Source organism: Cannabis sativa, chromosome 9 (genome assembly GCF_029168945.1).
Source record: "Cannabis sativa cultivar Pink pepper isolate KNU-18-1 chromosome 9, ASM2916894v1, whole genome shotgun sequence".
Taxonomy (NCBI): domain Eukaryota; kingdom Viridiplantae; phylum Streptophyta; class Magnoliopsida; order Rosales; family Cannabaceae; genus Cannabis; species Cannabis sativa.
In genome coordinates, this window is record NC_083609.1 from 55,454,170 (window position 1) to 55,526,258 (window position 72,089).

Consider the following 72,089-nt stretch of genomic DNA (forward strand, 5'->3'; position numbering starts at 1 on the left):
GGCCACTGGTTCAGAACCTCAGCCCAGTGCACCATCTTCATCAGGCGTTCGGGGTGCCGAGTACACTGATTTAGTGGCTCGGTTGGATAGGATCGAGGGTGACACTCAGGGTCTGTATGCTGCTCATGTCGAGCTGAAGAAGGCATACGAGACCAGCCATGTAGAGCTGAAGGGTGGTCAGAACGTAATTATGGAGCAGCTCAGACACATATTGGCCATGTTGAATCGTCCGCCAACGACAGCTTCAGCACCGGAGGCCCCAGCAGATCCATCTACCCCACCACCAGCTGCTTCACCCCCAGTAGAAGAGGATGAGGTCTTCCCCGACGATTACGATCCTTATGAGGGAGCTCCAGCGACTCCGATCGAGGCACAACCTCTTATCCATGTACATGACACCGAGTCGCAGGGTGAGATTCTGTCCATAGAGGCACAACTGCGGTGGTTAAGAGTCGGAAGAGGAAGAGAAAGCCTCACCGTATGGTTCGGTGACTATACGGAGATGAAGAGGAGACATAGGCCATCTTCGACTTTTGATCTGGAGCCACCGGATGAGAAATTGTTAACCACTTTCCGAAAGTGGTGTGTTGGACTCATTCCGAACCACCGACTTCGGGATTTGAGAAGTGGTGATTACGGTCCAGGATTCTTTTGGATAATGCTCACACCAAAGGAATGGCTTACAGATGACGTAAGTAAAGTATTTTATAATATTACTTCACTTTACAACTTTATGTGCAATTAATATATTTTTTTGTGTAACTGACATTTCCGTTTATATGCAGCATATAGATGCAGCAATGCATATGCTGAGGAGGCGACGCACCGACTATCCACTGACATTTCCTCAGAAGGGTATCATTCTCTCCACATTCGTGACCGCCATGATCAGCAGTGCATGGACGAGCCACAAGGGTCCGAGGAAAAACTTTAAATGGGAGGAATATATCCTGGACTACTGCACAGGGTTTCATAAGGTATTGTTTTAGTAAGATTTTAAATGTTAATTGTTTGGGAAGATTATTATGGTTTGTTAATTGTTTCGTTGTTCTCTGTAATTACAGTCCCAAGTCTTTGAGAGATGGAGGGGTAACGAGTTTATTTACTTCGTTCTGCACCTTCCCACGGCAAGACACTGGGTCACAGTTGAAGTCGACATAGAGCTGTGGAAAATTAATGTCTACGACTGTGATTCCAGCGTCTGTCATTGGACCGCCATGGAACCCATCTTGAAGGTTTGGTCAGAACTGCTGCCCTCGCTAATCCTTGCAACCGGGGAATTTCCACATAACAACCAGATCATGGCGTTAGCTAACGGTGACATCACGGTGCTTCCAAAAATGCACGCGACTCGAGCCACTCACGACTTAGTTCCGAAGTCAGCAACCAGGTACATAGCGATAAAAAAGTACTATAGTATTAAAATATGTTTTACGTTAGACTGACTTTACATTTTATTTTGCATTTAGTGGTGATTGTGGCGTGTATTGCATTGAGTATGTGGAGCATCTCATGATGCAGCGTGGATTGACCGATGTGACGCCAGACCGGATAGCCATGTTTCGTCAACGGTGGTGTGTCGATTTATTTTACCAAAATGTCGGCTGATTATATGTGTAATTATTGGGACATTGTATATTTTGTGTAATTAACATTACAGTTATGTATATATAGATTTTCTTTTCGTTCAAATTTTGATAATTATACGTGGTTTCAAATATAAAATATCAACATTATTCAACAAAAATAACTATTAAACCTAAAAATAATTAAAATATTTGAAAAATATTCAACCTCAACAAAAATAACTATGACAAAATATGCATCATTACAATATATCAAATTTCCCAACGAATACGTACAAGACGCCTCAGATGCGGGCTTTGCATGTTGCTCTGTTGTGGCCTGAAGCACCACAGCGGCTGCGGTTTCGTGGTACGTAACCTTTTTATCACGGACGGAAACGGTTCTCCGTCTTCTTCCGGCGTTGCTTTTTCTTGGACGACCTACGGGCTTCTTTTCCACAGTACCCCAACTTTCATATTCTTGATGTGTTCTGGGAGAACCCAATCATCCTCGTCACCAGCGAGATTGATGGTATCATCGTAAATCTTCCTCCACGTTTCTTTTGAATAATAAGGTGAGCAAAGCGTGTACACACTTGTGTTCGTTTTCAATGCCGCGGCACATGCATGAAGGCAAGGGAGTTTCAATAACGTGAACACGCCGCAGGTGCATGTTTTTTCAACTAGATTCACATCACCACCTCTTTCACCGTTAGGTCCCCTACCAACGTTATACAAATTGGCTCCATTTCGTTGGACGCGCTTTGTACCTTGCATTTTCATGAATTTTTGCCAAGATTTTTTCGAAGAGCGTGGCCAAAGGGGTGGCACATTTGTCAGCAGTTTCGAGGCGATCAGCGAACCACGATTGGAGTGTGAACCTGATAAATTCAACCAAAGTAGTTATTGGATATTTCTGAACTCTTCGTGACACTATTGAAGCTTTCGGCGGCGTTGCTCGTCATGATGTTGTATCTATCGCCCAAACAATAAGGGTGAGCCCACTTCTCAAACCCTATACTCTCCACATATGCAGCAATGGCCGGATTCATCTTTCTAAGCTTCTCGAACTCTCTATCGCATTCAGTCTTCGACCATGCGTAAGCAACATTATATATTTGGTTGTGAAAAGCATCAGTCTTGAATTTGGCGTTCACGTTCATAACAATGTGGTGATAGCATGCACAGTGGACTGCTTCGGGAAAAACGAGTTCAACAGCATGATCAATGCTTTGATGCCTATCTGACACAAACACTAAGTTCTCAACCACGCCAATTGCTACCCTCAACTTCTGTAAGAAATACGTCTAGGAGTCGTTATTCTCACTGTCAACGATACCATAAGCAACCGGCAACAATTGGTTGTTCGCATCGTATGCCACAGCAACTAACATTATACCGCCGTACTTCGTCTTCAAGAAGGTGCCATCGATACTCAAAACAGGACGACAAAAAGAAAAGCCCCTTCTACATGCACCGAGTGATATAAAACAGTACTTGAACCGCTCATCCTCTAAGTACAAGTCAGTAATGGTACTGGATTCTTCTGTTCCAGCATGTACAAGTACCCAGGAAGCTTCATGTATGAAAACTCAGGCGTACCCCTAGCATACGTAAGTCCCATCTCCCTGCACCTCCACGCCTTCACATAACTCATACTGATACCGTAGTTGTCAAACATGTCCCTCTGTATGTCTTTAGCCTTGTACTTAGTTCCGTCTTGGGTGTACTTCCCCTTAATAAGGTGGCCAACTACCCATGGTGCTGCTTGACGGTGATCTGAACGTCTCGCATTCAAGTTACATGTGTGTTCATTGTGAAATACAGTGACCTCAAAGTTGTCAGAATGCATCTTCTTCCTCCCCCTCAATCTCCATTTACAATCTGGAGCCTTGCATGTAACGTACAACACATCAGGGGATGACTTCTTCACCATCCACTCGAAATTGTTATTAAGGGCAAACCTACCCACAACTTGTCTCAGTTCTTCCTTGTTTTCATAAAAATTACCAAGCTCTATCACCCCTGCTTCCTTACTTTGTAAACAAGTAGTTAGCTCATGATTTTCCATTATATCTTCCTTTGTCCACATGGGAGCTTTGAACTTGGTACAAACTTCGAAAGAGGAGAACGTTGAGAACGTTGCATGACGAGCATGTTCTTCAGTTCTGCCTGGTCGACTACTGCTAGTTCCAGGTGTAGTGCGATTTTCACTACGAGGTTGTCGTTCTCGCTGTGTACCTTGGTTACTCGGTACACACTCTAACCTCAACAATGGTCCCGCTACGGGTTCATCGACTGCTAAATCATGGTCATCGTCCATATTCAAATCTACAATAGGATCATTATTGTAGAAGGGTGTATCGAACTCTTCAAACTGATGAAATCCTGTCGCTTCTTGTTCTTGCCCTACATTGGTCGGAACATCAAAATTGGTCGGAACCTCTAAATTGGCCGGAACCTCCTCATTCACACCAATCCCAACATCTGTTTCGGGAACGCAAGACCCTACCACACTCCGAGGGAGAGGATTAGTAGGCGGCGTAGGCTCCGAATTCCCAACTTTTCTCACCTTGGTCACGAATAATGGCATAAACTCTGTATTTGACATTGTTGCCCTCATCTCTAAAAACGTTCTCAGTTGGCGTTCTCTCTTAATAACCTCTGGCGCAACCATTTTCCCCTTCATGTACAAGGAACAAATCTCCAACTTTAAATCATACGCTACCGGATCAACTTCCAACTCTTCATATAAAATTTGTCGCAGTTCTTGTAGGGTTGTCTCGGTTGTAACTGTCAACGTCAAGCTGCTATTTGCTTTGTAGATCCAATTATAATTCTCACATAACCAAACACCATCGTACGATACAACAAGGAACACTTTGTCTCCTGCAATTGCAAACCAAAAAAACAAGGTCGATAAAGGAAAAAACACCAAAAAAAAATAAAAATCGACATCCCATCGATATCAATAGACATAATGTCGAGAAGCACAACACCAGAAATTAGGGCACTGATTGTCGACATTGTGTCGACATATTATCGACATACAATCGACAACAACAACAACCATGCACGTCATCGACATACCATCGACATACCATCGACATTCAATCGACAATTAAAAACGGTTGCACATTAAATGTTAATAAATTTTACATACGTTCCCAACAACCCTTCCCAACTGAAACGTTGCATGTCAGACACGTGTCCTATCGACAACATATCGACATGAAGTCGACATGTCGTCGACAAATGTGTTAGCAGTGACACTAAATTGGCATGTTGTCGATAAGATGTCGACATAGTATCGACATTCTGTCGACAAATACGCCATTTCATGCGTTTTTCCCTGTACAGTTACGCATTTAATGACCATTAAATTTTCATACATTCCCAACATTTTTACTGCTCTATAAAAGCAAAGGGAAATCTTATTCATAAGTGCTCTTGTATTCTACCTATCTCTTACTCTTAAAAATTTCTCTTATTCTCTTAAGTTTGAAATATGGCCCCAAGAAAGAACGGCAAATTCCCCATCCTAACTCCTGAGGAGCTGAAGCAGGAGCCTGATGTTGGCATAGTTACTCCTGCAATGCAGAAAGTTTTGGACGCCGCTCGAGCTTTCGAAAGAGAGCGAAACGGTAACGAGTTCAGGTTCATGCAACTTGAAAGAGAATTTTGCAAAACTGGTGTATGGCCGGCTCCACCACCTGGGTTCCCCGAAGGATGCCGTCGTTGCAAACTGGGCATCTTCAACGGTAAACCGGTGAAGCCTGGAACATTATGCAAGTATTGCAAGGCTCACCCACAAGCCAAAGAATTTAAAAAAAAATAATTTCTTATGTTATGGTTTGTGGGTTTTATTTAATGTTTTTTTTTTTATGAACTTTTATTTTCTGTTTTTTTTTTTTATGTTTTTTTTTTTGTTATTTTTAATGAACTTTATTTTCTGTCAATGTTATGTTTATGTTTATGTTTTATCCACGGTATTTTTCCATTGCATCGATATTTTGTCGACATGATGTCGACAAAATATCGACAACTTCTAAAAAACAACAAAAATGCTTGTTGTCGACATTCTGTCGACAAACATGTCGACAAAATGTCGACAAATAGTTAATCCCAAAGTTGGTTGCATGATGTCGACATGTTGTCGACATAACGTCGACATAACGTCGATAATGGTCGTCACTGACCTTTCCTCTATAATCATCGACAAACCATCGACATATCATCGACATATCATCGATAACACTGGAAAACCCAGAAATCGACTGAAAACCAGATCTGCCAGATCTCAACAATTTCAGACCAAAAAACAGCAGCTCCAACAATAAACACACGTATAACAATTTTAAACTACATAAAGTCAAACAAAATGCTTAAAATGCAACTTACCCATTATAATGGTGTAAGATTCTTGAGTGATGTTGTATTGTGCTTCGGTTTTCCACCAACACCCACCGAGAAAACAACCATGCAACAGCAAATAAAGAGAGTGGGACGGATTTCAGCTTCGGTTTTTCATAAATTTTTCAATTTTTTCCTAGAGAGAGAGAGTGGTGCACGAGAGAGAGGGAAGAGGGAAGAGAGAGAGAGAGAGAAATACACTTTCGCATTTTAGCTTTTTTTTTTTTTTTTAAAAAAAGGGTAAAATGGGAAGTTCATGTAATTAATGGACTAAATTTGTACAAATTATAAAGGGGTATAAATTTTGATATAGGTTGTATTATTAGGGTCAAAAATTGAAATTTCCCTTTTAAAATTGAAAAATAAAAATGTTACAGAACACATTTTTGTTTTGTATTTTTAAAATTATAAAACAAAAGTGGTTACAGAACACACTTTTATTTTCTGTTTTTAAAATTTAAAAACAAAAGTAATTATAGAATACATCTTTTGTTTTTTAAAAACAAAAAATCTACTTTTATTTTTCTGTTTTTCAAATTAAAAAACAAAAGGTTACCAAACGTCACCGTCAGTAATTATTACAAATCGTATACATGTTACTTTTGTGGGGTAGTTTGTGCATTTTTGAGATTAATATATTGCGAGTGAGATTTGGAAAATTGCTAATCCCCCAAACTTACTATATGACCAGTCCGATCCAATATATTAATCAAGACCACACCACTCACAGAATACTCCTAAATCAACAATCACGAAAAACTTATTATTTAAAATTGGGATATTTTCAAAAATATGGAAAAAAATGAGTCATCTTATGATAAATATGGCAACAAAACTAAATGCCACAAAATATGGCATTAACTAAGGAAGCAAACTACAAATATGGTTTTTTTTTTTAAAAAAAAACCCATATAATAAGTTAAAAACAGAAACTAATTTTAAATGAATAAAATTTACTATTTTTAACCATATATAAACAAAATCTGTACACGATTTTCTCTCTCTCCTGCGATTCTCTCTCTCTAACTCTCTCTTCTCTCTCTACTGCGATCCTGCGATTCACTTCATCATCTTCTCTGATTCAATTCATCACTTCTCCCGGTCCAAATTTATTCTCTGATTCAAACAAAACTGATTTGAAAAACAGCCATGGCCATGGCCAAACACACAGAAGCAACCTGCAACATCGCACCTAACAAGCAATGAAGCTCTCACCTTAAACCAGAAAATGCATTCTTAAACTCAAAGCAGAGCATCAATCAACCTGCACACATAAAATTCAACCAACAAAATCAAGCCAACACCGATCGTCCCTGTCAACAATTAACGATCAAAATAAAATACAGGTACACTTATATAAATTCTGCTATGAATATTATAGGCATATATATACTGCAAAAGAAAATTACACCGATCAACTTGCATTGCTTCATAATGAAATGTCCATACTTAATCTAGATTTAGACTATGAAGTTTCACAAACAAAAAAAAAAAAGGAAAATTAAACATTATGAAAAATTCAGTTTTAGACATCCACGATCAAAAATGAAAAGATTACTGAAAATTATGAATATAAAACTAGTTTCTAAAAACATTATATATTTTAACTAAAAGTTCTTAAAATGATATTATCTGTTAAACATAAACAAAATATAAAGTAATGTTGAAAACCGGTTTTTGAAATATATAGTGAAACAAACACATAATATTAAAACAAAAACAAAAACAAAAACTGGTTTCTAAATACATTATAAATTTTAACAAACAGTTTTCATAATGATATTACCTGTTAAAAATAAACAAATATAAAGTAATGTTGGAAACCGGTTTCTGAAATATATAGTGAAACAAACACATATAATTTTGAAACAAAAAAAAAAACAAAAACCAGTTTCTAAATACATTATAAATTTTAATAAACAGTTTTCAAAATGATATTACCTGTTAAAAATAAACAAATATACAGTAATGTTGGAAACCAGTTTCACAAATATATAGTGAAAAAAAACATATAATTTTAAAACAAATAAAAACAAAACAAAAAAAATAAGGAAACCGGTTTCTTAATACATTGTAATTTTTAACTAACAATTGTTAAAATATTGTGTACAGGAATGGACTCAATAATGTGTGGTCAAATATGGAGGGCAATGGAAAGAGGATAAAAAGTATGAAGACTACATACTTTAGATTTCCTTGGAGATCTTCTTAATGGTGGAGCTTTCGAAGGTTCCATAACATGATCAACCTTAAAAAAACAACACAACATCAGTTTCAAAAAAAAAAAAAAAAATTAAAACCAGTTTAGAATAACTGAAAAAGAAAACATATACAATTAATAAAAACCGGTTTCAATACAAAACATAAAACATACTTTGCCTTTCCGTGAATCTTTTTTCAGTCGACCTTTAGCCTTCTTAGAAGGCTCAACCTTTTGAACATTAGATGGTACTTTATCATCTGATTCTCTCTCCATCTGATAAAAAAAAACACAAAATAAACATAAGACACAAAACAACAAAAACAGTCATGATAATTAACATGAAAACCAGTTTCATACAAACTAACAGTAACACACCTCAACCTTAACCTTAAAACCACCCACACACCAAAAATCACAGAGCGCACAAATAACACAAATCAATCTGTAAAAACTGGTTTTTGACATGTTTCCAAAATAGGTATGATCAAATATGTGCATTACATTGATGTTTGAAACCAGTTTCTCCTTTTATATCATTCAGTAGGATACTAGTGATTACACTAGTTTATTTCAATCTAGAACCTCTAAAACACAATTGTCTACCTAGAATTGTCTTATATTCCCCTGAAGAGGTTATGTACTAAGAACAAACAACAGGCAAGAAGGACATTAACCTGAATCTCACGTGCTTAACCTGAACATTAAAACACCTCACAAACCAAAAATCTGAGGATCCCAAACAACTGCATCAATTCTAAGTAATATAGAAAATGCAATCTCAGAAACTGGTTTTTAACTGATTCCAAATTAGGTATAGGATAAGCCCAAAAAACACCTGATATAGAAACTGTGATCTTCATATAGAAACAGGTTTACAAATGACAAAATTTTAAAATCACAGAACGCACAAATAACATAAATTAAACTAGAGAAACTGGTTTCTGAAGAAAATTAAACCAACACTGACACTAACAGAGTTGAAACTCTTGAAAACAAATCAAAAAAAGGGGCAGAAAATTACTTTGCTCGTTCTCAATCGAAGGCTACCAGGTTCTGCTACTGCTTTTACTTGATTCTCAAAACTGTTTTGGAAATAATTAAGCCAAATTTATTTGTACATACATATGTCCAATTGTGATCGTGATAGAATTATTTGATCGATTAAAGAGCCATATTCACTTGCAAGCTCTAAGAAACCTAGGTTTTTTACATGCCATAAACTGTTGGAAAAACATTAAATATATAATCATATACGTTTGACTGATATGACTTTGACATGATGCATGAATATGCAAGAAAATCAATTTTTTCAACGAATATAAATGTGTCATTGGATATAACCCTCGTTTACCTGAAAAACTTTTGACTTTATGTGCATATAGAAACTGGTTTTTGAAGGAAGATTAGGCAGAAGGGGAAAACAAGGATTATAGACAGATGAACCTGTCTCTGAAACCATGTAGAATTGGCACACAAAATGCATGTATACACTGGCTCTTCTTATAGGAGCACTATAGACAGAAACCGGTTATTGAAACTAATTATAATAGCTAGCTTTTCAACATTATAACATTGACCAACTAATCTTATATACAGGTACACCAACTAATAAAACACAATATTCAGTAAAAATTTTACTAAATCCTTCCTTTTCAAGAAAAAGCCAACCTCTGAGGGAAGGTGCAAGCACATTTTTTAAGTAAATGTAGCAGAGGGTAAATTTAACTAATTGTTAACGTAACGTATGCAATCCCTCATTGGATAAAATATCAAACAATATTAAAGCACAAACAAATTTATAAATAGATATACATGCATTAAATAAATAACACAACAACAGTGTATAATCCGAACAGAAACGTTCATTATATTTTAATATTTTTTTCTTTTGAGGAAAGATACAAAAGAGCAAACGCAAAAACACCATTACTACATATAGTAATGTTCGAATACCGCCCACGAAAAATTATACTTTGCTGAAGACGGTTTACGTTTTTATGCACAATGAGTTAAAAGAACACCAATACTGCTGAGCCTATGATTTGCAGAAAACATCCAACTCCAAGATCTAAACATCCACCTCTATATTGCTTAAGATCCTATTATTTTTATGGATGGAAATTTTGAACATAAACAAAAGGAAAAATATCCATTCAATTTTTTGTTTCAATACCTTACAAACTTAATAAATCAAATTTTAAAAATCTAAGTCAACAGAACGAAGAGTGAGCACCAGTATCGAAGTATAGTTTATCTACCTTCCCAATTCTCAAAAAAAAAAAAAACGTTAAGCGACAATGTGATACTCATATCACAAAGCTCAAAATCAAACATTATTGGAAATCAAATTTGATGCAGACACCATTAAATTCTAACAGAAAAAAGAAAAAACAAAAACAAATATGGAAAGAATACAGAAACAGAACCATCACCGACAAAAAGAATACAGCCACATCACATTCCAGCTATAGTGTATAATCCTACTCTCAACTATGGGTCCATTTTTCCCCAAGTAATGCTGGATCTTATCATTTGGGATGACAACAAGACTGCGTTGAGAGAGAATGCATAAAATAAAATATAGACATGATAAGAAAAGTTATGATGTAGTTGGTAATATACAGAAACCAACAAAAATTCGAAATCAAAAGTTCAAAAAATAACACAACAACAAACACTACTCACTTCGGTTTTCAAAATAACATAAACCCATTTTTAAATTAACCCATAATGTCGGTTTAACACAACAAACAAACACTATAAAAAAACAAAAAAAAAAAAAAAACTCCATGAACAACCAAAAAACTTCATTAAACACATAAATGAAAATGGAAAAAAAAAAAAACCCTAACATCTGAAAATTAATAAAATGGAAAGATAGAAGCAATACCTTGAAGAACCAAAATCGCAAAATCACAATGTGCCTGATTTCCTCCAAAAATCGGTAGCCAAAAAGCAAAAAAAAAAAAAAATGGAAAACCAGAACAATGAAGCCGAACAGATGAGAGAGGGAAAAATGAGAGGCATAAAGTGATATAATAGGTTGTTTATGGGGTTTATAGGTCTTAGTTGAAAACTGAAAAAGGAAGTCAAAATGGGGAAGCAACCATCAAATCACCATGGTTACATGCAAAAATCCCTCTACAATAAACAGTTATCTTAAAAAAAAACTGTACCAAAAAATTTAAACACTTAAAATGACTAAAATAACCTAAAGAAACTACAAAACACACAATATGGGCTTTTGGCAAAATAGTTCCAGCCGTATGGGCTTTAAAATCCCATAAACTGTTGCCAAAGTTGAAAAAAGCCATATAAAAGGGTCCATGGTTAAATATGCCATATTTATCATAAAAGGTTTAAAAAAACCATATACCACGTAAATTCTACTTTAAAATTACACCCAATTTCAATTATATCACATCTGTACAAAAAATTGAACTATGACATATATATTTTTCAAATTACATAACCTTCTTTTAAAAATAAATAAAAGGAGAATTTTCAAAAAATTATTTTTAATATTTTATTTATAATTTTGCAACCTCAAATTTTTATTTACAAAATTACCTTTTTAAAATTATAAAAATATACTTTTCTCATAAAAAAAAGTAAGAAAAAAACTTAAAAAAATGACGAGAAATAAACTTACCATAATTATAAATAAACTATAAAACAACAAAAAAAAATAATCTCAAAATAATTATAAATAAACTATAAAAGCATTTCTACTCTCCACATCACCTAAAAAATACAATATTTTATTTTATCTCTTCCACACCATTTTAACATTTTTTGTTCTAAAATATTTTAATAGTAAGCGCGTCAAAAAATTATTAAAATAATATTATATTATTATTTAATGTATATTAAATAAACTATAAGAGCATCTCTAATTTAATATTCTTTATATTGTAATATTCTTTAAAAGTATAAAAAAATTTCATCTCACCTAAAAATATAATATTTTGTTTTCTCTCTTCTATATTAGTTTTGATACTTTTTTGTTCTAAAATATTTTAATAGTAAGCATGTCAAAAATCATTAAAATAATATTATATTATTATTTAATGTATATTAAATAATTAAATTTTCCTACATTATGACAAAATAATAATAATAAAAAAATAAAAAAGAAGAAGATATAAATAATGCTTAACATTATTTTTCACTATAGTGGTAAAAATCTATTAAAATATACTGAAAAAATATTCATGTAATCAAACATTTGTTAAAGTATTTGTATTAAAGATGTTTTAAAATAACTTAAAAAACAGTTTATTATTTTTACTAAAAAAAATAAATTTATAAATGAAAATGTTTAAAATTTTGGTTTATTTTTGTAAAAATTTGAAATAAAAAGAACATGAGAAATTTCCTAAGGAATTAAAAACGCGAATCCAAATCATAACAGGCCCAAGTGCCCCCCCGCGCTGGTCATTTCGTTTCCGACCTTAGAAAATTGGAAATGGCGGTTCGATCCTCCGTCGCTGCTCTCCTTCCCAAACATCCTCTTTCCCTGTCCGCCATTTCCAGATAGAGAGGCCTTACCAGCGATGATTTGAAGAAAACGAAAAAGAAAATGAAGCGCGATTATCAAGAAATCTCAGACGACGAGTGGGAAAACCACTCCTTTAAACCCTCCCGAGTTCTTGGCAAGAAGCCTCAAAACCCTTCTTCTACACCACCACTTCCTCCTCCTCCGATTGAGTCTTTCTCCTTTAGGTCTTCCTCGAAGCTCGAAGTCTCAAATCAGAGCAGTGACGATTGCGTTGAGGTCGGAGAGGATTTGGAGGACGACGATGTTGAGGTCTCGCATGTTCGGCCAGTGAATCGTGGCCGTAGATTTGTGATTGAGGATGACGAGAGTGATGAGGAGTTACCCGAAGTGTTCGAGATCAAGTCAACGACTGAAGAGGAGGATGACTTAGAGTTAGAGGACGAGGTTGCAGATGAGGATGATGTGGTCGGGAAGGCTTTGCAGAAGTGCGCTAAAATCTCGGCCGAGCTGAGAAGAGAGCTGTACGGTTCTTCCGTTCCGGCCTGTGATCGATATGCCGAAGTGGAATCTTCTTCCGTTAGAATTGTTACACAGGTAACTGCATTGAGACATTTGATAACTTTGAAGCTTTTGATAAATGGCATTTCATGTTGAATTTCGCAATGAGCCTTAATAATTTTGAAGGCGTTAGTTTAAGTTCATTTTGGCTGTTTGTGCATTGGGCGTATAACAACCAAGAATTGGTTAATTTCACTTTTCTTTAACTATTTCGTTCCCTAGACTTGGAATTGAAAGCATTTGGTAAAGTAGTTAGAGAGTTTTAGCTGAATTAGGTAATGTGAGAACATAGGAAGTTAGCAACTTAAACTTGGAAAAGAAAGTGTGAAAAAAAGAAAAAAAAGAGGTCATGGAGATTATGCACAAATGAGAACAATTTAGATGCTAGCCCGAGTTTCTCCGGGTCACCACATTTTGCATGTTAGGATTTTGAGGGAAAATATGAAAATTTTCCCTTGGTTGCCTTAATTTTCACCTGAAGTAAAACTGGTAAGTAAATAAGTTTATATTGTGTTAGTGGATAATATTCAGTCTAGTAAAATGTTCTGTTTCCCGGTATATGTTTCGTTATTTTGATATATTACTAATTATATATGTATATATAAATGGAATAGTTTTTGGATGTAGTAGACATTTCAAAGGTTTACTTTATTTATGTAGGATGATGTAGATGCAGCATGTACATCTGAGGACTCAAATTTTCAGCCCATTCTCAAGCCATATCAGTTGGTTGGGGTGAACTTTCTTCTTCTGCTGCATCGGAAGGGTATCGGGGGAGGTACTTTTTATATCTCTATTCATCTTTTTTATTTTTTTTTTCTCATTTATTTTAGGAAAATTACCCCATACACTATTTTTTACTTTTTTTAAAAAAATTTACGGTTTGGGTTGCTCTGGTGGTTTCTATGTGGGTTGCTATACGGATTTTGATTGCGATTTAAGTTGCTATAAGGATTTCTATGTGGAATTCCGTAAAAATGAAAAAGCCCTTTTATTTTATTGTCTTTGTAATTAAACATGCTTATTTGAAACAAAACTATCTGCTTTCTATTTTTGTTCTTATCTACTTTGAAATCATGTGCTAGCATTTCAAGCTCAGTTGCCTATACATTTGTAGAATGGGTTTAATCACAATTGTCAACAATGGTACTTAATTTTTTTTTTTCTTTTTGTTGCAGCCATATTGGCTGATGAGATGGGCCTTGGGAAAACCATTCAGGTATCTTGGCCTTTTGTTTTTCTGCTTAAGTTGTCACTTTTTCGTTAATGTGGCTTTGATATATAATTATGACACTATTCTTGTCTGGCAGGCTATAACGTATTTGACCTTGTTAAACCACCTACACGATGATCCTGGTCCACATTTGATTGTTTGTCCTGCTTCAGTTTTGGAAAATTGGGAAAGAGAACTTAAAAAATGGTGCCCATCGTTTTCTGTCCTCCAGTATCATGGAGCTGTTCGATCAGCATATGCAAAGCAGTTGAACTCATTATCCAAAGCTGGATTGCCACCTCCATTTAATGTTCTTCTTGTGTGCTATTCGCTTTTTGAGAGACACAGGTTTGGTTTGCTATAATACAACTGTTGGAAAATAAAATATTATATTTTCTGTGTTTTGAATCTTATAATTCACATTTTCCAGTGCACAGCAGAAAGATGATCGTAAAATTTTGAAACGTTGGCAATGGAGCTGTGTGCTCATGGATGAGGCCCATGCTTTAAAGGACAAAGGCAGCTATAGGTGGAAAAATTTAATGGGTGTTGCTCGAAATGCAAATCAGCGTTTAATGCTGACAGGGACACCGCTACAAAATGATTTACATGTATGCTCTAATTTGTTTATTATGTTTTCAGCTCTTATATCCCATAACAAATGCAGTAAAATTAGATTACCATTAGATCAATAGATTGCAATCTCAGAATGGGGCTTGTGAATGTGCAGTTGCTTCCTCTTGGAAATTCATGCTGAATAGCCTGGCTTTTTTTTTGTGTACAATTGAAACATTTTATTTGAATTGAATGGGTTCTAGTGTACTAAGCTTGATTAATTATGATTAGTTTCAGTTTCATGGTTTTTCTTTTTGTTGCTGATTTGATTTTTTTTGTTCCAGGAATTGTGGTCTCTGTTGGAGTTTATGCTGCCTGATCTTTTCTGTACTGAGGATGTTGACTTGAAAAAATTGCTGAATGCTGAAGATAGAGATTTGATTGGCCGAATGAAGTCCATTTTGGGACCATTCATATTGAGGCGATTAAAATCTGATGTTATGCAGCAACTTGTTCCAAAAATACAGAAGGTTTGTTAGATGATTTTAGTTACATTTTTCATGTAGTTGTTATTATTATTTATTTGGTGTGTTATTATTTATTCCCTTCTCTTACGCTAATTTTTTGGTTGTGTTAGAATGAGTTTGAGAATTTGTGTGCAGGTTGAATATGTGGCAATGAGAAAGCAACAAGATGAGGCTTACAAAGAAGCCATTGAGGAGTATCGTGCAGCTTCTCGGGCTCGTTTGGAAAAAAGTTCAGAGAATCAAAAGAACAGTATTTTTGGAGTTCTTCCCAGAAGGCAAATATCCAACTACTTTGTTCAGTTCCGTAAGGTGTTATTATAAATATTAAGCATCTACTTTTGCTTGAACATTATTACGCATAATTGAGCTTATGTTAGATACTCCTGTTATTGACTTTTTCCCCTTTTGTTTCCATTGTTCTAGATTGCAAATCACCCTTTATTGGTGAGGCGTATTTACAGTGATGAAGATGTTGTTCGTTTTGCTAGAAAGTTACACCCGATGGGTGCGTTTGGCTTTGAATGTACAGTAGACAAAGTAATTGCAGAACTCAAAAGTTATAACGACTTCTCTATTCACCGGGTAAAACTTACTTCGAACATTCTTTGTTTCTTGCATTTAAGTTTGGGAAAGATGTACACAACATATACTTATTGATTTTAGGTTAAAAAAAAATATGGTTTTCTGAAATTTGCCATCATTATCTACATGAAAAGTCATATGTATATTAATACCCTGCATCAGTCATAGTGGAGTTTGTCTGCCTGCCAACAGTAATAAGCTGTACAGGAGTTGTCTACTTACAGTGGGGTTTAAGATAATTTTGTTTTTCTCAATATGATGAATTTAATACAAAATGATGTTAAAGTGATAGCATTTTGATTAGTTTTGACCTCTGAGCAACAGTCTGAAATTTACAAAGTGTGAGATGGGATCTTAGTTTTTTGTTTTCTCTTGGGTTTCCACCACTTCTCTTTGTTTGCAACACGTACTGATCAGTAAATGATACATTCTATAGATAAGTAAATATAAAGTCTGAGATGGATTATGGAAGACATGCTGAGATGCTTAGTTTGTTTTACCTTTGTGTTGAAGTAAATGATAACTCAAGAGGTGTCCATTTAGGAAAATGCAAGAGTGTAATGCTCTTCTAAATTTTCTATTGGTAATAATCATTGGAGGAATGGAATTTCGGGTGTAGTCTATTTTCCTTTTTCTAAAATTGAGGAAAAGTAACTTATGAGCATATTAGTTTTTAATAGGCAAATATTTTTGAATGAACGTGATCAAATTGATTGAGATGAAATTCTAGGGCCTTGAGGCCTTTAATACGCACACTTTGTCTACAATATCAGCAAGTGGCAAAAAAATATGGTTTTCTTGGCCTTTAATAAGCACTTTGTCTACAATATCAGCAAGTGGCCAAAAATATGGTTTTCTTGGCTAACGACATTACTTTTAGTTCCAAAGATTAGGTAAGTGCTTTGGGATCTCTTAATACCTTTTTTTAGTGGTGGGAAGTGAATTTTATAAGATTCATAGTTATTATTAAAAGTTAAAATAGTAGGTAGATGTGTACGATTTTGAAATTTTTTCATGAGGATATACAATGATGCACGGTATTTGACCATCTTGATTAGCGTTCATTAAATGTCTTGTTTAGGATGAGTTTGGGCACTAGTGGAAACTGGAAACCAATCCTTTTAAAAAGCTCCAGAGGCTTCTCCACAAGTGATTTTACATCCTTGTTACTATCTCATTTTTGTTATTTATTTTATTTAGTGGATCTAGTATTTAGTAATGTGGGCTGGTAATTCATGTTTAGTTTTGTTGGTTTTCAATATGAGGATATTGTGTGAATTCCCTTTTTAAATCTTAAAATTGTGTGTGGTTGTCATGATGACGTCAACCAATTTTTTCAGGGGAAAATGTTAACAAAATTATGTTTTTGGCATAGTGACCATATAGAGAAGTCTCTATTTTGTCTTGAAAACACAATTGAGTGAATTGATCAACTTGAGTTCTCTACAAGTTTTTTTTCAATACACGTCTTGTTACTGGAATTTTACAAAATATTATAGGATTAGGTGGGGAGCTCCCATTTAAAACTTGGATTTGCTAAGCAAGTTTGAATATTTTCTGGGTAAAAGCTCGAGGAGCAAAGTCTTTTCTTATACTTTAGTGAGGGTGGATACATGATTTTCCATGTCGATGTTAGCATTTATTTCCATGATCCATAGATTTTATTTACTTTTCATGATGAGGTTGCCAATTCATCTTCCTTAGGATCAAACTTTTCCTTTTAAAATAAACAAATAAAATTGCCTCTAGGGCTTTAGTGTAGTGGGAAGGTTTCCTTGAGTAAAGTCTAACTTAGGCCGAGGTCTCAGGTTTGAATCCTGGCCACCACATTAAGACCCTGTTGTACCCTAAGACCTGATGGTAGGGCCTGCTGCTGGGTATTTCCCTATGGGATTAGTTGGGGTGGGGCCAGATTACCCATGGGTTTCAAAAAAAGAAAATAGAAAATAAGAAACATGAACTGATGCTGTTATATTTATAGAATGTTTGCATAGAAGGTTTGAATCAAAGCCCTGCTACCATAGAACAGTGTAGCAAAAGGTGAACCGTAGATATACAATTCATTTTAAATATCTAAATTAAGTTATCCCTCTATAGAATATTGTAAATATTTAATTTGACCAAAGTCAAAAGCTAGCTGAAAGTAAGGTTTATACTTTGGCGGAATAGGAGCTTTCCAAACAAAGGAATAATGTTGAATAGGCAAACTATCACACGGTTAATTCTTTAAACAAAATTACAAGATCTCCCAATTTTCCAGCTTTCAAACCATACAAAAACTGCCTCATGGAAGTCAACTGAATCCAGTCTTATTATTAATCTCGAGATCTGCTCTGATTTCCGTTGTATCAAATTTTTGATGAAGTTTCCATGAAAATCTAACTTCTCATTTCGACTATCACATTGTCCTTGCTAGTTGATGAAAATGATTCCACCTCGAAGCTGCAGAAAATATGCAACCACCACAGAATTTAAAAAATATTCTACCTTTTTTGCGTTATGTATTTCTGTCCATAATTTATGGGAATGATGTGATTCCTCTCTTTATGCCACCAATCTCTACAATTTGCCTATTGCTCTATCCTTGCCAGTTGTATAAAAGGTAACCAGCCATGACGTTTTCGTAAACACTCAGTAGATTAATTGTCATGGTATATAAAAATATTGTGTAGCTCAAATGGTTAGGCATGTGGTTCGCTACCACAAGGTCTTAGATTTGAGTCCCTTCTCAGAGTACCTAGAATAGTTTCTTCGTCCCCAAATATTATAGGGTTAGGTGGGGCATCATGTAACTTCATGTTTGTTGTGGATCATAGTTTTCCTCTCATGTTTGCTTGTGATTCTCTGTTAAATCTGCTACTGTGAACGGATAATGAATCATTGGATTTTACATGGTTGGACACTGTATCTGATTTAATGGTTTTTGCGCACCCACACATGACTTTACTAGGCCAAATACCAGTAGCTACTAGCTATACAGTGTCCAACCATATAATATCGTGCTCTTACAGTGTCCCAAATGAATTTACTAGAATCAATTCATATGTTTAAGTAACTATTTGGCATTAATGCTTTTTAATGGTGTTTTCTGCAGCTTTTACTTTATCATAGTATTACTGATTCGAAGGGTATCCTTGATGACAAACATGTGATGCGTTCAGGAAAATGTCAGGTATGATTTTAATTTTGAAAATTGCTTAAATGGCCTTACACAGTTTGGATGGATATTGTTTTGTTATGAACTTTATGCTTAAATTTGAGATCTAAGCTGTTTTAATAGGCACTGGCCGAACTTCTTCCTTCACTTAAAGAAGCTGGGCATAGAGTCCTGATCTTTAGCCAGTGGACATCAATGCTTGATATCTTGGAGTGGACTCTGGATGTCATTGGGCTTTCGTATAGACGTCTTGATGGAAGGTAAGTGCTCTCTTTATTTGACTTGGACAAATTATTCATCATAATTTAAAAAATTTGCTCTAGCATCTGGTTTGTGTTACTTTCAATTGTTTGTACCTAACTGATTGGCTAAATCATTTCTAAGGACTTTCTCTCTGATATGTTTTATTGAGTAAAGATGAAGATTTTTGTGCCCATTGTATTATTTTGCAATTTGGGTGATGTAAAAGTTGTCTGAATATTTGAGTCCACGTATGAATCGTGGTTAATCTATTTTGAGGACTTTATATGCGTCCTCTATTGTCAGTTGTAGCACTTGGCAATGATATAAGACGTTGTTTGTTTATTTCTGAATGTATAGTGTTCTTGGGTTTTATGATTAGCTCTTTATTTTTCGCTTGCTTCTTTCTCAATATGCACAGTCTGACTGCTAGATCGCATTATGTAGCTTTCCTATTCATCTTTTCAAAAACATTTCTCTTGTTTTTCACTTGCATCATTTATCTTCTCTCTTCCTTTCTTCCTTCCTCCGTCTCCCTCTCTCGTTCCCCTCATTTATTTATTTGTTTATCGCGTTCGATAAGTTGAAGTTTTGTAGATTTACTTAAATGCTGAAGTTGGAAGCCTGATTGAACCTATGGTTATGAAGTTGATTTATCTCTTTCCCCTATTTGCTGCCACCACATTTCCTAGATTCTACTCTGTTAGAATCTTTTTTGGCTAAAGATCAAAAGCTGAAGTAGTTTACTTTTCAATGAGTATGCCTGTAATTATAGGATATTATTTCTTATTTCTGCAACCAAGTTTTTGAATAGTATAATTCAATGTTATTATAAGAGCTCATACTTATATCTGATTAAAGTTTGAGCCACATTGAATCCTTGTCCATTTCTCACAGAAATTTTAGGATTTTATATGCATGAAACATCTGGTTTTTCACATCAGTTATTTGATCTATTAGTAATCTGAAGCTTCATTGAAGATACTACAATAACCATAGGTTTTCTCGCAATGTTGTAGCCTTCCTGAATTTTCTGTTTTGCTTTTTATTTTTTCTCTGTGCGATGGGTGGTACAATCTTTGGACACACCTTACCCTCTTGTATTTTTCTACTTTTTAATAATAATAAAAGTAGTGGTGTTTTGCTTCAAATAAGAAAAAAAGAAAGATGCTATTTTAGGTGTCTATTCAAAATGATCTATCTCAATAAACAAGTACCTTTGTCTGTTGTTATCTCAGTAGCTTATTTGAACTATAGTTTGTAGCTCATCTAAATTTATCACGCGTCGCGTACTTACAAAGTCTCATTTTGGTTACTCAGTACTCAGGTATCGGATAGACAGACCATAGTTGACACATTCAATAATGACACTTCTATATTTGCATGCTTGCTGTCCACAAGAGCCGGAGGGCAGGGTTTGAACTTGACTGGTGCTGATACTGTTGTTATTCACGACATGGATTTCAACCCACAAATTGATCGACAAGCAGAAGATCGTTGCCATCGTATTGGCCAAACGAAACCCGTCACAATATACAGGTATGTTTTCTCTGACAATCACACTCCTTTCCTTTTTGTTGAATCCGTTTCTTTTATACGATCATGATCACCAATGGCCTGTGATCTTTTCAGGCTGGTAACCAAGAATACAGTTGATGAAAATATTTATGAGATTGCAAAACGCAAATTAGTTCTAGATGCTGCTGTTCTTGAATCGGGCTTGGAAATGGATGAGGAAGGTGGAGAAACATCTGAGAAGACAATGGGAGAGATATTATCCTCACTTTTACTTGGTTAACTGCATTCACTTTTTGTTTTTTTTTTTAATTATGTACTCCTATGATTTTTTCTTTGATTCTTCACTTGTCTGCCCCATTGTTATTTTTAAAATTAGTTTTTGCATAAAAGAAAAAAAGAAAGAAAAGAAAATGGAAAGGAAAAGGTAGTAATTGATAGAACAGTGGAGAATGCTATATACGGGTCTAAATTGGCCCAGAAATGTTGTAGTATTAGTAGCAGTAGTAGTAGTAAAAATTATTAATGAGAAACGCTCTGATAATTAATGGCTCGCAACAACTTTCTATTTTATATGCTAGGTTGTTTTTCTTCTGATCGAAAATTAATTTGGACCACTACTACTAGCTAGACTTTACTATCAACGATTAAATTTCCTCACAAAAGTAGAAGAATTAATTTAACCACTTTACATATATCTATATAATTTATTTATTTTTTAACATCAACGTCTTACCTTAGAAAAAAAAATACTGAATTCTTCTATTTGAGCATTATTATTATTCATAACAATAAGACAACAACACTAACCATTCCACCAAATAGATCCAGTTTGGTAAATAAGTTGGTGTGTATAGTATAAATTAAAATATATGAAAGTAGCTTTATTATAGCATTTCTAATGGTGGTTCTTATTTTTTACTTAAATTTTAGTTAAAATAGTTAAAAAATTAAAAGTAGGGTCATTTTTATTATTTTTGTTCTAATCATGTTCTTTACTTTAGTTAGTATTTACTTATTTCAATAATATTTTATAATTTAGATTTATTAAATATAAATTAATTTAATGAAATAATAAAAAAAATTAGTAGTATTTCTTATTAAAATAGTATTAAAAAATTTAACAAAAAAGTAAGTAGTTCATTTACTCCTTATCTAGTTTCTATTATAGGAATCATTTTTTTAAGATCTCTAAGTATATTTAGGGTTCGTTTGTAATGTTGTATTGGGTCGTATTGTATTGTATTATATTGAATTAAATTATATATTATATTTTTAATTTTAAAAAAATTATATATTATATTTTTATATAATATTATGTTAAACTTTAATTTATACTAAAATATTATATGTTTAAGTGTTCATAAAAATTAATACCACATGTAGTTTTACATAAAATACAATTCAATATAATACAATACGACCTAATACATGTTCTAAACGAGCCCTTAAAAGAACATAGAGATCCTCCAAGTAACTGGAAAAGTTATCTCTGAACTTCCAATAATATCAAATTATCAATAAAGTGTACTCTCTCTCTCTCTCTTTGGTAGTGGTGATGAGAGTGAATTTCCTTTCCTTTCCTTTGGGACTGGTGTCTGTTTGTAGCTACTGTCTTCTTGGGCATTTGGCTCCTAATCGATTTCTTGCATAAAAAAAGAGTGTAATCCCGTGACTCATCAATTCCTCTCTATCTCTCTCTCTCTCTCTCTCTCTCTCTCTCTCTATATATATATATAGATTTATATTAGTTAGCTTTGTAACATGAGAGTAGGGGAGAAAGAGACCAATTGGTGCTGAGGAGGAATACCAGAAGGCTGCTGAGCATAGAGTAGACAGCAAGAGAAAGGGGCATACACAAATTTTTGTGGGTTAATGAGGTTTTATATCAAAAGGGAGAAAGCTAATATTTTATGCACAGTATATTTTAATTGGTTGGTGGTCCCATGATTCACGTGTAATAATTGTATGGCTTGGCCTTGGCCCAACTTAACTCTTTCAACCAATCTTATCTTTAAAGTGTCACCCATTCCAACAGATTGGTGTGCTCACACAACATGTAAACCAAACCAAAATCCTAATGGAAAACCCAAACCCAAAGCCTAAACAAGCTAAAGATAGAATTTAGAAACCAAAGAAAAAAGAGGACCTTACTCATTATTATTATTTTTTTTCTTTTTCAATTCAATAGTGTATGTAGTATTAAATATTCATTAATTTTATGTGGTAAGTAACCAAGCAACAAAGCTGGAGCTAAAAATAGAGAGAAGTAGTTGTTTGGTGTGGTGAGACTGAGATGGCTTCATTTACTGCTGCTGCTCCTCTCTCTCCATTGAGGAAGATAAAGCTTTCTCTTATTGATCATCATCATCATCATCATCATCAAACTTCTCTTTTTCCTAATAGAAGAAGATCCCATAAGAAGAATAACCAAGCTATTTTTCCTGTAAAAGTCTCTCTCTCTCTCTCTCTCTCTCTCTCTCTCTCTCTCTCATTCTTTTATTTATTTGTGTATATAGAAACAAAATAACAATTGAGTAATTATGTTTGGTCAGGTTGTGAGGTTATTTGGGCCAGCCATATTTGAAGCATCAAAATTGAAGGTTCTTTTCTTAGGAGTGGATGAAAAGAAGCACCCAGGGAATCTCCCAAGAACTTATACACTCACACATAGTGATATCACTTCTAATCTCACCTTAGCCATATCCCAGACTATAAACAATTCTCAGGTAACAACAAAATCAAATCTTTCTTTATTTTTATAAATCCATATGATCCCAAAAACAAAACCCATTTCCCAGATCTTCTATAATGTGACAGTTACAGGGATGGTATAACAAATTACAAAGAGATGAAGTTGTAGCAGAGTGGAAAAAATTCAAAGGAAAAATGTCACTTCATATTCATTGTCACATTAGTGGAGGCCATTTTTTATTAGACTTATTTGCAAGGCTTAGATTTGTCATCTTCAGCAAAGAACTTCCTGTGGTACACACATTACATCTTTATTATTTCTTCCATTTAAAACATAAAAATCAAAACTTTATGGTTAATTTTGAGAAATGGAATAATATATTATAGGCTGTGAAGGCTTTTGTTCATGGAGATGAAGATTTGTTAAACAATTATCCAGAATTACAGGAGGCTTTAGTGTGGGTGTATTTTCACTCCAATGTTCCTGAGTTCAACAAGGTTGAGTGTTGGGGGCCACTGAAGGAGGCTGTGAATGGGCCATGGAAATTGAAGAAATTGAATCCCACAAGTGATTGGGAGTTACCTCAGAAATGTGTTGGAGATTGTAATTGTTGCTTTCCTCCAATGAGCTCAATTCCATGGTCTGAATCTGAACAAGTTTCTAATTGAATTTTTACCAGAAATACTAAAATAAATTTGATTTATTACATTTATACTGTACAATTTGTTTTTCTTTTATATTTACTGATTTCTTCTCTGCCACATGTTTTTTTTTTGTTTTTATTTATTTTCTCTCTTTTCTTTAGGTAATTATTCTTCTCTCATCCACTCACTCTTTCCCACTTTTTCTCAATGAATCACTCGACTGATTTTTTTTTTTTGTTGAAACTAGTGGTGGTTAGCCATGTTTCATAAAAACTATTTGAATTATACAGAATCTTATATTTAATTCTATTAATAGTTATATGAGATGTTGGAGGGTCTTATATTATTTATTGGAAAATATTCTTATTGGATTAAATGTAAAAATATTAAGTTATATATAAAAACACGGATTCTTTCAACTTTAGTTTTAAAATGGAACCCATAATTCTAACACCATTCATCTAGCATTTTTCTTTTTTCAATATTCGTTTTTTTCTTTTCCACCTTTTTTTTTTTTTTTATGTCTTGTCATGCGGTTTTTTTTAAAGAAAAATTTAAGAGTAAATACCATTTTGAATTCTGTATTTTGTAAAAGTTATTAATTGGACCTTTTTATTTTGTTAAATGACAAAATAGACTATGTATTTTCTAAAATTTTACAAATAAGACTCTGAATTGATTTTTTGTCAAAATAAAACTTAATAATAATTTGATCTATAGATGTTATGACAAAATTGGTTACATTTTCTGTATTTATTCGTGTTAAAAATTGCCTTTAAGTTGATTATATTAAAAAAATAAAATTGTTGAAAATTGAGCTTAGGGTTTTATTTTTACCATTTTGGAAAATATAGGGTCCATTTTGTCATTTAACAAAAGAAAAAGGTCTGATTGGTAACTTTTACAAAATACAAGGTCCAAAACACATTGTATTTCATCTTATTAGAGAGAGTTTGCTTTGCATTTCAAACTCACATATTCATTGTATTGAGAGGTGAGGTTGGCATCGGTAGAAAAATTACTCGGTTGTAGGTGAGGTTGAAACCAATTTTGTAAACAACCCGAGAAGAGTGAGATTGCCACTACGACAATCTGAGAGTAAGATTGACATTCCAAAAATCTGAATAGGTTGATAGTTTTTCGGAAAACTATTGGTTGAGGTAAAGTTGGCATCGGTAGAAAAAACAACTCAGTTAGTGAGATTGACACTTTAACAATCTGGTGAGGTTGATAATCCTTGGAAGAAAATTATTGTGAGAGGTTTGGGAAAATTCTTGGTGAAAAATTCATCGGTTGTAAGGGCTTGTTAAGCATGTTAACTTGACTCGATAGTTGAACTCAAAGTTAGGTTCATAGCTTTGAAGACCAAGGACGTAGGTGACTTAGTTCTACTGAACCTTGTAAAAATTAAGAGTTTGCGATTTCTATCCCTAAACTCTTTACATTTTAAACTTATTATTTGTCTATAGTTGTGTTTATCTATGTGATTGCATTGAATTTGAATATTTGCATAAATTGTCTTTGAGATTTTTAAATTTATTAATTAGTTTAACTTTCTAATTTATCCCCCTTGAAAACTTATCATGGGTTAACAATATTAGACATCAACATAATTAAGAAAATAAAAGAAAAAGAAGAGGAAACTAGTTTGAGATTGTCACAAATCATCAATGTATATTTTTAGTTAAAAATGTAATTAGGACGGTCAAATCTGACTCAGTTCAATTGGATTGGGGCTAACCCGCCCCGTTAATCTCAACAGGTTGGTGGCGGGACAGAGCGGGGTCGACCTTACCCCATTACATTCCTAACGGCGACCTTGGTTGGTGGGTTTCTACAAAGAAATATAAAGAATAATGAAGGTACCGTTGAGGTGAGAAGAGTGGAGTATATGTTATTGTTGCAAAATATATATTGAGATTTTTACACTATACACTTAAATTTTTAATTTTTTTTTTCAAAAATACTATGTTTTGTGTTAAGTTTCATATTTTACTGTTATTTTTTAGCTGTTCCACTGTTATTTTTAATTGTTTTGTTTAGTGTTTTACAGTTATTTTATAAAAAAAAAAAAAAAGTATTTTTATAAAAAATTTTGTGTGACAGTAAATTATAAATTTTTGTTTAAAATCTAGTATTTTGTAAAAGCCCCATATATATTTTGTTGGTTCAAAAATATGGACCGTGGCAGCTGCTGCAGATTTCAAAAGAAAAAGAGGAAATTACACTTAGTATGTGATTTTAAAAGTTCTTATGATAAATATGGCACATTTAAGTTTGGCCAATTTATAAGGCATTTTTTTATTTTTAGGTTTTTTTATGGTATTTGATATGCCATATATATGTAATTAGGTTTCTAAATCTCATATTTAATGTTTTTATTTGTTTAGGAATTTTTATTTGTCATTGATGCCGGAAAAGTCACCGGAGTAGCGGTTGGTGCCGGAAAATTCGTCGGAGTTGCTGCCGGCGCCAGAAAATTCGTCGGAGTTGGTATTTTTGCCGGAAAAATCACTGAAAAATCACCAAGAAACCGGTTTCTTGAAGTCTAAGAAACCGGTTTCTTGGTTATTTTTCCGTTGACAATGCCAATTCTGACGATTTTTCTGACGCTAGCAGCTACTCCGGCGACTTTTCCGGCAGCGACAGTAAACTTCAGAAAAGTCATCAGAATTGGCATAGTCGCCGGAAAAATTACCAAGAAACTGGTTTCTGGTTTCTTGATGAAGAAACCAGTTTTTTGGTAATTTTTCCGGTAATTTTTCTGACGACAATGGCAATTATGACGAATTTTCTAGCATTGGTAGCAACTCTGACGACTTATACACCGACATCTACTCTGGTGACTTTTTCAGTACCGACAGTAAACTCTGAGAAATTCGTCAAAATTGGCATTGTCACCGGAAAAATTATCGGACTAATCACCAAGAAACTGGTTTTTTTTCGGTTTCTTGATGAAGAAACCAGTTTCTTGGTAATTTTTTTTGTATTTTTTTTTCTCTATTTGGTTGATTGATGAAACTGGTTTCAATTATTTTCAGTGTATATCATTTTTGTTTTGTTTTCATAATCTTTATTATTGTTGTGTAACAAAATTAGTTCCTTGATGAAGAAACCACTTTCTTGGTGAAGAAACCAGTTTCTTGATGAAAAAACCACTTTCTTGGTGATTTTTCTAATGATTTTGCTGGCGACAATGCCAATTCTGACGACTTTTTTTACGCCGGCAATAACTCTGGCGATTTTTCCAACACCAGGAACTACTCCGGCAACTTTTTCGGCACCGACATCAAACTCCAGAATAGTCGTCGGACTTGGCATTGTCACCGGTAAAATTACCGGAAAAATCACCAAGAAACCGGTTTCTAACATCAAGAAACTAGTTTCTTGGTGATTTTTCCAGCGACAATGCTAATTCTGATGACTTTTTCGGCGCCGGCAGCAACTCCGGCGACTTTTCCGGCACCGACGGCTACTCCGGCGACTTTCCGGTGTCGGCAGTAAACTCCGATGACTTTTCCAGCACAAGTGACAACTTCGGCAATTACTATAGTATTATTTGTTTTATTTTTTTAAAAAAATAAATATGAAGAGAATTTTAATATTTTTTATGGTAATTTAATTAAGTTTTTATTTTTTATGAATTTTAAATTCAGATTTCTTTTTAATGTCTTATATGGTTTTTTTTAGAAAAAAACCCATATTTTTAGTTTGATTGGTTAGATAATGCCATATTTAGTGGCATTTACTTTTTATGCCATATTTATCATAACCTTAATAATTTTTCCCATATTTTTAAAAATAGCCCAAAGAAAAAATGAATGTAAAACAATGATATTGGGCCTGGGCTTAACCAAGGAAGGTAAGGAAGAAACAAATAAGTGAGGTGGGCTGGAATCTTGTTCTATTCCTTTCCTTTGATTTTTGCATTTTATTTTTATTTTTACCACTTTGAGGACAAGGTGTGTTTGAATGGGCTGGGGTTTTACACTATGGGCTTTTTGGTAAATTTGTAGCTTTTAGCCTAGCTTAGTATAAATCAAATATGTAATGTCATTCTCACAAAACTTACTGAGGAAATTACACTCTATACCATTTTTATATTGTCCTCTTTCATTTTTACCCTCTTTTTTAAAGTCTATCATTTTTACCTCTTTTTTTTAAATATTGTACCAATTTTGCCCCTGTCACTTCAAGATACTCTCCATGTGACTCTTTCATGTCAGGGTATTGTGGGTACAATACATATAAAAAGAGGTATGTTTCAAATAAATATAAAATTAGAGGCAAATTTAGTTAATTGATTAACAAAAGAGGCATTTTTCAACTTACCTCAAACTTACTTGGTTAACTGTCATCACTTTTTTTTCTTCCTTAATTATGTACTCTACTCTCTTGTTTTTTTGATTCTTCACTTGTTTGCCCCATTGTTATTTTTAAAATTAGTTTTTGCAAATAAGAAAGGGAAAAGGAAAAGGTACTAATTGATACAACATTGTAGATACGGGTCTAAATTGGCTCAGAAATGTTGTAATATTAAAAATTATTAATGAGAAACACTCATAATTAATGGGTTCGCAATAGCTTTCAATATATATTTACAGACCGGTATTTTTTTTAAGAGAAAAAAATAAGGTTTTTTAAAAATATTGGATTTTGGACAAAAGTTTATAATTTTGTTGTAACATGAAATTTTATTACAAAAATACTATTTTTTTTATAAATAACTGTAAAACAACAAAACTAAACAATTAAAACAACAGTAGAACTACTAAAAGACAACCGTGAAACTTAACACAGTACATAGTATAAAATTTACACAATATTTTTTTTTAAAAAAAAGATAGTATTTTTGAAAAAAAATTCTGCCCCATAGTAAGAAGGTAAAAAAATTGGAAATTTCAGTATGTGGTGTAAAAATCCTAAAAAATAACATTATTTTTAGGGTAAATACCATTTTGTACCCTGTGTTTTGTAAAAGTTAATTACCGATTGGACTCTCTGTTTTGTTAAATGAAAAAATGCACCATGTATTTTCCAAAATGGTAAAAATAAGACCTGAGCTTAATTTTCGACAATTTTTATTTTTTAATATAATTAACTTGAAGACAATTCCTAACACGAACAGATACAGAAAATATAAATAATTTTATCATAACTCCTTTAAATCGGATCATTATTAAATTTTATTTTGAAAAAAAATCAGTTTATAGTCCTATTTGTACTATTTTAAAAAATACAAGGTTTATTGTGTCATTTAACAAAACAGATAGTCCAATTAATAACTTTTACAAAACACAAAATAAAATAGTATTTACCATTGTTTTTATATTGCTGCAGCCTGCAACATTATACAACTGCATCGTGTAAATAATGTCTTTTTTAGAACAATCAAAAAAACAATAGTTTATAAGGTACTAATTGATTATTTTAATTGGCAGTGTCGACATCCAAAGTAGATTAGATTATTTAGAAGAATGAATGAGGCGATGCATGTCTTAATTTTATTCCACATTAATATTTATTTCTTTATTTCACTTGTTGGGTCAAGTATAGTTCAGCCCTTCTTATATTAGTATTATTCCAATAAAATTTCTTAATTAATTTTTTTATAATTATTATATAAAATGTAACAGTAGTAGATTTGCTTAACTAATCCCACTAAAGTTCTTTCGTGATAAAAATGCCTGAATTATAATGAAATTCTGAGTCTTGGTCTTGGTCATCTCATCTCCCACCCAGTTACTATATCATCTGTCTCTATATATATATAGTTCCCACTAATTAATTACTAATTAACCACTTTGACCAGATCTGATTGATTCCACATCTGGTGATTCTCCATTAGTCACTGTTGGTGTTGATAAAGTCCCTAATCCTGTTGTTAATCAACATCTTATGACTACTAGAGGCAAGTCAAGAATTCGAAAGCCTAAAGCTTTTTATGTCTCACTTGAATCTCGCTCACTTATAGCTAGCTTCTTTGTAAGATTCCAACTAGTTTGCAGCTATGGATACTGAAATGGTGGCCTTAAAGAAAAATGATATGGGTTCTTGTTAATCTTCGTGAAGGTCATGATGTCCCAATTGATTGTAAGTGAGTTCATAAGATCAAGAAAAATCCAGATTACAATGTATCCCGATACACAGCACACTTAGTGGCTAAAGGCTTTCATCAACAGGCGGGATTTGATTTCAATGAGACTTTTAGCCCTGTTATAAAATCTATCACCATTTGCATTGTTCTTGTTGAAATAAATCCCCATATTCTTGCACACTGTTCAGATTTACAAATACACATAGATTACAATAAGCAATTAATTCGAAGGGGTCCTTTGGCCTCTATTAACCTAGACAGGTCATTAATTAGTTATAAAGTTTGTTAGAACTTTATAACTAACTCTCTGATTCACTGTGTTCCACTACAACATATATAAAGCTAAAATACAACATCAGATTACAACACAACTCCATATCAAAATATACAACAAGAAAACCAGATCAGTATACAGATTGTTATAGAAATCAGATTGAGTTCTTTGGAGGAAGGTTACAGTGGGGTAAGCTTTGGAACCCTAGGGTTAGGGTTCGGATATCCAAAAATGCCAAGGAGATCGTTCATGCAAAAGAAAGGAGAAGAAGAACAATTAGTACTGATTTTAAGTGAGAAAACAGAGAGAGAAAAGAGAGGAGAAAAATACTGTAAATATTTCGGATTACCAATTCATACCTGTGTGTTTGGAATCCCAGCCATTGTAATCTTTTGATCATTGAAGATCCATAAAGAAACGAGGCGAGCTCGAAGAGGACGTACCTAGCACAATTCTGGGGAACCAAAAATTTGGTGTGTTCTCTCCATTTCTCTTTTCTACATTTACGATTATTTATCTGTTTGTGTATACAATTTTTGGGGTTTGATTCGGTCTGGGAAAGGGGTTTGTTTCTGGGTTGATATTGGTGTGCAATGTAACGTCCCCGCTTCAAGCCTCCATTGGGTCCTTCCACCCACGGAACACGAGTACGCCACTCTGGCTGCTTCCTGGATTGATGACTGACCCTACAGACCAACACGAGTGTTTCCAGCGTGCTTTGTCCTCACTCACACGCATCCTGGGAAAACTTCCCAGGAGGTCACCCATCCTTGAAATTGCTCCAAGCCAAGCACGCTTAACTGTGGAGTTCTTTCGAGATGGGCTACCGAAAAACAAGATGCACCTTGTTGATATAGGTAATACCAATCAATCCATTTAAGCTCTCTTCAACTATGCAGTCCCATACCTACACAGTCTCAGAATCATCCCACTTGACCTTCCCCAGGCGATGTGGGATTGCACAGCTTACCCGGTATTTCCCCTTACGGATCACGAGACTACTGACTGTCACAATCACCCCCTTACAGGGTCCGACGTCCTCGTCAACCACACTTCCGGCTGGGTCAAGGCTCTGATACCATTTGTAATAAAAACAATAAACTAATTTATTGAAAATAATTAAAGCATGAGATCTCATTATTTTAAAACAAAAACACTTGATTCATTTACAAATTTTTAAACAATAATTATCACAAAAGTAATCGAGCCATAATCTTTAAAGAAATATTCTTAAACCAAAACATCGTGACAATCTCCTAACATGTAATCCATGCCTCGAGCTCGCCATCCTCACTGTTTAGTTTTGTCTTTACATGCACACAGAGTACCTGTGAGCTAACGCCCAGTAAGAAGAGCTATGTAGGACATAACCCCCCCCCCCCCCCCCCCAAAAAAAAAAACTAGATAACATAGTCATAAGTATAACAATATCACAACATCAAATCAATTCATACCATACTTGCATAGATATAACAACATGTCATATCACATATTATTTTCACATACAATACAACATCATATCACAGTGTAATCTACATGCATGCTATACTCAGACACATAACACATAGTATTTTATCGCACATTGTCCTCACATACGATAATCTACTCCCACTCATGTTGATCAGACATGAAGTGTAACTTGCCCTGCCTTGTGATGTTCTCACACTCGGCATCCAATAGTGCAATCCCTTATCACAAGTTGTACTCACTCATGATAGGATAACCTGCAAGTAAACCCATACAAGCAGCCAAAAATATATCCTGCAGTGCTATGCTCACACCAGCAGCAGAAAACCTACCCTATAAGTGCTATTCTCACACAAACAGTCAAAAGCCTTATCACTATCACACACTAGTAACATTAGCATAAAACAACAATCTACCATAGAATAAAACATGTAAATACAAACCAATAATACAGTTGTATGTTTCAACATACACCCTGTGCACAGATGTCCACTCTTCTTACCTCAGTTGTTAAGAACACCTTCTTGCTACTCCAAGCACCTCAATGAATTTTCTTGTTGAGGACAAGATCCTCAAATCCCACTGCTTAAGACTTGTTATCTCGTCACTACTACCTATAACAACACATGGTTCAAGGCCCTAACATTAAAATTCGTACTCTTACAGTACAGCAGAAAGATTAGTATTTTTGACCAACAACTATACTAATTCAGTGAAAGTTGTCTTCATAAAAATTATAGGAAATTTCATTATCTTTCCAATGATATAAAGATCATTAAAAATGGATTAAAACTGAGGGAGTTATGATTGTTTTACGGAAACTATTTATGAGAAAGAATACGGAGTAACGAATGACACGACATAGCAAAAATACAAACTTTTGGCATTGAATGGTTCAGAACTAGAAGATAACATCTTCATCAAAGTTTTAGGAAATGAAATTACCTTTCCAATGATACTAAAATCTTTGAAATTGGAATTATATTCAAAGAGATATTACAATTTTACCAAAACAGTTTTGCAAGAATAAGATTCTAGAAATGAATCACATGATATTGAAAAAAAACTAACTTTTTAACATAGTATGACTTCAAATTAACAAAAAGTTTCTTCATAAAACTTATGAGAAATTGAATAATCTTTAAAACCACATATAGATCATTAAAAATAGATGAGAATTGAGAGAGTTATTGTATTTAGTGAAAGTGCTTTTTTTGGAAATATAAAGAAAACGAATTACAATAATAGCAGAAAGATGATAATTTTCGACTTAGAAGAACACCAAATTGGTTATTTGTTTTTTGATAAAAATTTTAGATCATTGAATAAGCTTTCCAACGATACAAAAATCTCTAAAAACGGATCAATATCAAGAGAGATATCATAACTTTACTGAAACTTGTTTTTCTGAAAACGAAAAATATAATAGGTCCGAACCTTAGATAATATTTAGCATTATTGAGCAAGAAAATATTTCATACCTCTTCACAACTTTCTATTTGATGTCTCAACTCCGCAAGCCTTGATTAAAAATCCAAAGTTTTAAGAATGAAGGTAGAAAAATAAGAAGAAGTGTGGAAGGTTTGAGAGGAGCAACCATGAAGAAGAATGAAGCTTTGACTAATTGGTTTGGAAAGGAAAACTAAAACTATGATAGTTTATGATTTGATAAAAAAATATGTACTGAGTATTAGGTTAACTAAAAATAATAATATATAATAAAATGCTAAAATATTATTAAATCAACAAATATCTAATTTTTAAATTTTAAAAATAAGTTCTCTATCTCGTAACTTTAGGCTCCGTTTTCACCTAGAAAACTTCCGAATTATGATACAACTATTTCTATAGAATTTATAGATCTTTGAATTATCTTTCCAACGCCACTAGAATCACCTCAATCGGAGCTCTAAAACTCTAGATATGATCATTTTACTAAAACAGTTTTTAATACTGCGAATTTATCCAACCTACCAATTTTTTTAACATTAATTCCATTATAATGCTATTTAATTCACTCATAGAATAAATTAAACCCACTAAATAATCTATAAAACTCTAATATACTTTCATATTGGGCTTTAATTGAGTAATTATCCTAATTCGTAAAAACACCATAATTTTACCTTGACATTTACTATAATTTCAAGTATGTTTAGAAATCTATCAATACTATTCTAAACAATTATCTCTATTCACTATTAGTAGAAATAAATAAAATACTTATTCTTATACAAATTGTATAACAAATAAAATTTAAAATATATGTATATTTTTATCGGGTATTACATGCAATATTGTGGCTGCCTTTGTGTTCTTCAGAGAAGAGCATCAAAGGAGGAGGCAGCTGCTAGGGTTTTTTGGGTTGTGTATTTAATGAGCTGTTTGAGTGTTTGAGTAAATAAAGAAGATTGTATATATGTCTGATGCGTTCTAAGGATTCTGAATAACATATAAACGACTTGTAGCAGTAGGGAAAGGGCCGTCGTTTGGACTTATATACAGGGAGTCAAACAAAGCTTTGACTGGGTTAAAAAGGTCTAAATTGACCTTGGGTTTTTCTTTGATTCTTTCTGCTGTGTGTAGGGACATAACAGGAATGAATTATTATAGTTCTCACTATAACAATTACAAAAGGGTGGTCGATTCGACAACTCAATGTCAACAATATTTTCCTTAATAGTGACTTAAATGAGGAGATATAGGGTTCAACCTCCAATTTTTTTTTGATATCCATTGCATCCTATCAAAGTTTGCAAAGTTTAAAAGACTATTTATGGTCTCAAACAAATTTCACAAGCTTGGTTTGAGAAATTATCCATAGCCTTACTTAATTTTGGATTTGTGTCTACTTAATGTGATCACTCATTGTTTATCCGAGAAACTTCAACACATTGCACTGATGTGCTTGTGTATATTGATGATATTCTTGTCATAGGCAGTCATGATAAGATTGTTTCTACTCTTATCTCTCAACTGGGTCAGATCTTTGCTCTCAAAAAGTTGGGTCTTGTAGACTACTTCCTCAGTATTCAAGTTACTTCAATAGAAGATGGAATTCTATTATCTCAAACGAAGTACCTGAACAATCTTTTACACAAATTCCAAATGCAAGGAGTCAATTCTCAAAACTCCCCAATAAATGATAGTCTTCGATTATCTTTATATGAGGGTGATCCTATTACTGATGTTACACTTAATCGATCAGTTGTTGGTGCTTTGCAATATGTGATTATTACTAGGCCTTACACTGCCTATAGTGTTAACAAAGTGTATCAATTCATGCATAATTCGCTCTCCTTACATTAGATTTCCGTCAAGCGCATTCTTAGATACTTGGCTGTAACACTTGATTTTGGGTTACTCATCTCTAAAGCTTCACATTTTCATCTTGAGGCCTTTTGTGATGCAGTCTGGGATTCGGATCTCGATGATCGTGGTCTACAACTGAGTTTTGTGTGTACTTACACTTGTTTCCTGGGGGTCTAAAAAGCAGTCTACTGTTTCTCGGTCTTCTACTGAAGCTGAGTTTCGTAGTCTTGCAAGTGTTATCACTAAAGTCACGCGGATTCAATCTCTTTTTCGAGAACTTTATTTTCCTTTATTTGTACCTCCTACGATTTGGTGTGACTACACTTGAGTACTGTCATGATGGCTGCTAATTGTCCTTCACGCACGCATCAAGCACATCGAGATCAATCTATACTTTGTTCGAGACAAGGTGCTTTAGGGTAACATTCGTGTTCAACATATGTCCCATGCTCTGGATCAAGTTGCTGATCATTGCTTAATAAAACCAATTTCCAGCTCTCAAATTTTTTTCTTCTTGACAAACTCAGTGTGTTTTCTCCTACCACAATCATTTTGAAGGGGGATGTTAAGAATGGGAATCTGTTAGCTTTAATCAGTTACAATTTGGTTAGAGTATCTTGCTGAGATGTACTGTTAGTTAGGTTTTTATTAGGGGTGTTCATTGGATCACATCCAATGTTTTTAGGCCTATCCAGATCCGATCCAATCATATATTGGATGTTAGATTTTACCATCCGATCCGATCCAATTAATTTCATCATCCAATCGATCCAACATCCATTGGATGTTGGATTGGATCGGTTCTATCCATTGGATGTATTTCATATATATTTATTTATTTAATTTGGGTTTATCCAATATTTTAAACCTAATATTTTTTGGATCGGATTGGATCCATCCAATATTTTAGATCCAGTATGTATTGGATCAGACTGGATCCATCCAATCCAAGAAAAAAAGAGTAAAACTTTAATGTTAATTTTCATATATACATATAAATTTGACGTATAACAATATAAAATCTAATTACTCATCCAAACTAAATGAAAATACTAATTAGTTCGATTGGATGTTGGATGTATTGGATTTTTAGACACCCCATCCACCATCCGATCCGATCCAATTGGATATTTAAAAATAACATCCAATCCGATCCGATCACAATTGGATATCCAATGTTTGTCGGTCGGTTGTAATTGGATCGGTCGGTTCTCATTGGATTGGATCGATTTATGCACACCCCTAATTTTTATTCTCTTTCTTGTATTGTATATAATCAAGGTCTGTAATCTCTTTTGAGTTTTTCTCTTTCTTCTTTCGTTCTCTATCTTTCTAAACTTCAAAAAAATGAAATTACCCTGATAGAGATATTACACCTCATAAAAGTATTATAACCAACATGATTACACTTTAGCATTTCTCTTTTAATTAAGAAACACACAAATTTCGATATTGAATCAAATCCCATACACAACCCCTGATAGTATACAACCGCCGCATAGTAAACGATTACTAACCCTTTCAGTTTCCGGGTGCTCATCCAATCCAACCCAGTCACTAAAATCACAAGGTCATATATAGGGAGCTCCTTTATGAGACTTATTTTATAATTTGTTTTTAAAAGAAACCTTTTATATATAATGTTTCTGGTAGTATTATTATTCAATATATTCAATTCCCTTACATATTTCAGGTGTAAAACTATTATTTAAGAAAAAGTACTACTACTATTTATTTATATATATGTATTTATAAGAAGGTATATATATGGGTTATATTAGATTATACGGAGTTAGCTATAATTTATAGTATTCCAACATTCATGACATCAAATCCAACAACTCTGCTATTTATAAATGAATTAATTAATCAGTGTACGCATTGCATGCGTTTTTAATAATTAAAAGTGTTTCTCTAGAATAATATTCAGTATATATTTATTTATTTATTTATTTATAATGTTTTGGATTAATTATTATTATTATTATTATTTTCTTTCTTTCTTTGGTACGTCAACTGTGGAATGTTGATTTTGGATATATGTAATATGCATATGCACAAACATACAGGTTCATCTTATAGGAAAAGTGGCTATTTTCATGAAATAGCCTGTGTATTTTTGGCCAATAGACCCAAAAAAAAATCAATTAATTTGGACCACTACTGCTACTACTAGCTACACTTTAACTTTACTATCAACCATATTAATTTACTTGGCAAAAGTACAAGAATTATTTCTTTAATTTTTTCCTTTTAACAAAGCGGGCCACCCTAAATTCCATACAAGTGTTTAATTTAACCAGTTTATATATTATTATTATTATTATTATTATTATTATTATTATTCATAACAATAACAAAATAGCAGTAACCATTCCATCATAATAGATATCCAGTTTGGTAAATAATTAAGTTAGTGTGTCTCCCTTAATAATTACTTCAAATTTTAAGTTTGTAAGTTACATAAATTTAATGTTTATTTTTAGCAGCAGAAGTACTTAGTATTTGTAAAATTGTAATTTTCTTTTAATTTTATTAGTTATTGTCTTAAACAGGATACAAAAATATGTAGTATCAGTTACTTCTAAATGTTCTTTTAATAAACTCAAAATATAATCTGTATTGAGGAAACTGCAGAAAAATTACAGTTTTATAAATATTAAGTATTTATGTCGCTAAAAATAAATATTAAATTTATACCGCTTACAAAATACTTTTATATCATTATTTACATACTTTATTATGTACGTAACTACCTATATAAATATATAATTAATTGAATAATACGTTAATTAAGACAATTAATCATAAATTAGAATATATATATATATCTTTATATATTAAAAGTGCATATCTAACGGCATTTCTTGGTTTAACAGAATATAAAAGAATATTCTGTTAAATTTAACGATTAGGTTTTATCTCCCGTTAATAAATAAACCCAATAATTAAACCCAAAAAATTAAATAATCTTTTAAATATTAATAATCTATTTTTAAATTAAAAAAATTATCTTAGCCACATATCTCTCTAAATTCTAATAAACCTATATAGGGAGAATATTAATAATTTTTTTATTTATTTTTTAAAAAAAATCTTTATTTTTTTGATTCCGATGCATAATGTGATGTTATTCGTCATTACTCTTTTTTTTAACCTATTAATTATACAGGTATAATTATTAATTTTAATTGATGATAAAATTTAATTTTTCTATTTTTCTATCATATAAGGATAACTATTTTTTTATTGTTATTATTTTTTTCACTATGATGTTTGTAGATATTTTTTTTGACTAAATAATTATTAAATATTAAATAGATTAATTAAAAATATCTAAATCATATACCATTTAAATTTAAATTTGATTAGATTTAATTCTGTATCTACTTTCTCATTATTTGTAATTGTTCTAAATCTGATCGTGCAAACTCATATATTAAACACAATACTCCACCTTGAAACCGTTCTCTGTTTTTTTTCTTTCTTATTGGTTGGTGTTAATTCGCCCCGATGATTCAAGTGTCATGGTTTAGCAGAAATACCATTTCTATCTTTAATTTTTTCAAATATAAAGATATTTCAAATATAAATATTTAATTTTTTCAAGAAAAAAATTTGTAATCTTTAAAAATAAAATATATTTAAAATCTTAAAAAGACTAAAATCTTAAATGAAATTAGCCATACATGGCTCGACACGTACATTCACCTAGTATATATATATATATATATATGTATATACATTATGAAAGCAGCTTTATAGTAACAGCATATCTTGAAAAGTTGTCCCAGGAGGGCCAATAAAATAAGAGGGGAAGAAGGCTGGAAAAAGGTGGTAGTTGGTTAGTCACTCATGAATATCAAAATTTGTGTATGTGGCATATATACAAATATATATTTAAAGCATCTACGTGTAAATATTATTATTAATATAGGTAATGATGATATATGTAATAATTTTTAAGAAATAGTAGTGTCAAGTAGAGTGCCCAATAATAACAATACTCTTACATTTATAGGGATATGATTTTGTCCCGTGATTATACTTTTACGGAATACATTCTGATGTACGGCAGCCGTCAGATGAGGGACTAATTTGATCTGACGGCTGAGATTGATCTAGGGGTAATTAGGGTTAAAAAATAGAAACGTACCCTGACACTCATTTAATGTACCACGAGCTCCATCTAATGTACCACAGAATACATTCCGTGAAAGTACATCACGGGACAAAATCGTGTCCCTACATTTATATATATAGATGAGTCTGCATTTATATATGCAATTTTCACGGGATATGATTGTCCCGTAATGTACTTTTACGGAATATTCCGTGATATATTAGATGAGTTTTAAGATACATTAAATGAGTATTAGGGTGCGTTTTTACTTTTTAACCATAATTACACCTCTAGATTAATCTCAACCGTCAGATCAAATAACTCCCTCATCTGACGGCTGTCGTACATCACGGATTACAATCCGTGAAAGTACAATAACAGGACAAAATTATATCCCTATATATATATTGCATGGTTGAACTCTACTCTCGCTCTGTCTTTGGGAGTGGTGAGAGTGACTTTCCTTTGCTTAAACTAAAGTGTAATCCCGTGACCCATCAATTCCCTCTCTCTCTCTCTTCTCCTACAATATATACTAGGAAGGAAGTTTACCATGGCATTGCAAGTCTCTTCCTCTGGATGGCCCACAAAAAGGGAGAAATAATAAAAAAAATGATATTTGTAATTATGCAAGGGTGAAGGGTGCATGCAATTGTCAAATATATATTTGTAATAAAACTCTCTGATGATGATGATGAGACTTGAGAGTAGCTAGAGAGGAGTACTGTACACTTTAATTTGCAATAGTTCTTGATTCGGTTATTAATTTGGTCTCTCCTCATGATACCCTTTTAATTTGATATAGATATTATTCCATTTCCATCCAAAACAAACCCACAAATAATAATAATAATGTGGGGTATACGAATGACCTGACACCACGTGTCCTCATAGATCACAATCAGTCACATGCACCAAACTAAGGCAAATCACATGTTTTTGTATTCTCATGATATATGCTTCTACTCTTAATCCCATCACACCACGTTGCTCTTGTTTTCCTCCAACTTTGCCCTACAATATACATACACCTATTTATATTATATTTATCATTCAATAAAATTTACAATTTCCACCTGCATTAATAATCCGGGTTCTATTAGAGTGTAAGTAACATCTATATATCAACTAATTATCAAAATTCTATCTTAAAATTAAAGCTTGGTAGACATGTATTAGGGTGTGTAGTAATAATATATACAATAGTTTTGGTGATAATTAATAATGCGTGCCTTTTCTTAATTAATTTAACTTCATTTATATTTGCCTTATAATAACAATACAATAGTTTAAAAAGTACACATGTACTTCTCTTCTAGTTATAATTAGGTACAATAAATTACTTAAAAAATTAACTTATATTTGAATAGAATTTCGTTTTCTTCGATCTCTCCTTTTCTAGCTAGATTACATTTACATTAGGTTATAGTCGAAATGAAAATATAGAATTGGTAAATGTAAATAAGAATAAAATAAAATAAAAAAATTATTAATTGATGCGAGGAGAGAGAGACATATGTATGTAGACCCTCTTATTAGACAAAGCTACAAAAGAATTCCATAAAATTATTTGGAATTTCGTTGACTATATATATTATGCATAAGAATAATTTTATTAACTATATTGATTGTTCTGTGGCTGTATCTATACCTATAACTATAAATATATAGACTATTCCTTGTCTCTTCTCTCTTGTGCATAATAGAAGTCGATCATGTTTGCCATGAATTAATTAGTGACGTGATATATTTTTCATTTTATATATATAAATATGATCAGCTTGATATATGAGCTAGGTGTTCCTAATTGATTGGGCTATGTTACAGTATCATAAATATGTGGAAACATATTTTTAAGGCTTTTACTAGAATTAGTAGAGTTCAGGATCATATGATAGGGAATTGAAACGTATTTTCAATAAATATAAAGAAGATTCTGATCAAAAGATTAATTGGTTTGAAAAAGTCAAGGGCTCTAGTCCTTAATTAATAATAATGTAAGTGATGAGGAAGATAGTGAAAGTTTGAAACGGATCTTGAGGTTGGTGGACTGCCGCTATCATGCATGAAAGATATTTAGGGTTTCCTATTGTGATTGGAAACAATGGAAAAAAAAAGAAGAATATATATATATATATAACTATAATTATTTGTGATATAATTTTTGGAAGCAATTAATAACACCTTTTGGAAGAATTGATTCAACGACCGGTTCTTACTTCAAGCTAGCTATCAAGTTATATGCCCCCACTAAACACGAAAGAAAATCTGGTGTCTCCAAATTAGTGTGCCCTTTCTATTCTACCAATTATTTTAGTACATATTATTTATAGGGTAAATACTATTTTGGACCCTGTGTTTTGCAAAAGTTACAGATTGGACCCTGTATTTTGTTAAATGACAAAATGGGCCGTGTATTTTCTAAAATAGTAAAAATAGGACCCTGAGCTTAATTTTTGACAACTTTTTTTTTAATACAACCAACTTGAAGACAATGCTTAATAAGAACACACTACTACAAGGAAAGGCCTTTTATCTCGGTTTTTAAGGCTTTTTATCCCGGTTTTCGCTAATATGAAAACCGGGTAGTATGCCAGTGGGATAAAAGGTATTTAAAAAACCGGGATAAAATGGGTACTTTTTATCCCGATTTTTTAGAAAAAGCCGGAATAAAAAGTACCCCTTTTATCCCGGTTTTTAGAGAAAAGTGGGATAAAAGGGTACTTTTGATCCCACTTTTGATGAAAAAACTGGGATAAAAAGGTGCATTTTATCCCACTTTTTTTTTTATTTTTTTATTTTTTATTTTTTATAAAAAGTGACCTTTAATTTGAAATGTATAGGTTTTTTATTTTTTTTCTATTAATTTTATTACATTTCATTTCATTTATTTTTTTTCCATAATAATAAATATAATTTTTATTTTTATAATTATACAGAGTATGTATAAAAAAAACTTAATTTAAAATAAATGATTAATATCATTTTTAATAACAATAATAATAATTTGTAAGTTCAATTCTAAATAACACTTTACATATTATGCATAAATCTCTAATCTAAATACTACACATTGTCTAAAAAAATACAATAAAAGACTACTAGTTAATTTTTATATATCAAGGGAAGCAATTGACTTAACCACTGTTGTCGAAGCGGTAAGAGATGATCGTCCTCAGAATATTGGGATAGGCCGCCAAACTGTCAATTTAAAAAAAAAAAACTAATTAAGAAGATAATACTTTTATATGTTTGTATTTATAGTAAAAATGAGTATATACTTACTTTTGCTTTTATGGCTTCAATGGGATTTGAATGTTGAAGCATATCACGAATGTAAGTTAGTACATAGTAACCACATTCGTAATTGTATGGTTGCTTTGGACAAGCAAAGGTCCATATCTCCGGTCCATTTTTGCCAAATACAATAGCATTTGAACTAATATTTGCATATGCACTGTTAAAGACATTAAAAAAAATTATAATTTAAGCATTTAGAATTTATTAATTGATGTTTATATTAGAATGAATAACTTAAAGTTCTAAACTTACGCCTTTATCATCTGAGCAATGTCTGACGGGATTTTAGATTTAAGCGGGTTTAAGAATACAACTCTTCCCGATGTCATTGCTATAATCAACATCCAATGCTTGCTGAAAAAAGTAACAATGTTATATTAATATAAAAATAAATATCATAGGGAAAGTGAAAGAGATGTGTGATTCTTACCCTATGTTCCATGGTATAAAATAATATTGTTCTACATGAGTCATAGTGTTTAACCAAATTGATAATTGATTGATGGCTATCACCTTGTCCTGCTCATTGTTATAACTAAGAAGCTCGACATCATAAAACTTGTATAACTCTTTTTGTCTTTGATTTAAATTTTCCCAAATGCATCTGTTTAAAAAAGAAAAAAAAATCAAATAGAGTCCTAAAAAAAAATGGGCAGAGTTTCCCTTATTTCCATAACATTCCCGAAATTTTTTTAAGTGCATAGCAATACAACATATGGGTAGAGTTTTTCCTTATATCTCCACACAGTCAATCAAACCCAGAACCTACTTCCCTACGGATGAATATCTAAGATATTCAAATTCCACTAACATAATATATGACTATATGATATATTAATCAAAGTTAATGAAATACCTTAGTCCAAATAACATAGCTGAACCCGTAAGTTCATCTTGGGTGGCCAATTGTATGACATCTTCATAATTTATGTAGATGTGAAGGTGGTAGAATAAGGATGGATTGACCAGAACCCTCACGTACTTATTTTGACCTTTTACTCTCATAAATTCCAAGAACTTGGACAGAAGAGAAGTACGAGTCTTGTTAAGGACCTTCTCATTGAATGACTCATAAGTTTTAGTGGAATCAAGATGTTCCACTTCCTTCTCTTTTTCTTTCCATTTTTCTTTTCCCTTTGAGTGGTTTGAAATATGAAACTTCTTAATTAGAGGATCCTGCATAATTACAAGTAAAATTGTAATACAATTCATATATAATTTAACATTAATGTAAATACAAGTAAATTATTCCATACCTCTTCAGTCAAAATCAATTCCCTAGGCCAAGGAACCAATTTGTTACATGCATCACAAACATAGCGTATTGCACCTCTTGGATATGGGATTTCAGCTTCCCCTTGAATAACTTGTGTGATTTGAACCCGTGCATAATCATTTGTAATTATGTCACCATGATATGAAAAGTAACCAACCGCCTCAATTATGACACCCTCAGCCACAACATTGTCAATGTTATCCGAACATAATTTTACACATTGACTTACATCCTCATAGTCCATTGGTTCTTGGTGTTCATAGTTGCCACTCGGTTCTTGGTGTTCATAGTTGCCACTCGGTTCTTGGTCTTCATTTTCCAAGGGTTGTTCTTGTTCTTCATAGATGTCGGTCGGTTCTTGGTCTTCATTTGCCAAGGGTTGTTCTTGTTCTTCATAGATGTCGGTCGGTTCTTGGTCTTCATGTCGCTGTTCATTTCTATATTCATTGTCTAAGGCTTGAAGCTCTTCTGTTTGTGCATTTTTTTGTGCTTTTAGCCTTTTAATTTCAACTTTTAATCTTTTGATTTCAGCGACATGTTCACTATCGACATTGACCTCAACTCTTTTCTTTCTTTGAGTTCTACCAAACATGGTAGAAATCTTGGCAAATGACCTGCAACATAATGTACCAACTTAGTTAGACTCTAAATATATATATAAAAAAAAAAGAAGTAATATGACTCAATTAAAGAAACATCATACCCAGCAGCTCTAACACGACCTGGGTGCTCAGGTGTGCCTAAAGCTTGCGTTAAGATATCATTCCGACCCTTAGCTTCGATTTCACCAGTACTAACTTTCTCTTTTAATTCATTCTATGAAACAAACCAATGACAAAGTTAGTAACAAAAATAAATGTTATTGTTTTTTCTTACCATAATTGACATACTTACTATTTTCTGCTCAATTTCCTTGTCATATTCTGCGATCAAAATATTGTTCTTTGTCCGTGCTCTCATCCAGAGTTGGTATCTCTCAACATTGTCAACACCGAGTTCTTTTTTCTATATATAAAAACTAGATTAAATTCTATTGGCGTGATTAAAATTTAACATTGTAAAAGAAGTGATACAAGCTACTTACCAAATCTTGTTTGACGTTGGGCATGCCTCTACGAGATGAACGATGATGAGATAGATTCATCCTGGCTCTGGCGACTTGCGCTTCACTCAAAGCCTACACAATATAATCAAAAATAGAAATAATTTCATAAAATAAACTATCAACAAAGATTACTAAGTGGAATTGTACCAGAAATTCAGGGGTAAGACGAGTTAGAACAAAGTCATTCCAGTCTTCATTGTTAAGTTCTGGATACTTCTCTGGAGTAGCACGAAGTTCTTCTATCCTACCACTTTTAGCAATCGGGAGGATAATCGTCCGGGTCAGGAGCTTCTTGAAACTTTTCATCATTTTCCCCGCATCTGATAGTAGTTTAGGCTTATACGTTTCTCGAAGCTCGAAAGCATCCTAAAATCACAAAAAGAATTGATTAGTACCCATTAACAGTGTTGAATTAAATGTGTTGAAATATATATTGAAAAAAAAATTAAGTCTTACGTATGTGTCTTTCCATATTTTCTCCTTGAGTTTCGAATCTACATGTCTCCAATCATCATAAGTTAGAGGGACTGTAGATCTTGCTTTAACCCCAATCCATGATTGCATATCTGCATATGCTGTTCCTATAGGTTCTCCTTTCTCATTCCACTCTAGTTTTGTCTTGTGTCCTTGAGCTTTCAGATTGTTGATGTCATTCTTTTTTGTCCTGCCTCGTCCGTTTGGCTTACTTGCATCCTTTTGCTTTGTCATCCGCAAGAGATACACTAATTAAATCATTTAGTAGGAAACATCATACTGAAAACATCATACCTACTCACTAAACATCATTTGTATTAACACATTATTAGTAAACTAAACATCATACCTACTCATTTAACACGTTTTCTTTTCTTTTTAGATGATGCACAATCAACCCATATCCCTTCACTAACATCGCTTCTAATGTATTCATCATCATCATCTTCATATGTATCATTGAGTTCATCGACTTGTTCGTGTATCCGTTGATGATCAACAAAACTATCATGACATAAATCAACATTTTCTTCTTCATTTTCGTTATCTAAATGTTGTCGCTCTGGTGTCCGTAAAACAACTGACCATTTAGAATCAATGGGATCAGTTATGTAAAATACTTGTTTCGCTTGGGTAGCCATGATAAAAGGATCGTTCTTGCTACCTCTTTTGCTTAAATCAACCAAAGTGAGACCAAGTTCGTCTGTTCTAACTCCGCCTTTATTCTCCACCCAAGAGCATTTAAGAAGTGGAATTCGAAGCAATCCATAATCAAGCTCCCAAAGTTCATCAACAACCCTGTAATATGTCATAGTGAATTGCACCGGGTTTTTGTTCTTTGCTGATGCAAAATGCATTGCTTTTGCAACAATACTTACTCCATTATTTTGAACCGTTCGAACATCATCGCTTTCCTTTGTATGAAATCTCCCCTCCCCCCACACTGTAAGCATGATGTTTTATTACTTGAGTATCTAGTCTAAATGATATGTATTCTAACTCTTTTGACACACCATGATAAATAGCTAGAATGGTATTCGTTAACCATCCAATAAATGTTTTACGATGCTCCTCTAGTACCCATCTCTGTTTATTCTTGACCTTAGTTGGAATCATTGATTGTAATAATTCCAAGTGATCACTGAAACGATATAGTATAAGTCATATCAAATTTCATTTGAAGTAGAAGAATATAAAGTATAAAGTTGAATAGAAAATACATAACTTACGTTATATATGGTTGGACTTCAGGGTTATTCTCAAGCACAAGCAAATGAGCTTGATCCAATTCCGATCTAGATACAGTCACCATTGATCCTTTCCCTCGTAATCCTCTATCAACCCCGTTTGAATGATTTCGTGGCTTGCTAAGTCCGATTGCATCAACTCCTGCTATGTACTCCGTGCAAAATTCCACTGCCTCCTCTGATATATAACACTCAACCATACAAGCTTCAGGGCGATTGTGATTACGCACGTAACCTTTCAATACCTTCATATTTCGTTGAAATAGATACATCCATCTCGCCCAAACTGGCCCACACAACTTCGCTTCTCTTACTAGATGGACCATCAAATGTATCATGATATCAAAGAATGATGGAGGGAAATATTTTTCAAGATTGCATAGAGTTTTAACTATGTCATCATGCAATGAATTCAATTTCTTCATTTCTAATTCTTTCCCACACAATTGATTAAAGAATATGCAAACCTTTGTCAAAGTTTGTCGAACTTTTTTAGGTAAGACTGATCGAATGGCAATTGGAAGTAATTGTTGCATTAACGTGTGACAATCATGCGATTTCATACCCATTAACTTTAATTCTTCCATACACACTAAGTTTCGAACGTTAGATGAATACCCATCAGGCACTTTCATCTTTGCAAATGAGTTGCATACGGCTTGTTTCTCTTCTTTAGACAATGTGAAAGCTGCAGGAGGTAAATATGTACGTTTGCCTTTATCCACAGGTGCCAAACTGTGTCTTATACCCAACTCAACAAGGTCTAAACGACTAGACAAACCATCTTTACTTTTACCAGGGATGTCAAGTAACGTACCGACAATGCTTTCACACACATTCTTTTCTATGTGCATGACATCCAAACAATGTCTAACAAGTAAATCTTTCCAGTATGGAAGACGGAAGAAAATCGATTTTCTTTGAAAACATCCATTGGGGTTTCTCTTTTTCTTGCCCTTTCCATACTTGAAATCTATTTTCTCAACTTCTTCAAGAATTTGTCGCCCTGAAAGTGGCAAAGGTGCAACTTCTCGTTCTACAGTACCGTCAAATGCTTGTTTTTTTATTTCTGTCAGGGTGACTTAGGGGAAAATATCGTCTATGGCCCATGTAACACATTTTGCGTCCATTTGACAACCGACGAGCTCGTGTATTGGTACAACAAATAGGACAACCTTCATAGCCTTTTGTGCTCAACCCTGATAGATTACTATACGCAGGGAAATCACTAACAGTCCACAACAGCACAACCTTCAACTTAAAAACTTCTTTCTTAAAACCATCGCATGCATCAACACCATCTTCGTACAACTCTTTCAAGTCATCAACTAATGGTGCCAAATAAACATCGATATCATGTCCTGGCTGTTTAGGCCCTGAAATCATTAGCGATAACATCGTAAATTTCCTTTTCATCACCAACCAAGGAGGAAGGTTGTACATAACAAGAAACACAGGCCATGAACTATGTCGGCTGCTAAGAGATCTATGTGGATTTACTCCATCGGCTGATAGACCAAGCCGTAGATGTCTTGGTTCAGCTGCGAAGTCTGGATTCAAATAATTTACTTTTTTCCAAGCCTGTGAATCAGTAGGATGTCGGAGTTTACCGTCTTTCACTCGCCTTTTCTCGTGCCATAATAAGTTTTCAGAAGTTTCTGCACTTCGATAGAACCGCTTCAGTCGCGGAATTAAAGGCAAGTACCACAAGACTTTCTCTGGAATAAGTTTTCGGATATCCTTACTCTTGTTCGGCTTGTACCGTGGCAAACCACATTCCGGACAAGTGTCCATGTGGGCATGCTCTTTACGATATAAAATGCAATCATTTGGACATGCATGAATCTTCTCATACTTCAACCCTATCGAACTTAAAGTTTTCTTCACCTCATATGTCGACTCTGGAAAGCAATTTTCCATCGGCAGGATCTCTTTAAAAGCATATAGAAATTGACTAAAACACTTATCACTTACTCCATTCTCCGCCTTTATGTTATAAAATTTCACCATAGTTGATAGTCAACGTTTTTCACAACCACTAAATAACGACTTATCTGCATCTCCAACCATGCTATCAAATTTTTCAGGATCATGAATAAACTCTTCTTGAGCATCATCAAGCAATTCTGTAGGATGATCATCACAATCATTACTTTCAAAATGATCATCGACCCCTCGCCTACCTAACGGATATGGGTCTCCCTTCATCGATTCCCCATGCCAATACCATTTAGTATAACTTTTATCGATTCCACGACAAAATACATGATTCTTTAACATGGTAATATTTCCTTTTGATATATTACCACAATCGATACAAGGACAGCGAATTTTTTCAGGATCGCTACAATTCTTTAGGGAAAACTCTAAAAAGTTATTAAATCCTTCTACGAATTGTGGGGTTTCTCTCTTCTCTTCCATCCATGACTTATCCATTTTAAAAATAAAAATAAAATTCCTAACAAACAAGATTGAAATAAAAAACTTACAAGTTGCTAGAAAAATCCTAAGCACACTTAGTAATTAAATATTAAAACACATGTTCGTTTAAGAATCCTAAAAAAAATTGGCCATAGTTTCCCCTATTTCTACAACATTTCTCAATTTAATAACTATCTAACAATGCACGCAAGTAAATCAGATAACAAGAAAAATTAATCAAAATAGCATTTAACAATATAATAATTGTCACCCATCCGACCGCAGTACATTTATATCGCAGAATCTACTTCACTATGGATGAATATCTAACATATTCAAACTCCTCTAATAGCTTTAGAATTAGTAAAATAAGGAGTGTAAATATCAGCGAACAGAACCAACCTTGTCTTAGCTCCTGGAAAGCTTTTCAGAAACTTCACCTTTGTCTCATCATCTGTTGTAATTAAATTAAATTAAATTAATCTACTAATAAATATATATATAATAAGCTAATTGTAATTTTATTAATTTTATTTTATTAGTTTCTCCTACATCACATTCAAAATGACTTTTTCAAGGACTATTAGTTACTAACTATTACATAAACCAATGTTAGCTAAGTAAATAAATTGTTGTTAACAATGAGTGCCATAAGAAAAATAAATGTTAATTTTTGATAGTTAGACTTGATCACTAAAATTATTTCTAAGACCTATACTACTACTTTTTGGTATTTATCTTTTTTTTTTATTATTTATCTTTTTTTTTTTATTCAACTATATCATTTTATTACATACATCTCTCTTTATGTCTCTCACCTACAACAAAAACTAAAGGAATTTTAAAGTTGCAAAAAATTTCATTCCTAACCTTCAAATATAGTAAATACTTGCACTTATAGCACAAGTAAAGATGCTTGGATTGATTTCTTGCATCTTCTAATTAATCCAATTGATTAACCTAGGAAGCTGAAACTTATATAAACACATTAATTTTTACTATGATAAACACATTACAATATCATTACAGCAATAAGAGAAGATTAAGTGTTGTTGAATGTTAGGATCCCAAATTGACTGTATTCTCATCTCTCTAAAGCTAGTCTTTTGGGGTGAGTTCTACCTAAGTGGTGTGGTTCTAACATTGTAAGCCTTTCTACTACTCTAGCAAAACAAAGCTCAATAGAAGTACATACATATATCATAAACTTCAAATTCTACTCACCCTTCAGAATAATCAGCCTGGAGAAGATCAAGGTAAGTGTCCCACTTGTTCCCAATTACCTACACCAACAATTTAAACACAAACCAAAATTAACTAATTAAAATATAATAGATAAAAAGAACAAAAACTGAACTTTCATCTTCTCATTAAGCAATCAAACATACATTAACTAAGCATTTCGACTAAAAACTAAAGGAAAATAGGAATGACCATCTTAAACATTGAAAATTTAACGGAAAAGGAAAAAAAAAACTTAAAGCCTATCAAATCCCTAAAAAATAATGAAGTGAAATTAGTTTAATAGACTAATTGCAAGCTGTTGGATACATTGCAAGCTAAAATGATAGCAATGAACCCAAACTGAAACAATCTATTTGGGGTTCGCAATCTTTTCTTTAGAGAATAAAAAATTAAATTTATGCTTTGGAACCCCAAGACAATCCCAAATAATAGACTACTGCCAACGAGCCCTCTTCTTTAAAAATCCCCAGCAAGCAATATTATAATTTGGCCACTGAAAATTAGAAACTAAATAACAATTTCTTAGCTCATTTTTTAACTACTCAGGCTCAATATCAACTGTTTGTGGTGGGAGCTGGGCATTATAGCTCCATTAATCTTTTAACCAGATCACAAATACCATTGCAGTTAATAAAACTGAATTAATATAGAAAGAAATAAAAAGAAAGAGCAAACCTGGGAATAAAGACCAAACTGTTATCAGCTTCTACGGCGCCGCCAATGTCGATTGGAGTGGATGGAATTCTGGAGTTTGGGCTGGGGTTAATTTTTGGGTTTGGGCGAGGATTTAGACGAGAGGGTTTGGGCGAGAGGGTTTGCGTGAGGGTTTGGGCGAGGGTTTCTGGGTTTGGGCGAGAGGGTTTCTGGGTTGTACGTCTGATATGTCGATCGAGCAGCTGGTTGAGGTTTTGGGATTTTAGGGATGACTTTTTATCCCGATTATTTAGTTAAAACCGGGATAAAAGGGTTTCACACTAAACCCTTTTATCCCGGTTTTTAACTAATAACCGGGATAGAAGGTTTCCCTAAAAAATTTATCCCCTGTTTGGCAAACTCATAAAAATCGAATCTTGAAATTATTTTTTTGCCTTTAATTTTTTTTTTAACTTTCTACCAAACAGAGCCCTTGTCTAAAAAAATATTTGCTGCATATTTGAGGCGCCAAATCTAAAAGTGGGATAAAAAGTCTTTATATATCTTTTATCCCATTTTTTATTTTTGTTAACTAAAAAAGTGGGATAAAAGGTCCCCTTTCTTGTAGTGACAGATACAAAAAATGTAAACAGTTTTGTCATAGCACTTTTAGATCGGATTATAATTAAACTTTATTTTGACAAAAAATCAATTCATGGTCCTATTTGTACTATTTTAAAAAATACAGGGTCCATTTTGTCATTTAACAAAACACAGGGTCCCATTGGTAACTTTTGTAAAACAGAGGGTCCAAAATGGTATTTACCCTTATTTATACTTATTTAATATATAATAAATTCGTTAACAAACTCTAAATTAAATTAATACATGTAAAATAAAAGTATCGATGATGCGTCCTGAAACAATTGATGAGGATAGGGAGGACACACCAATTTGGAGACAACAAATTTTTTTCCACTAACCCTATGCTAATTATTATTTTTTAACTTGTTATATCAGATAGAAAGAGATATAACGCTAATCCATATAGTTAATCAAACTCAAGCTTTCCGTAATGTTGACTTTTCCTTTTAGCCTTTGTAGGTTGTGCTTTTGGGTGGTAATCTTTGAGCTAATGATAATATTTATATGATCTACCCTAGTAGAGAAATAGCCTGAAGAAGAGATTTAAAAAAACATATTTGAAAAGATAGATAAGATTTTTATTATTCGAAAACTTGTGCCCTTAACAGAAAGTGAGAGGCCATGTATATATAGGCCCTCAACAAACAGAAAATACTACAAACCTTAATTATTACAGACAGAAAACGTTAAAGACTTAAATTACATCTTTTCGCAGATAAGGAATTATCTCTGACATATCAAACTCTTCTTTTTATAACTACAAACAAACAAAATTTTCAAATGGCTAGAGGAATCTCTGTTGTCTGAATGGATCCTAGTCGTTAGTTGTCATTTTGTTACGAGAAAGAATCTCTATTGGTCTTGTGAGTAGTCATCGGTCAAGGCACATGAAACAATGGACTGACTTCTTTAGGAGTCACATGTCCACTTCATTATTGCCATAAGACAAACACGTCATAAACAAAAATGAGCATCTTTGCAGTGGTTCAGGAGTTTTACCAATTTTTGTTAATGGGCTCATGTGAGCAGGGTCGACCCTGAGTTGAAATGGGCTATTGGCAAAAAAGAAATTTTAGGCCCTTACTATAAGGATAAATAGTATTTTTTAAAAATTATTAAAAAAAATATGTATATTTTTAAAAGACAATTTTTTTTTATTTGGGCCCTTAAAATGAGTGGGCCTAGGCGCGGGCCTAGCTCGTCTATGCCCAGGGCCGGACCTGCATGTGAGGGACTGAGATTCATGTACTCCTCTGTGTCACTATCGTCTTCTTGCCACACTGATGATTAAGGACTTGCTCTTTTGTTGCCACTTATTGATGCAGTAGGTTTGTTGTTGACAGGTGGAGATATAGATAGTCCCCTACATATTTCTTCATTAGGGTCATTGAGTGAGAATGGGCAGTTACAAGCAGTATCTGGGTATTGCAAATCCTAGAAGATTGAATCATTATAGTCAATCTCATTTTCCTCATCGTAGTGTTTTTTATAATGATTCGTATCTTCTTCTAGTCGTTGGAGATATACTCTGGCGGATAATATTCCCATGGTGTATCATCTTTGGGTTTTGGCCAGATGGCATATGGAATGACCATGTTAATGGAAAACAAGTGTTTTTCCAGCTTTCTTGCTTCTGAGCTACCTATCACGACAAGTGGGTGTTCGCTTGACTTGTGTATTTTGACACTTGCTGTAAATGACAAATCATGATTAACATGTAGCCTGAGTAGCAAAATTGTAAAGCAGCACAATGGGTTTGCCATGTTTTCAGTGGCTAGGCAATTGAGTTCCACGGGTCTCTTGTTGCGGACCTTTTCCCACTCTTGTGTAAGGAGTGCGTCCCATTCGGGCAATGGTTTGAACTATTGGATGTTGGTAGGCATGTCTGAGGTCCATGCATTGGATATAGCTACGAACTGATGTCCAGAGCCCTATTGTGAGGATTTCAACCGCAATAGTGTATGAACTTGGCAGATACCAGTAGAGATCTGTCATCTTTTTTGGCATGAATATGTATTTTTTCATGTGTAACAGTTTGGCAAATGGGTAGTCTGGGTAGAAGCCAAATTCTTCGGATATTATCTTTCCATATGTCCTGACGAGAGTGGAATGAACTTTTAGGGCTCTTTGAATTGCTTTAACCCTTGGGTTTTTGCTTTTGACAATTATTTTAGCATCACTGGAAAATATAGGGATGATAAGTGATAAGTTGGCCATGTAGATCAGTGGGATTGGATTAATAGTGTGTGAGTTGATCATATTTATAATAGGCTTGCCTGGTCGAGAGAGGAAATTAGAAATCATATTTGTTCTTGTTGAAAAAAGTGTTTACCTCCTTAGGGAATGATTCAACCTCTAAGACTAGAATTGATTGTAATAGTCTGGTTAATATTTCTAGGGAGGAATTTCATCATGTGAATCCCACTTCTTTTTTCTAGTGTTATGAACTTGAAGTTCTTTTAAAACAAATGCAAGGGTGTATATTTTTAAATATAGGTTATTGTAGTATCATTTTTTTAGTTAAGTTGTTTTGTGCAGTTTTTAAGTCGTGTTATTGTGTCTAACTTATATTAAAGATAAATCTTACCTATTCTTTCGATATGGAATTTGAATTGATACCCCAACACAGAAAAATTAAAATTATGGGTTTGTCAACTAACAATCAATTTTTTCAAATTATCAATCGACTAATTAAAAAAATATATATTCGTAATGTGAAAATTCTTCAAACAGGTGTACTCAACATTTGTAACAAGCTGAAATATTACCTCCTGAATTATGTGTTAGAAAAATTAATAATAAACCCAAGATCTATTTGTATATAACATAGAACACAATAGTAATATATAATAATTAGGTATGTGTACCTGATTGATCCATAGCAATCACCTCAATTCGATCCATAGCAATTACTTCAATTCAATTCGATAGTGCAATACTATCAACTAAGTCTTCCTCCCTAGATCTCTAAATCAGAAGCAGTTTATTTATCTGATTATCATAAGGTATACAATTGTGATGAGACAATATGTATTTATAGAGTTAGGGAGTGGACTTAGCTACAAAACCCTAGTTGGGCTGGGCCTGCTCATCAAAGGCTTCAGTCAACTAGAAAAGCCCACACTTCTGCTTCACCTAGACTTTACACACAGATGCTAAGCCCATTAACAATTGATCACCGGCAACATGGGCTAACACAGCAAAGAACTATCCAATCAACCCAAGTTTTAATAAAACCAACAAAAGTTAATGTAAGCCCAAATAAAAAGTCTAACATTCTCCCACTTGGGCTACATTAATTTTAATACATATATATTATATATCAAAATAATTTTGTTTGAAAACGACTCATGGGTTGAACAACAGGAAAACATTTGTGGCCACTTTAAAAAATGATAGTTCTCTGATAGCATCTCAACATACCGGTCCAATTTAACCTTTGATAATGAACTATGACAATTATATTGTTTTTTACTCAACAAAAGACATTCATAATCACAAATACCAAAGTATTAAATTGACATGGTCAATAAGTCTAGTAGTGTGGTAAGGAATTATGTTCAACATGTGATCAATTCAAAATAACATAATATCCTTATCAGTCCTCAATTTCACTGATACCGTGATGCTTAATAAATAAGCCAGTGAAATTTAACATACACTACTTAATAAATAAGTAAGTGTCATTAAACTTGCTTAAAACATTAAGCCAACAAAATATCATTGTCATTTAGTAAATATACTTAAAATACAATAATCACAACAAGATATGAACTATATGCTTTCAATTCAATTATTCTCGAGAATATAACAAAGCCTAACTGAAAGCATAAACATCCAATAATCAAAAAGTATTGGCCCACAAAGTAGTTCATGACATCAACAAGTAAACTACATATAAATGTAATCTCAAAAGATAAAACAAGAAACTCCCACTAACCCAAAGGAACAAAAGATTATAAAAATACTCATATTAAAAACATGTTTATCAAACAATATGACACTTAATCCTTTGGTTAGAGGATCTGCAAACATCAACTTGGTCTTTCAATATTCTATCACAATGTCTCCTTTCTTAACCAACTTTATTTCCTTATATTTTGAAGCACTACTGATCTCATTATTCTTTGAAAAGAAAACAACAATATTATTATCAGAATAGATTAGTATAGGAGAGGAAATAGGATCAACCACTCGTATCTCTAAAATCAAATTCTTTAACCATAAAGCTTGCAAAGATGCCCCATAACATGCAACAAACTCAGCATACATAGTAGATGATGTGATCAAAGTCTGTTTAACACTCTTCCAAGAAATAGCAGCACCAGCCAAGGTGAAAATATAGCCAGAAGTTGACTTTAAATCATCTACACAACCACCAAAATCTGAATCTGAATAACCAACAACTCGAAGATTGTCAATATGCTTATACACAAGCATAAAACTCTTCGTTCTTTACAAATATCTCAAAACTTTCTTGGTTGCAACCCAATGATCATAACCAGGATGAGATAAATATCTCTCAAGAACATTGACTACGAAAGCTATGTCAGGTCGAGTGCAAACCTGAGCATACATCAAACTCCCTAATGCACTTGCATATGGGATATTCTTCATTGATCCTCTTTTTAAGTCGTTCTTAGGACAATGTTGCTTAGTAAATTTGTCCCTTTCAGAATAGGAACGAAACCAGCTTTACACAAATCCATGTTATACCTTTTGAGCACACGATTAATGTAAGCTTCTTGAGATAAGCCAAGAACTTTTCGATTTCTATCACGATGGATCTCAATCCCCAAAACATAAGATCCCTCTCCAAGATCTTTCATATCAAAATTGGTAGACAGAAAACTTTTGGTCTCATTTAGTAATGACAAATCACTGCTGGCAAGTAAAATATCGTCTACATAAAGAACAAGAAAAAATATGATGACTCCCACTGATCTTCATATAAATACACTAGTCAAACTTGTTCTCAATGAAACCCAACAATGTCACAACCTTATCAAACTTCAAGTACCACTGGTGAGATGCCTGTTTGAGACTATAAATGGATCATTTCAATTTGCAAACCAAATTGCCATTTCCATTTTCCTCGAAGCCTTCAGGTTGTGATATATAGACTTGCTCACTCAATTCTCCATTACAGTTTTAACAATAATTTGATGCAACTCTGAATCAGAGTGCACAACTAAATCCATAATAATTCTGAATGAATCTTTAGTGGAAACAGGTGAGAAAATTTTGAGTGTAATCAATACCTTCTCTTTGAGTAAAGCCTTTAGCCACTAAACGTGCTTTAAACCTTTCAATATGTCCCTTTTTATTCCTTTTAGCCTTTAAAATCCACTTACAACCTATTGGTTTAAAGCCATCAGGTAATAAAACTAGCTCCCATACACCATTTTTCTTCATGGAGTCGATCTCATCATCCGTAGCTGCTAACCATTTTGAAGATTGTGGTCTATTAAGTGCTTCACTAAAAGTGACAGGATCCACAAAATGATCAATATCATATTCTCCTTCTCTAAGATAAACAAAATTATTATGACACTTTTTTTGACTTCTTTTGTCTCTGAGATCTTCTTAGAGGAGGTACTTCTGGAATAACCTCTATTTGTTGACCATCATTTTGAATGACATATTCCACAATTAGATTTCTCTGATAACAGGACCCTCATCAACAACAAAACCTTCTTCAATAATAGGTTCCTCATCAATAATAGGACCCTCGTTATCTTAGATATTAGGAGCAATATATTCATCAGCAATGGGAGTGTTATCAACTAGAGTAAGAATAAGACTGCTATTATTATCATCTCTTGAAAAGGACATAAGAATAAAAATTCCTTTAGATGACTCTCCCGTTTCAAGAGATGTTGAAGGAATATTTTCAGCAATATCAAATTCCAGAAATTTAGCAGTCTGAGATTCAACAATTCGCGTACCACGAGTAGGATAGTAAAAGCGATAGCCTTTTGAGCGCATTGGATAACCAATGAAATAACAACGATTTGTTATCGAATCTAACTTTTTTCAAATTAGGATCATAAATATTTACTGCAGTTGGACAACCCCATACACGAAGATGATTCAGACTAGGCTTCCGCCCAGTCCACAACTTAAAAGGGGTTTTGGGAACAAATTTACTAGGAAGACGATTTAGAATATAAGTTGCAGTCATAAGTGCTTCACCCCATAAAAACTCTGAAAGATTTGATCTACTCATCATACTTCTAACCATATTCATGAGAGTGCGATTTCTCCTTTCAGCAACGCCATTTTGCTCAGGTGAACCAGGCATAGTGTATTGAGCAACTATACCATTTTCTTGTAAGTACTCTGCAAAAGGCCCCATGTGTTGTCCATATTCTGTATAACGACCATAATATTCTCCTCCACGATCAGAATGAACAACTTTGATGACTCTTAATAATTGTTTCTCAACCTCATTTCGAAAAAATTTTAGTTTATCAAGGGCGTCAAATTTTTCTTTAATTAAATAGGTGAATCCATAACGAGAAAAATCATCGTTAAAAGTGATAAAATACTTGTTTCTGCACAACGTGGTGGAATAAGTACCACTGATGTCAGTGTGGATAATTTCCAATAAAGATTGACTGCGGTTTGCAGTCTTCTTTCTTGTTTTAGTCAATTTTTCACAAGTACAATCAGCACAAGTATTCCAACCAGAAACATTAACAGGAGAAAGAATTTTAGCTAGAAGGAATCGATCAATTCTTTCTTTAGAAATATGACCCGATCTATCTTGCCATAATAATAAGGATGTTATCTTAATATAAGATTTCTTATCCACAATATTCACAATATTGAAAAAAGAAGCTAAGAAAGTCAATGATAATTTGAAAAGAATATCAGAGTAAAAACAGTTTCCAATTATTCGGAGTCAAACATAATGTCAATACTATAATTTGCAAAACGAAAAGAAAATTATTGTTTAACTAAAAGCGGAAGCGAAACTGAATTACTTTAAAAATAGGAATCAAGAAAGTACTGTTCAAAACAATCTGAACACTAAACTGTAATTCAAGAATAAGTGTGCCAACATAGATAACATCAACTCCAACATAAGTGCCACTTTAAGCTTTGACTCCCTCTCACTTATCTTCTGAGATCCCTTACCCCCTGGTTGTGGTTGCTTCTTTTCATATTTTCTTTATCCTTTGTGTTGGAATTATTTTACCAGGATCTTAGATCTACTCACAAGTATGTTGATTAACATCCTAAATATGAACTTTCTAAAACGATGAAATAAACACATATAAAGTTTAGGAAACCTTACATTGGGTGCAGCGGAATAATATGACTCCTTCCGTTCAGATATCTAGCCCTTGATTCCTTTCTGTAGCAGAGCATTATCAATATCTTAACCTGGATCTCTTTCTCTGAATCTTTGATGCTGAAACTCCTTTGCTGATGATCTTTCTTCACGATCTTCCTCACTATGATTGAGGTATCACTTGCTGTGTGTGGGCACTACTCATACACTAAGGATTTCGAAATATTGAAGAAGAAGAGAGGGAGTGGTCAGCCAGATAGGGAGAGAGAAGGCTCAGGTTTTTCTCTGAAGGAAAAATAGAAAATTTAAGTGTAAATTTCATGAAGCCTTCACTATCTATTTATAGCATTCCACTAGGGTAAGGTTTGAATTATTTGGCATTAAAATAATGAAAATATCAGTTTAAATTTCCTACAAAAGTGGCCAGCCCTATACAAGTGGATTTGGGCCTTACTTTTTGCAATTTTAACACCTTTTGTATCTGATTTTCTCAAAAATGCCAATTTCCTAATTCAATCATTTAAATGCCAATTCTAACTATTTAATAACTATAAATAATTATTAAATAATATTGTCATTTATCATATTTATTAATTGAACCATACAAAGTATCATAATTAACAAATATGCCCCTATAAACTCTTTCTTTACAATTTCGCCCTTACTTAGTGAAAAATTCACAAATAGACATAGTCTAATTTGAGAATTATAATTTATTAATCAAAACCAATTACATGAGTCTTACAAGCAATATTATCTAAACTAGTGGGGGGACCATGGGTCTATATAACCGAGCTTCCAATAAGTAGATTAAGAATTTAGCACTAAAATTCACTAACTTATTAATTCTTCGTTGAATCCACGCATAGAACTTAGAATTGCACTCTCAGTATATAGAATGCTCTATATGTTCCACCATATAGACATATCATTAGTTATCCATTGTTATAATCCTAATGTGAACAATGATCCTCTATATGAATGATCTACACAGTAAAGGGATTAAATTACCGTAACACCCTACTATGTATTTTATCCTTAAAACACTTGACCCCGTATAAATGATATTTCAGCTTATGTGAAATGAGATCTCCACCATTTATTTTCGTTTGGTCAAGCTCGAAGGTGATCATCCTTTGCTTACTATTCGCCAGATAGAAGCTATAGATTCCATGTTTATGCTAGCGCTCCCACTCAATTGCACTACCGTGTTCCCAAAAAGTACGTATCACCCTGACCTAAAAGCAGGCTTAACTAACAATTCAAGGAACACGAATAGCCTTTCAAGATTGAGCCTAATCATAACAGGATTAAGATCATTTGATCTAGGATCAACTTGGCGATATTGACTTGAATAGATTTTACGGTAAGTTTAATTAAATCTAAGTCAAAGTTCAATATCGGTCCCTTCTGATGCATACTCCATGCATCCAACCTGAGCTTTACTTTAACCAATGCTCTGGAAAGAACATAGTATTTCTCCAAATACAAGTAAACTCTTGTTGTAGATTATCATATCAGTAAATTCCTGTGTCTGATAAATCTAGGAAACTTTATTCACATAGTCATGTTTACTTTCCAATGTGTTGACGACACAATAAACAAGATCAAGTATGTGAAAAGGGTTTCTGATGAATTTATACATTATGTACATATAATCATGAAATAAATCATGTGAACCATGCAACATTAAATGTTATTTCTGATCTATATTAATAAGTAAATCTGATTATATTGAAATGAGTTTTATTTAGGGCATAAAACCCAACAAACTCCCACTTGCACTAATATAAAACAAAAAGTGCGTTTCAAATAATCTCAACACCTTGATATACAAATCAAGTGTAGTAGTAGTAAACTCCTCGTAATAGGATCTGAAAGGTTGAATTAACCACAACCTTTTCTCCACTATTACTCTTCCTTAATCACAAAATCATTGATAATGTGAAATTCCTCTCTCTATATGTCTACTCTCTTGGGATACTGGATTCTATATCTTTGGCAACTACTTTTGGTTAATCAGGAAATTAACACTAGTAGTTTAAGGCAATTTGGAATGGTGCCAAAGATGTATAGAACTTTCCTTAGACTGAATAAGTACCTTTCCTGCAGCTTTAACATTCGCCTCTCTCGGTAGACCTAGAGACTTCAGATAGGTTTTTACACTTCTCCAAAATCACTATTCCACCCCCAGAGTAATCACCATCTTATCAGAAATATTTACTAGCACATAGGCAAATTTCGAAATCTGATATGGTGTAGTCTAAGAGTTTTAAACACACCCTTATAGACTAACATATAGTTCCTCTTCTTTATCTTAGGATTTACTTGATTGTCTTCCAATGTTCTTCTCCTGGATTAATCTGATACCTACTCATTACTCCCACTCAACAGCAGGTGTCTGGTCTAAGGCATACAAAAGCATATCTAGGACCTCTCACTGTTGATATAAGAAATTCTTTCATGGCTTTATCTTTTCTGGAATAGTTGAGACTTTTCCTTAGATAAAATCTATGCCTAAGAAGTTGTGAAGCTTCTATAGATTGCCATTAGAAAGAAAATGCTTCAGCATCTTACTAAAGTAAGTTGCTTGCATTAGAGTAAGTAATTACCAGGTATACCACAAGCCATAGGTTTAGATAAACTCAAACCTATAATACTAGGAACAGGAAGTTTTGTTAAGTCCATTGAATGGACTTATAAACAAAAATTTCCTTTTATGTCCTTGTAATAGAAAACTTTAGGTTACTCCATGTGAATGGATTAAACCATAGTTCTATTGGCTTTCTTCTTAGTTTCTTATCTTGACAATCCATTACTTGTTTAAACTCACAATGGATTTTAATCACTAGTGTCTCCCAAGTCATAAGAAGGTGAGTTCCTAAAAACTCTCCCACTACGACAAGGTACCGTGAATTATGTCTAAGAAAACTAAATGGTATTGATCTCTTCGGTTGTGACAAGACAATAGAGGCAGTGGGATCATCATATGTTATATAAGATGATAGAACACTTTTGGAATCAAGAAAAATATCTCCTTTATTTGCTACTTGTTTTTCAGACTTAGTCATTTTCTTAGAAAAGTAGTATTTGTTTGAACAAACACTTTCTTATCTATTGACAATGGGATGGTCCACCCCTAATCACTTAGAATAGCTAACAAACCATGGTTAATGGTTCTAGCTTTTCTTAAGATTTTGATTAGGTCATCCATGAATCTAGTAATGATTTACATTAAGTATACAACCATTACATCATTCTGAAATTGTATTACCATAGAAGGATTTAGGCAACGACTAGTAACTAATCATCAACATGCAACTCGAAATTTCTGGGGAGGTAAGTTTGGATATAATTCAAAAATCAATTTAATGATCTTTGAACTGCATATCTACTAACTATTTCTCCACCCCTATCAGTTCGCAAGATCTTTAACCACTTACCTTAATGGTTTTAACCATTGCTAGAAATTAATGAAATTTTTCAAACATTTCAAATTTCTTTGCTAAAAGGTATAATCTAGAGTTATCGTTTTAAGAATACAACGAAAAACTCATATCCACCCCTGAATGTACATCCATCTGCGAATGAGATGAACTACTTTCAATGGATATAGGCATATTAACTCTTTGCAGAGATTGATCTTGTCAAATCCACTATGAACAAGATACAAATGCCATAGATTAAAAAAAATGTGGTAGTGTCTATTGATGACATAGGTTTAGTTACATCAAAGAGTTCTAGAATACTTCAAGTGGATCCTGGTCACAGAATACCTAACTCATATTCCATACAGTTTTAATCCATTAATAAAAGATGGATATTAAACACTTGAGAAAGTGTAACTATATTGTATTCTGGAATTAGAAATTTAAGAAAATTTCTATTTGGAATCTAAAATTAAAGTCAAAGACTTAAATTTATACCAAATATAATGAGTAATTCTATCTTGGACCAAGACTTACTAATACAAACTCTAAGTCAGATTTGCCCATACAAGTAGGAGATTTCTAAGATTGAGGATTTATATCAATTGGGAATAGAATTTCGGGATTATAATCATATGCGTCATTTAATTTCTTAAGAGAAAATATAGAATGACATGAAATGATTTATAGACCATTCATCCAATGATATGTTTTGAAGCTAATTCGAAATGAATAAGCTAAGAGGAATTAGGATAATTTCGTTTAAAATAAGAATCCAACGATGCTTCGATTAGCGAAAGACAAAGTAATCTTATTTATGTAATCTTCTTGTTTCATATTGTAAAAATACTAGTCTAAGGTGATCAATTGATGAACAGTTAGATGTCGCATATACAATACTTATCTTTCGAGATCTTACACTATTATGTATGTCTAATGGTAAAAATCCATTAGGGATTTATCTCATTAGAAAAACAAACATGTTAGACCAACAATGAAGATTCGAAATTAAACTACAACTTAATGACAGAAAATAACATGGTTCAATATAAATTCATACACAATTCAGAAATTATAAACATATAGCAAGTAGGAATGACTAGTGAAAATACTAAAACATACAATCCTATATAATTTCCAAGGTTTTCAACAAACTGATACAGTGTCCCGGTAGGCGAGAGTCAAAGCATCATTTATTGAATAGAGTTGTCAGCTCATCTAAAATAGAAACCATTCTAGCAACCTTTTATTCGATCAAAATAAGAATCCAACGTTGTCCCGGTAGGCGAGAGTCAAGGTTATTCTCATTTTATGAGCTTCCACCATTGTTTCATGTTTCATAAGTTTATCTCTAAGTAGTCACCGTAGGGGAGAGTCTAATAGAGACGAAAACTTACAAAACACTTATCAAATGAAATCTTACGGTGTTAAATGCGTTCAACGAATAACCATCCATAGGGGGACGAAGTCTAGCGTCTCGAGGTTATATTGAAAACATTTAACTTTTGTAAGACCAACAATGGAGATCGAATATCTTAATAATAATCAAGCTCATTATTTAAAGTGAGTTGTATTTTCTTTGATTCTCTTTATTTAATTTATTTATTTTAAATATATATTTATTTAAAATTTCCAATTTGGAATGAAAAATTCTAAATATAAATTTTAATTTAATATTTATAATTTTACTTAGATGGATATAAAAATAACATGAATTATTTCCATCTTAGTAATAATTTCCAATAAATATTTAGAAAAATATTCAATTTAAGTTGTTACAAAATTAATATAAATTAATTTACAACTCAAATTTAATTTTCTATAAATATATATTGCATTTCGAAAAATTAAAGTATTTAAGAATACAATTTTCGAAAATGCATGTTAAAATAAAAAATTAATCCTGGAAAAATTATTCTAATTTAATGTTGGCCCAAAATTAATTAATAAAATTAATTTACAACAAAAAAATATAATTTTCCTATTTAATTAAATATATAAGAAAAATTTCAAATATTTAAGTATGATGATGAAAATCAACTTAAATATTAATTTTCTATTTAATTAAATACACTAGAAAAATACTTCAAGCAAAAATATCATCTATCTATATTTTCCTTTGACTAATTAATTCAATTTCTAATAATATACTTTAATTCAATTTATTTTAAATTAATCAATAAATGAAAAAATCATTGACTTAAGTTGATCCAAGAATTAATTAAAATAAATAATTAATTTACAACTTAATCTATTTTTCAAGATAAAATTTGAAATTCTAGCATTTAAGAAATGCAATTTCGAAAATTGATTAATAAAATAAAATAAAAAATATATATATTTTGAAAATTATTTAAATTTAGTTGAAAAAATAAATTTCAACCAAAAAATAATTTTCTATTTAATTAAATGTCATGAAAAAGAAATATTTAAGTATGATGATAAAAATCAACTTAGATATTTAATTTTCAAATTAATTAAATGTATTAAATTCAATAAATAAATAATTAAGTGTAGAGAAGGCTTAATTATTAATTTCTAGTTTAATACTAGGAAAAATATACTTAAAATAAATTGTACCAAAATTAATTAAATAATTAATTTCACAATTTATAATATTTTCCTATTTAATATTAGAAATAATAAGTAGTCTAGAAATAACTATCTAGAAAATATCTTATTTGACTAAGTATCTTTTCCACAAAATTTGAAAAAACATATCTAATTTAAGTTGTATTAGAAAAAATCTAGAACTTAAATATTTTTCAAATTTAAATTTAATTAAATATCAAAAATTAAGTTGTAACCACTTAATTTGAAAATATTTCATTTTAAGTTAATATTCGAAAAGATATTAACCTAAAAAATATCTAAAGAATCTTAATAACCAATGCCTAAAATTCCTCAACTTAATTTTGAAATTTGAAATTCAAAAGATATTCAGATTTAAGTTGGTTAGTTGTAGATAACTAAATATCAACTTAAATAAGAATATTTAATGAAAAATTTAAATTAAGTTCCAGAAAGAATCTAGATGGTTATAATTCTATATTTAATTAAATACAAGAAAATACATATAGTTTAGCTTAGAATAAAGAATTCTTTAAGCTATAATTTTCTTAAATTAATTTCAAAATAAATGAAATTAATTATGTTGCTAATCAATTTTATTAGGTTAAACTAGTGTAATTAACCTAGTACAGTCATTCAAATCAGGCAAATGGGCCTTCACAATTGGGGTGGTTTGTGTGAGGGGGTGCTAGGTTCAGTATGTCGTACCCACTTCTATGGCTCCCAACTCTCACACAAGGCCCAAAAGAGAGGAATTTAACCTTAATAAGAACAACTGTTATTAATTGAAGAAGCCCAATAACTATATGGGCCTAAATAAATTCTATCAAGAAATATGATAATTTATTTTAGCAACAACAACCTATATGTATCTATAATCAAATTAAACACAGAGGCTCACACAGGCACACTTTGGATGGGTCCTATCATGTTGCTAGGTCATACACAGATGAAAGAAGATTGTAAATATACCTGTTACAAATTATTATCTTGACCAAGGGAGCCATCAGATCATTAGATCTGGCAAAAGGTAACCATGACTATTTGCAATCAAGTAATAATAGGTTTTAAAAACTTACACATAAGCTAAAACACATACTCCTGCAACAAGGTTAGCTGGATAGTTGGATGTAGGATTTATTTAATTTTAAATTAAATATTTAATTTCGAAAATAATTAATTAAATAAAAAAAAAATTCGAAAATTTTAAAAGAATTTGAAAAAATTCGAAAATTAAAAAAAAATTAAATTTAAAATTAAACCTACAATTTTGAAAAATTAGGTTTCAACCAACCTAAATATCATTTCAAAAATTTGCTAACTACTTTTAAAAATTAAATGTTATTTTAAAAATAAAAATTAAATAAAAATTAGAAAAGATAAATGAAATATCTTTTCAGATTTTAAATTTAATTTAAATAAATAAAATAACAAAATTTAAAAGTTAGCAAAATATCTTACATCTATTTAAAATTACATGATTATAAATATCTTATTTTAAATTTAAATAAGGTCAAAATATCTAAAAAGATTTAATTTAAAAAAAAAAACTTAAAAGATAAGATATAATTAAAAATATCTTAAAAGATAAGATATCTTAAAAATATCTTAAAAGATTTTATAAATATCTTATAAAATCTGACCTTAAATTTAAAAAAAAATAAAATATAATCAAATTTAAAAATAAGATAGATTTTTAAGCAAGAAGATAGATACTAATTCTATTCAAATTCAAATTATACTAATATCTTGAATTAAATTTAAAAAATATTAAATTAATTCAAAATGATAATTAGAATTGAATTAGGAATAGTAATAGTATAAATACAAAACTATACAAAAAATTGGAAGTTAATTCCATGAAAAATTGAAGAAAAACAAAAAAATTCGAAACTGTACGGACAGATTTGCGATCGCAGGAAAATATCAGCACACCCCCAATTTTTTTAAATCTTCAAAAAATCATAACTAATTCAAATAAAATCCAAATTAAGTTCTGTAAAAGGCTAACTTGCTTAATTTTTTCCATACTATCCAATAAAAATAATTCCAGAGATAAAATCGCAATTATTTTTCACGAAAATTTCACAAACATCAATCAATCATCAAATAACACTCAATACAACATGATACCATCCAAAGAACATACAAACAATCGTTTTAAAGTCCAAATTTCTTGCAAGTAAATCAATTACCATGGCTCTGATACCAGTTGTTGGAATTATTTTACCAGGATCTTAGATCTACTCACAAGTATGTTGATTAACATCCTAAATATGAACTTTCTAAAACGATGAAATAAACACATATAAAGTTTAGGAAACCTTACATTGGGTGCAGCGGAATAATATGACTCCTTCCGTTCAGATATCTAGCCCTTGATTCCTTTCTGTAGCAGAGCATTATCAATATCTAAACCTGGATCTCTTTCTCTGAATCTTTGATGCTGAAACTCCTTTGCTAATGATCTTTCTTCACGATCTTCCTCAATATGATTGAGGTATCACTTGCTGTGTGTGGGCACTACTCATACACTAAGGATTTCGAAATATTGAAGAAGAAGAGAGGGAGTGGTCAGCCAGATAGGGAGAGAGAAGGCTCAGGTTTTTCTCTGAAGGAAAAATAGAAAATTTAAGTGTAAATTTCATGAAGCCTTCACTATCTATTTATAGCATTCCACTAGGGTAATGTTTGAATTATTTGGCATTAAAATAATGAAAATATCAGTTTAAATTTCCTACAAAAGTGGCCAGCCCTATACAAGTGGATTTGGGCCTTACTTTTTGCAATTTTAACACCTTTTGTATCTGATTTTCTCAAAAATGCCAATTTCATAATTCAATCATTTAAATGCCAATTCTAACTATTTAATAACTATAAATAATTATTAAATAATATTGTCATTTATCATATTTATTAATTGAACCATACAAAGTATCATAATTAACAAATATGCCCTTATAAACTCTTTCTTTACAATTTCGCCCTTACTTAGTGAAAAATTCACAAATAGACATAGTCTAATTTGAGAATTATAATTGATTAATCAAAACCAATTACATGAGTCTTACAAGCAATATTATCTAAACTAGTGGGGGGCCCATGGGTCTATATAACCGAGCTTCCAATAAGTAGATCAAGAATTTAGCACTAAAATTCACTAACTTATTAATTCTTCGTTGAATCCACGCATAGAACTTAGAATTGCACTCTCAGTATATAGAATGCTCTATATGTTCCACCATATAGACACATCATTAGTTATCCATTGTTATAATCCTAATGTGAACAATGATCCTCTATATGAATGATCTACACAGTAAAGGGATTAAATTACCGTAACACCCTACTATGTATTTTATCCTTAAAACACTTGACCCCGTATAAATGATATTTCAGCTTATGTGAAATGAGATCTCCACCATTTATTTTCGTTTGGTCAAGCTCGAAGGTGATCATCCTTTGCTTACTATTCGCCAGATAGAAGCTATAGATTCCATGTTTATGCTAGCGCTCCCACTCAATTGCACTACCGTGTTCCCAAAAAGTACGTATCACCCTGACCTAAAAGCAGGCTTAACTAACAATTCAAGGAACACGAATAGCCTTTCAAGATTGAGCCTAATCATAACAGGATTAAGATCATTTGATCTAGGATCAACTTGGCGATATTGACTTGAATAGATTTTACGGTAAGTTTAATTAAATCTAAGTCAAAGTTCAATATCGGTCCCTTCCGATGCATACTCCATGCATCCAACCTGAGCTTTACTTTAACCAATGCTCTGGAAAGAACATAGTATTTCTCCAAATACAAGTAAACTCTTGTTGTAGATTATCATATCAGTAAAACCCTGTGTCTGATAAATCTAGGAAACTTTATTCACATAGTCATGTTTACTTTCCAATGTATTGACGGCACAATAAACATGATCAAGTATGTGAAAAGGGTTTCAGATGAATTTATACATTATGTACATATAATCATGAAATAAATCATGTGAACCATGCAACATTAAATGTTATTTCTGATCTATATTAATAAGTAAATCTGATTATATTGAAATGAGTTTTATTTAGGGCATAAAACCCAACACTTTGTTGGGCTTGAGTTGAGAAACAAAGTGAGAAGACTCATTCTTCTCATTTTGTTAGCTTGCTTGTTTGAGCTACACACTGAGAAATTAGGTCACTAAAACTCCATGTTTTATTATAAGGGTTTAGGTTGTCTTGATAAATCTAAAAGAGGTAGGAAGTTCATGAAGAACTTGAAGAATAGTGTAAAAGTCGGGAAGAGGATTATTATGATCTTTCAACTCGGACTGAACATTAATAATTTTCAAAATAAAATCTCGCACTCCTTTTAATTCATCATACTTAATGGTTGTCATTTCATCTATAAGATGTCCAGCTTCAGCGTTTTCACCAGTGTCATATAGTTTTTCTACAGCATTGAAAAACTCATTAGCATTTGTGGTGTTTGGAAAACCACCAAAAGATGTTCAGGAATTAAACGTTTCATAGCAATGAGACTAAGATGATTTGAATTTTTCCATTGTGCTTAAAGAATTTTTTTGGGCAACAATTCTGATATTAGTGTAAGAGCAGCAGATTTTTCTTCTCGAATGCATAAGTCCAAATCTATTATGCCTAAAGCAATTTTCACATCTCATTTACATGCCTTAAAGTTGGAAGCATTCAGAATTCAGATAAAAACGTTATTGTTGTTCTCAAAAAGGAGACCAAAAAAATCTAAAAATTAAAACTTGATCAAACTATATGAGCCAAGCAATTAGAAAATATTGTAGAGTCAATTGGTCATTATAAACTCGATCCCCTTTGGGATGAGAATATAACACACACATGATCTACCTTCATGAAGTTAACAATAAAGAAAAAATACATATCAATTAAGAATTTATTACCTTTGGGCAAATAATTTCTTAAATAATATATATTAATTCAAGCAAAAATAGTAAAGAAATATATATAATTAAATTATTATCTTTGGGCAAATAATTAAAATATACACATTTAATATTAACTCACTTCATGGAATGTGAACTAATATGTATAACTACTACCTTTGGGCAAGTAATTACACATACAGTCAACCAAAATATATATTTTCTATAACATATAAAATTTGGTGATAAAATAATCATTAAAAATTTAATAATTTTCAACCAAATTTCCAAAAAGTTATATATAAATTGCTTGTAATATATTGATAATAAAAAAAATAAAGTGTCCACCATAACACATTATTTTTACATGAAACAATCAAGTTTTAAAATTTTAGAACAACAAATAATAGAAAAATATGAAACAAAGAATATTGGTGGAGATTACATAGTCAATATTTTCTTCAACCTCCAGCCGGATCCTGATGCGGGTCACGCGACCCGGTTCATGCGCAGGCGGGTCGGAGCAGAAAAAACTGCCAAAAGTCGACGAAAACAACGGGAAAGCTAGGGGTTTTGATCGGGAATCGATTTCTCATCAATATATGGTATTAATTTCGGGTATAAATGACGATAAGGGTCTCGATCAGATTGTGTTCAATCCGAAAACTAAGAAAAAAAAAGAGCCCGATTTTGATTTTTGTTGCAGCCGAATTCAAATTAAATGATGTAGAAACATTGTAAATTAGTTGGTAATGAGATTTGCACCATCAATTTTAATGTATAAACAATAGAATCAAAAAACCTAAATTTAATTTCATAAAGAAAAAATATATATATATAAACCCTAAAACTTTAAACTTAAAATTCTCATAATATACATAATGATTTCATGCATATAATATATCAATTGAAAGAGAATTTAACGATGAATAAAACCTTTAAAGTTTTAAGATTTATAAACAAAAAATTTAACATAAAATAATAACAAAATTAATATGTAATTATGGATAATTAACATATACAAATTAATTATACTAATTATAGGTTATAAATCATATACAATAGGCGCTCTGATACCACATGTTAGAAAAATCAATAATAAACCCAAGATCTATTTGTATATAACATAGAACACAATAGTAATATATAATAATTAGGTATGTGTACCTGATTGATCCATAGCAATCACCTCAATTCGATCCATAGCAATTACTTCAATTCAATTCGATTGTGCAATACTATCAACTAAGTCTTCCTCCCTAGATCTCTAAATCAGAAGCAGTTTATTTATCTGATTATCATAAGGTATACAATTGTGATGAGACAATATGTATTTATAGAGTTAGGGAGGGGACTTAGCTACAAAACCCTAGTTGGGCTGGGCCTGCTCATCAAAGGCTTCAGTCAACTAGAAAAGCCCACACTTCTGCTTCACCTAGACTCTACACACAGATGCTAAGCTCATTAACAATTGATCACCAACAACATGGGCTAACACAGCAAAGAACTATCCAATCAACTCAAGTTTTAATAAAACCAACAAAAGTTAATGTAAGCCCAAATAAAAAGTCTAACATTATGACCTATATAGCGGCAAAAATATAAGGGAAATTTGTGGCAAAAGTCCCTAAAAAGTTCAGTTTGATACAGATAAGTCTCCAACCTCCAAAAATAGCGGCAATAGTCCTCAAGGTCAGGTTTTTTATTTGTCCGTTGGTCTCCAAGTTAACAGATCCGTTAAACCCAATTCAAATGCCACGTGTCGTAATATTATTGGTGGGTGTTATTATTTTAATTTAAAAAAATAAAAATAAATAAATAAATAAATAAATAAATAATTTTTTTAAAAAAAATCTTTTTTTCTTTTTCTTTTTCTTTTCTTTTTATTTTTCTTTC

The 72,089-nt window shown here is 32.4% G+C and overlaps 6 protein-coding genes across 11 annotated transcripts in view; 4 read left to right on the forward strand and 2 right to left on the reverse strand.

Annotated features, from left to right (window-relative positions):
• Positions 1-1,692, forward strand: part of LOC133031511 (uncharacterized) — a 4,133-nt gene extending 2,441 nt beyond the window's left edge. The window contains exons 4-7 of the mRNA XM_061105029.1: positions 545-691; positions 786-977; positions 1,065-1,390; positions 1,470-1,692. Coding sequence (XP_060961012.1) covers positions 545-691; positions 786-977; positions 1,065-1,390; positions 1,470-1,608 — 804 coding nt within the window. The 3' untranslated portion in view covers positions 1,609-1,692. The remainder of the gene's footprint in view (positions 1-544; positions 692-785; positions 978-1,064; positions 1,391-1,469) is intronic.
• A 10,876-nt stretch (positions 1,693-12,568) lies between these two features.
• LOC115722240 (protein CHROMATIN REMODELING 19) lies at positions 12,569-21,624 on the forward strand. Its single transcript, XM_030651395.2, has 12 exons — positions 12,569-13,276; positions 13,901-14,018; positions 14,419-14,459; positions 14,551-14,801; positions 14,884-15,064; positions 15,353-15,538; positions 15,671-15,844; positions 15,959-16,117; positions 19,212-19,289; positions 19,398-19,534; positions 20,835-21,053; positions 21,147-21,624. The coding sequence occupies exons 1-12, from the start codon at positions 12,764-12,766 to the stop codon at positions 21,310-21,312; spliced, it is 2,223 nt and encodes a 740-aa protein (XP_030507255.1). The 5' UTR covers positions 12,569-12,763; the 3' UTR covers positions 21,313-21,624.
• A 716-nt stretch (positions 21,625-22,340) lies between these two features.
• LOC115723236 (protein STAY-GREEN homolog, chloroplastic) lies at positions 22,341-24,485 on the forward strand. 4 transcript variants are annotated; one of them, XM_030652669.2, is made up of 4 exons: positions 22,341-23,481; positions 23,585-23,758; positions 23,850-24,017; positions 24,111-24,485. In XM_030652669.2, the coding sequence occupies exons 1-4, from the start codon at positions 23,326-23,328 to the stop codon at positions 24,390-24,392; spliced, it is 780 nt and encodes a 259-aa protein (XP_030508529.2). In that variant the 5' UTR covers positions 22,341-23,325; the 3' UTR covers positions 24,393-24,485. The 4 variants fall into 4 exon arrangements, with proteins under 4 accessions (XP_030508529.2, XP_030508531.2, XP_030508530.2 ...); XM_030652671.2 differs by having other exon boundaries at positions 23,856-24,017; XM_030652670.2 differs by having other exon boundaries at positions 22,341-23,475.
• A 5,924-nt stretch (positions 24,486-30,409) lies between these two features.
• Positions 30,410-35,695, forward strand: LOC115723933 (uncharacterized mitochondrial protein AtMg00810-like). The gene is made up of 3 exons (XM_030653395.2): positions 30,410-30,461; positions 35,145-35,434; positions 35,516-35,695. Exons 1-3 carry the CDS (start codon positions 30,410-30,412, stop codon positions 35,693-35,695), a joined length of 522 nt encoding a protein of 173 aa, XP_030509255.2.
• A 7,012-nt stretch (positions 35,696-42,707) lies between these two features.
• On the reverse strand, positions 42,708-43,861 carry LOC133030798 (uncharacterized). Of its 3 annotated transcripts, none has more exons than XM_061103685.1 (5): positions 43,798-43,861; positions 43,455-43,545; positions 43,194-43,295; positions 42,927-43,098; positions 42,708-42,842 (listed from the first exon to the last, which is right to left on the reverse strand). In XM_061103685.1, the coding sequence occupies exons 2-5, from the start codon at positions 43,493-43,495 to the stop codon at positions 42,747-42,749; spliced, it is 411 nt and encodes a 136-aa protein (XP_060959668.1). In that variant the 5' UTR covers positions 43,496-43,545; positions 43,798-43,861; the 3' UTR covers positions 42,708-42,746. The 3 variants fall into 3 exon arrangements, with proteins under 3 accessions (XP_060959668.1, XP_060959667.1, XP_060959669.1); XM_061103684.1 differs by having other exon boundaries at positions 43,372-43,545; positions 43,798-43,855; XM_061103686.1 differs by lacking the exon at positions 43,455-43,545 and having other exon boundaries at positions 43,798-43,844.
• Positions 43,862-47,265: 3,404 nt separating this feature from the next.
• Positions 47,266-49,053, reverse strand: LOC133031512 (uncharacterized). Its single transcript, XM_061105030.1, has 3 exons — positions 48,219-49,053; positions 47,511-48,112; positions 47,266-47,352 (listed from the first exon to the last, which is right to left on the reverse strand). Exons 1-3 carry the CDS (start codon positions 49,051-49,053, stop codon positions 47,266-47,268), a joined length of 1,524 nt encoding a protein of 507 aa, XP_060961013.1.
• Between the last annotated feature and the right edge of the window lie 23,036 nt (positions 49,054-72,089).

What these genes read in the sequence shown, in the direction of transcription:
- LOC133030798 (XM_061103684.1), bottom strand. An exon ending in TTTATACCATGGAACATAGG is followed by an intron (nt 43,296 to 43,371) that starts GTAAGAATCACA and finishes TACTTTTTTCAG; the next exon opens with CAAGCATTGGATGTTGATTA. An exon ending in ATTGCTCAGATGATAAAGGC is followed by an intron (nt 43,099 to 43,193) that starts GTAAGTTTAGAA and finishes TGTCTTTAACAG; the next exon opens with TGCATATGCAAATATTAGTT.
- LOC115723236 (XM_030652669.2), top strand. Translation starts at nt 23,326, where the DNA reads ATGGCTTCATTTACTGCTGCTGCTCCTCTCTCTCCATTGAGGAAGATA. An exon ending in AGACTATAAACAATTCTCAG is followed by an intron (nt 23,759 to 23,849) that starts GTAACAACAAAA and finishes ATAATGTGACAG; the next exon opens with TTACAGGGATGGTATAACAA. An exon ending in TCAGCAAAGAACTTCCTGTG is followed by an intron (nt 24,018 to 24,110) that starts GTACACACATTA and finishes AATATATTATAG; the next exon opens with GCTGTGAAGGCTTTTGTTCA.
- LOC115723933 (XM_030653395.2), top strand. Translation starts at nt 30,410, where the DNA reads ATGATATGGGTTCTTGTTAATCTTCGTGAAGGTCATGATGTCCCAATT. An exon ending in TCATGATGTCCCAATTGATT is followed by an intron (nt 30,462 to 35,144) that starts GTAAGTGAGTTC and finishes TTCTTGTCATAG; the next exon opens with GCAGTCATGATAAGATTGTT. An exon ending in TTGTTGGTGCTTTGCAATAT is followed by an intron (nt 35,435 to 35,515) that starts GTGATTATTACT and finishes TCCTTACATTAG; the next exon opens with ATTTCCGTCAAGCGCATTCT.
- LOC133031512 (XM_061105030.1), bottom strand. Translation starts at nt 49,053, where the DNA reads ATGGTGAAATTTTATAACATAAAGGCGGAGAATGGAGTAAGTGATAAG. An exon ending in GAGCACAAAAGGCTATGAAG is followed by an intron (nt 48,113 to 48,218) that starts GTTGTCCTATTT and finishes TCACCCTGACAG; the next exon opens with AAATAAAAAAACAAGCATTT. An exon ending in TTCGACAAACTTTGACAAAG is followed by an intron (nt 47,353 to 47,510) that starts GTTTGCATATTC and finishes CCATCTAGTAAG; the next exon opens with AGAAGCGAAGTTGTGTGGGC.
- LOC115722240 (XM_030651395.2), top strand. Translation starts at nt 12,764, where the DNA reads ATGAAGCGCGATTATCAAGAAATCTCAGACGACGAGTGGGAAAACCAC. An exon ending in CCGTTAGAATTGTTACACAG is followed by an intron (nt 13,277 to 13,900) that starts GTAACTGCATTG and finishes TTATTTATGTAG; the next exon opens with GATGATGTAGATGCAGCATG. An exon ending in ACGACTTCTCTATTCACCGG is followed by an intron (nt 16,118 to 19,211) that starts GTAAAACTTACT and finishes TGTTTTCTGCAG; the next exon opens with CTTTTACTTTATCATAGTAT.